The following is a 72,089-nucleotide window of genomic DNA, read 5'->3' as shown; positions in this document are numbered from 1 at the left end:
TTTTTAAACATAATTAAAATGAATTGCAAATGAATTATCTATCACATGCATGGAATCACTTAAAAGAAGTATCGGAGTGTAGTTGGATGTGGTCTGGCTCTCGTACTGGCATTAGGTATTGGTCTGATGATTTGTTTGCAGAATAAGATGAAAATTCAGATGTGTTTGTTGAAGACTCAGATGAGGATTCGGACGACGAGGACGCCGATCAAGAGTTCCGTATTTTTTTAATAATGGTTTATCATTTTTATTATGTAATTTTTAATTATGTTTTCTAAGTTTTATTATGAAATCTTAATTTTTAAATAATGAGATATTTTTATTTTAATTAATTTTTGAGTTTATTAATATATTTTTTTAATTTAATTTATTTTTGAATTATAAACTATAAAAATAAATTATTTTTATTCTTAAAATAATAAAAGATAGTGAAATGTGATTATTTCCTGGGTTTTGACAAGTGAAATATGAATATAAGAAAAAGTGAGTAGGGGGGGAGTAATGGGGTGTGAATAGACTCTCCAACTTTACATAATAGTTAATATTAATTAATTTCAAATATAGTAGCATTATTTGTGCAATTTGCCATAAAAATGTTAGATTTATTTTATTTTTTTTCAAACAAGAAAATCTTCCCTCTCCCCCTTCTCCATAGGCGATACCTGAAACTTCTGAAGAAGCTTCACGCACCAGGTCCTTGTCTCGTCTCCTCACAATTGATATCTGCGGTTTAAAATTTTATCCACTGTGTAATTGATTCTACCTGACTTGTTGAAATTCCTGAATCTTCTGACGTGATTGAAGGGTTTAGGGTTTTTTCATAACTTAATTTGTTTCTTCTTTCAGCTACTCTCGTTATAATTGACAACTGTTAGACAATAGATCAGATCGTTATTCCTTGGCAAAATGGCGACTGAATCATCGGAGGGAGAAGAAGAAACGAAACTCACGGGAGGGAATCCGCAACTGGTGGTAGATGGCGACCTCCGTGAGATGGCAAAGATGGCTGCTTGGAGCGTAAGCTCTTGTAAACCCGGCAATGGTGTCTCTTCTCTTCGAGACGACAATTACGAAACCTATTGGCAGTATGTTAATTTCTCCATTTCGTTTCCCCAATTTTCTTTTACTTTTTCATGTGTGTGGTTTTCCATTTGACAAATCCTTGATTAATTCTGGATTCAGATCAGATGGCGCACAACCACATCTCGTTAACATTCAGTTCCAAAAGAAAGTTAAACTTCAAGTAAAGTACAATCTTGCTTTCTCCTTATACTACTCTAGAAATCCGACTTATTAAAAAAACGGGAAATGCATCTTCTTGTTTTGTTTCTGTAATCACTAAATCACATCTTGCATTTGAAATCTATAATGGGGTTTTGTTGCTTATTCAGTTAGTGGCGCTTTATGTTGATTTCAATCTCGATGAGAGTTATACACCTAGTAAGATCTCAATTCGTGCTGGAGATGGTTTCCATAACTTAAAGGTGCTCTTCTCAAATTTCTGATCTTTGGCTTTTATTTTCTACTCTTTTAATCATTAGCAACTGGAGTACAAAAAAAATAGTATGAATTGATTATAACCTTGATTGAAAATTTGAAGTTGATCATGTTCTTCCTTGTAGGAGATAAAAACAGTAGAACTTGTGAAACCAACTGGTTGGGTACACATATCTTTATCTGGAAATGATCCTCGGTAGGCAATACAATAGTTTTAATATTTGAATTTATATAATTAAAGTCTTAAAAAATCATCTGCATTTTTTTTCTATAGTATTTTGATTTTCTTATGACAGGGAAGCTTTTGTAAATACCTTCATGTTGCAAATTGGTATACTGTCGAATCATCTTAACGGGAGGGATACACACGTCCGCCAGATAAAAGTTTACGGACCGCGACCGTACGTGACAGTCTTTTTAGATAAAGTTCCAATCATCTGATATCATATAAGATGACTGGAGCATCTATGATTGGAGCACTGGTATCATATATGCTCCAGTCATAGATGACTCGAGCATCTATGACCGTACGTATCATTTATGCTCTAGTCATAGATGCTCATGCTCCGGTCATCTATGTGACAGATGACCGGAGCATTTAAGGAGTCATCTGATATTCAGATGTTCTTGAGTAGAGCATTTGAGATATCGGATGACGAGAGCATCATTTACGGATGAAATTCTAATTCAAGAATTTTGTTGTGTGGTGTGTTGCAGGAATCCTATTCCACATCAACCATTTCAGTTTACTTCAAGTGAATTCATTACTTACTCAACTGTGAGATGAAGAAAATTTAAAAGGCTTGTTGGATTGTGATGGTTTACATGTTAGTTAACTTAGCTGTACCATTTTAAATTTATGGTTAAAGGTTGCTCAATATGGTTTTTTTATTTTTGGAAAAGAATGGTGTTTAATGTGTGATTGATAACATTGGCCATATGCACTGTTTCTTTTTTTGTCCAAAATGGGTCATTTCTTCCCCAATGAAATGTTTATTTATTTATTTATTTATTTATTTATTTATGTAAGAATGGTGGTTTACTTGCATGAGAATTTACATCAGCACTACGTCATAAAAAATACGTAGTTTCATAAGAAAAAGATAGTTCATAAGTAAGTTCTTTCTTTCAATAGACTTCTCATGTCAACATTTTTTTTTTTGATAACATTGAACAAAAAAAAAAAAGTACAAAATTTAACGTTGAACAAAAAAAATACAAAATTTCACAACAATGAAATAAATTGAAAGGTGAGTTGGCTACACCTTTTTTGAAAGAGAGATTTAAGGTATTTAGATTTAGCAAATACGAAACTTGGTTACTATTTGTCTAATCAACTATTTTTTTTTAAATGGTAAATTACACAGATGGTCCCTTTGCTTTAGGGTAATCTGTGTATTTGGTTTCCTGCACACAACGGTGGATGATATTTAGAGAAGCACCGCCAGCAGATCTTCAACACCGTTGGGGATGGTCAACATTGGGTATCAAAACATGAAAACATGACATCCATATCTAGTGTCGAGGCTGAGTATCGGGGTGTGGCTAATACTATTTTAGAAAGTTGTTGGAATCAGAATCTTCTTTTTAAACTTCATTATTCATCTCATCAGACTATCTTTGTTTATTGTGATAATCTGAGTGTTGTCTACATGGTACACAATCTGGTTCAACATCAACAGATGAAACAGATCAAGATTGATCTTCACTTTTTGAGAGACAAAGTTGTTAGCGGTCATGTTCGTGTTGTTCATGTGCCGTCATCGTCTCAATATGCCAACATTTCGGGTCCAATTTGAACGTTATGGAATCTCCACTCACTACAGGAGGCTATTAGCATGGCATTATTATTATTCATTGTAAATCTTAGTTTTTATATTTCTTAGCTCAGTTGTATTGGTCTTTGTCTATGTACTTTTGTATATATACCTACTCTTTAATGAGAGATCAGATATGTGGAAATCATACCAATTGCAGTATTTATGCACTTTTTTTAGTTGTTTTTTTTAATAATATTGGCCTTTATATGTGAATATAAAATAAGAATATACTTGTTAATTACATGAATATGTTGAACTAATTTTTTTAAGAAAAATGAGTGACAAGAAATCATTCTTAATACATCAATCTTCACATATGATTAAAGGTTATTATCGTAAAGCATGAAAGAGAAGTAACATATGCTATTAAAAAACATAGTATTACATGAAATATTGACATGTAAATATAATTCTTTGAACTATTTTGAAAATATATAGGTATAATTGGTTATTAAAATGTGTTTTTTTGTTATATATATATATATATATATATATATATATATATATATATATATATATATATATATATATATATATATATATATATATATATATATATATATATATATATATATATATATATATATATATATATATCATTTGAATATAATTTCTTCCACTTATTGAAAGTATTTGAGTATGGTTGATAATAATTTTTCTTTATTATATCCATATATAAATACAAATTTTTGTATTGTTTTGAAAGTACCCATGTATATGCAAGCATATACATTGCATGATTCAGGTGTTTCGATCATTTTTTTTCAGATGTTAATATATATGTATTCTAATATGAAAAGAAAACACATTCACATAACCAAACCTTGTTAGTTTTAAATGGACTTTATTAATTGTGATTGAACCTTGTCCTTTGTGGATAAAAAACAATAGACCCCAAACACCATTAGGATGGCGTAGGGAGGAGGTAGAAGTCGACAATCAAGTATCCGTGGAAGGAAGAGTGATTATGCCACTTAGATGACCTCTTTCATGTGCATAAATTAGGGGTGAGCGCGGTGCGGTTCGGTGCGGTTATTAGCTAAAACCTCACCACTAACCGCAAATGCGGTTAATCCATTTTGAAAACCGCATAGTGCGGTTATTTTTGCGGTGCGGTTAGGCGGTTATTTTTGCGGTGCGGTTTTGTTTTTTCTGTGTTGTGGTTATTAACCGCATGGATTTGGCGCGGTTATTTTGTGCGGTTTTTAACCACAATTTAGAGCTCAAACGGTTTTAAAAGTTCAAACATATTACTTGTAATAATAAAAAAACCATAAAGTATAAAACAATTAACTTAAATTACAAACAACTAATATCTTAAAAACGTCAAATCAATAGTAATTTAAAAAAAATATCTTAAAATTGTCGAATTTCACCATTTTTCAAAGTTAAACATAACAAAACACCAATACTTTGGTCTTCTAGTATTTTATCCATCTTTCATCCATGAAACTTATGTTATTTTTAGTATTTAATATATTAATAAATAATTAAAAAAATTGTATATAACATATGCGGTGCGGTGCGGTTTTTTTGCGGTTTTTGAAAACTAATAACCGCACCGCACCGCAAATTTGCGGTTTTTGAAAAACAGAAAACCTCATCATCGGTTTTAATTGCGGTTGCGGTTTATCGGTTGCGGTTTATGCGGTTTTTGCGGTTAAATTTAATTGCGGTGCGGTTTTTGCTCACCCCTAGCATAAATGAACACTTGTAGAAGGGGAAAATAAAAGAAAAGTAAGTTGTAGGATGTCCTCCACATCAAAACTATAAGGATGTCCTCTCTTCCTTTTACCCTCAATAATAATTGACTCCATTCTCTAACTTTCGCTGATGGTAGCCTCATTATGACACGTCCCTACCATCTTAAACGTCCTTCCTTTAATTTTTCAATGAACTCTGACACTCCTAATGAGTTTCTTATTGTTGCGTTTGGCATTCCATCCAACAAAGTTTTACCACAAGTCTACCTCATTTTAGATACATCCATCTTTATGTCATGGTTGTTCTTGGACAATCAACATTTAGATCTATACACCATAGCAGCCCTAGTAAGTACTTTGTAAAGTTTTCTGTTCAGACTCAAAGATACTTATGAGGTTTCCCTCTACACCCTGCCAACCAAAGTTTATACGATGTGATATGTCTTCCTCAACACCCCTTCCTTTATCGATCATAGACCTTAAATATATGAAGCTCTCCTTTAGAGAAAGAGGTACATCCCCTACACTTAGGTCTGCTCCTTTATTTATGTCCCTATTAAAATTACACAAAAGATACCATGTTTTAACAATGTTGAATTGTAGCCCTTCCTCCTCTAATGTTGCCCTCCATATAATTCTAAGAGATAAAAGACATAAAGATTTTCAGTTTATTAAACACCATTCACTCTCTAATTTTTCAATGGTTTGAACTATATTATGCTACAAAATATAATATTAATTATCCATTTAGAAAAGATTTAGTTACTCCTATTTTTGATAAAAAAAAAGTATAAATATTATGTTTTTAATCAATAAATTATTTCTGATTATCCACAAAAGGAAGTTATTATTGATCATGGTTTCATAACAACTCCTCTTTCAAAGGTTTCAAATCAATGAACAACTTATAAAGGTCTTCAAAATATTATTTACCAAAACAATTATTTAATGAGGTTTTAAGAGCAATTGGAGAAGACGTTGTTAGAATTGAAGAAAAAATTTCGAAAGAAAAATCTATACAAAATTGTTTAACAATTATATAATTATAAACAACAAAAATCAACAAAACACTTAAATATATGTAATCATAATTGTTCAAAAGAAATAAGAAACACGAATAAAATAAACAAAGCAAGCTCCAATAACTATTCAAATATTTGTTTTTTCTCTCATCAAATCAAAGGGATTTTAATATACAAAGTAAAGATCTTATAGATGAATTATAAAAAAGACTTTTCAAACTAAGTATTAAAAATATCAATATTCTTCAACATACATCAATTGATGAATCTAAAGAAATAAATAGTGATATTGATATTAATACTCTTGTTCAACAATTTATAGATAAAAAAGAACAAAATATTAATCAACTTAATAATAAGTTATCAAATTAAGATAAAATTAGCCAATTTAAAGGAAATCCTAAACCAGCAATTAGAAACTATTTGTGGAGACCATCTCTTCCTAATGTTCAAACTGAAGAAAGAGTATTTCACTACGATCGATAAGTTTATGATGGTACTTCTGTTTATGAATGAAATATTGTTGGATACCCTAAACATAAAATAATGAATATTATTCAAAAAATGACTATGGAAGCTAATACTTACAAGTCAATGGGTAATACTCAACCTCAAATTGTTAATATTATATTATCTGGTTTTACTAACACTCTTAAGGGATGATGGGATTTTTATATTACACCAGATGAAATTAATACTATTTTAACGGCTATAAAATTATAATAAAACAAGACAATAGTCAATAGTTGAAAACATTACAAGAATATATGGTAAATACTCTTACTTTTTCTATCATCAAAACTTTTATTGGAGATCCCATTATATTTCAAGAAAAAAAACTTCTGAAATACTTATAACTTTAGATGGTATAGAGATATTTATCTAGTTAAAGCTTTTTCAAGACCTAACTGCAAAGAAGTTTATTGAAAAAAATATTTCATTGCAGGTTTATGATGAGAATATTATTGTTAGATCAATAGATTTAAAACATGTAGAGAAATCAAACACCAAGAATGAATATCAAAGTTTTGCTGAATGATTAAAAGCACTACCTTAGAAGAGCTCGATTAAGAACTGCTATTGTAAAGGCAGAGTAGGGTTACAAGACCATTAACTAAACACGGTGCATGCATGGACTATTTATACTCTAACCCTAGCACATTAATATCGGGTGGACAAGCCCAACCGTTACAAAAGATTAAATAAAACAATACAATAATTATTAACACAATACAAAATAATCCCAACAATCTCCCCCTTTGTGTCAATAAGGAAAACAAATTCTTCATTGTTGTTGTCGCTTTTGCACTTTGAACAGCTTTGGCATTATTCCCAGCATGGACTTGTGAACCAGGACATACCAATTGATCATGTACGAATAACACTTCTTGTCCGCAACATTGTTCTCTTTATTCTAACTTATGAAATCCATGATGTATTCAGGATAGGAGGAGGAGTACAGATGTTTGTCTGGCGAGTAGAAGCAGGCTCTGTGAAAGTTCGTATCTGGTTTCTCTCTTATCTGAAATGCAACACTCCAATTCTTGTTTCGTATCCTTCCCAATTTCATCGTATCAAGATCCTTCGGAGGCTCTTTGGGGAGAATAGTGAGTTTCTTGTGCAAAACAGTAGCAATCTCCACATCCATCTTCGCAATCTCTTAGATGTAGCAGACCAACATTCGTTTTAGATGTCCAATAATAGGCTCGAACTTCTGTGGATCCTTCATCAATAGAAGTAACAAAGAAATCCAATCAAATGGGTTGAGGCAGGGCAAATCTGCGAGAGTAAATTCTTCATTTGAACTCACAACCTCATGAGCAACCTTGAAACGAGCATTGATGAAGCTCTCAGTTTCAATTGGTCCATGCACCTTAACAGCTGTGATCTTCTTTGAGCTCCACGTTTCGTATTGTGGCCTCATGTGCTTCAAATAAAACGAACAGAGCGCTTGATCAGTACTTTTGTCAGCCGGAGAAGCATTCACAATCAAGTCAAAACTGCAAAAGAGAAAACCCCTTCGGATTAATAGGCAAATCGAGCTATAAATTCGAAGAATTCTCCAAGTCAAAAGATCCAACATGCTTTAGCCAGTAAACGTTCGGATTTTCAACGACTTCTTTCAGAATTCGCTCAAGTGTCCACAGAGGAAATATAGTTTTATGAGCTGTCAATGTTCCCTCTCCTTCATGAGCAAACCTTGTTTTCTCTCAGCTTCTATGACTATACGATGATTTTCATCGATTTCAGCTTCACAAACCTTCCTTCGCAATTTTTCGTTTTCATCAGGTTCTTCCTCTTCATTGTCATCGATAATTTTCTCTTTGCCTCTCAAACTTGAAGCTATATTAACCTTCGATTCGTTTATTTTAGGCTTTTGTTCTTGATGATCATCACCACCATCAGCTGATTTCTCGACTTCGTCAGTTGTCACTTTCTTTGCCTCTTTCGTTGCTTCTCCCCCTTGTTTTAGAATGGAAGATTCCGAAACACCTTGGATTTTATCTAACATGGAGAATATAGGCTGTAATTTTTCTGCAAGATGTTGACAAACTAAGAAGGTTAGAAGTGGGTTGCGAGTTTCAATCAAATTGTGCAACTCAACATTCGCATCAGCAACACAGCTGCAAATGACGGCATTCTCTGACTTGAGATCAACAATCTGGTTGTTGGCATTTGTTAACTTCACTGAAAGAAACTTCACACGCTCAGATTTCACAGCTAGATTATCCATGATCTTGTTTCCATGAGCCTAATCAACCTGAAGTTTGTCGATTTTTGAAGAGATGGAAGTGTAAAACTCTGCATTATCTGATTGTATGGATGTGCGAACCTTCTCAAGAGCAAATTTTTCAGTGTGAAGAGACGTTCCAAGATTGGAAATCACCTAAATTCGCTTTCACAGTGTTTGAAAAGGATGTCTGGAAAGTACCCATAAAGGCTTGAGCATCAGAAATTAGTTTTGCGACTTTTTTGGTCGTATCCTTGCAAGTCTGTGCAGAATCAACAATTGCTTTGTTGGTGAGAGCAAGTTTGGAAGCATGCTCCTTTGTAAGCGTTTCCATAAAGGCTTTGACAAAGGCCTGGGAGTATTTATCGCTTGACGAGGCTTTGGAGGACTCAATTAAGGAATCCAGCTTGGAGTTCAGTTCCTTGAACTGCTTTGCAGTCATGGAGCATCATCTTCATCACTCTGCGGTTGGATGTTGAAAGGACTAAAATAAAAATTCTCAAATGCATCTCGTTCATCACCAAATACGATGTCTGGCTTATCTTGATGCGGCAGTGAGATGGGAGTGGACTCTGTGCCAACAGAAATACCAGAAGCCCTTACCCCTGTATCAGATACGTTGGTAGTGATTGGTGTCGAACTTGTGGTTATCGTCTGGAATTGGACCTGGGCGCGAGAGTACCATGCACCAAGGTCCTAGTGTGAGACTGCGAGGGATATCAGTTTTGTTATCTTTAACGTATTCCCAATGCGAGACTGGGTCTGGCACTACGCCAGGCAGCGACCATTAACTAGGTCATCCTAAAGATAGAAATTTTGTTATCTTTAACGTATTCCTAGAGGGATATGTTAACAATACCCTTTAACAGTGAATACCCAGATGGTTTGTAAATGGGTATAAATTCAAGGGTTTAGTACCAAAGTGTTTACTAGAACAAGTTGCTAAGGGATTTCTCAAATTCAAAGAATTGTTATTCAACAGATTCTCCTTCTAAATCAATTATAAAATAAAGTGTTTCAAGGCGCTCAATACCCATTTGATGATCCATATAAAGATAATACATTATAATTCTATTTTGGTATATACCTTGAATGTAATGTATTTCTTTTCAAATGTTTCTCAAAACTATATTTTTTTTTTTAAAAGAGTGGAGTGAGCAAATATTGGGTGAATAAATGTTGTGTTGTTACGTGTAATAAAAAATTAATCAAAATAGTTTATCATGTTTGTTCTCTTATGATAATTATTAATCACAAGAATTCAAGAGCTTTATCAAAAGACGTCATCATTACTATTGATCACAAGAATTCAAATAACTTTGTCAGAAGTAATCATCAAGTTTGTTTGTCATTCAACAGAACTCCAAAATGATTAAAGGTATTCTGAGATGCACATTTTCAAATATGCTTTGTCGGCAATTATTCCAACAATTGATATAATATCCGGTGATATCTTTCAGTGGCCAATATCAAGATCAATTAAAGATTGAAGTTTTCTCTAAATAGAAAAGAAGAATTCAATTGTTACGAATTTGAAATTTTTTATTATCCCAAATGTTTAGTTTGTGCCTAAAAAACCTTTTAGTGTTTCTCTATCCACTATTTGTTGTTCAAAATCTTTTAATTTTCTTTTCTTTCTCCAAATGTTTGTACAAATTGTCCATCAAGTTTAATTCAAGAATGTACTATTTACTATTATTTCAAATATTATTTAATTCTTTTATCATTATGTTTTAATGTTTTATTTTTCTCTCATTTTATTATCAATATTTGTTTTATTTTTTTGTCCTTTGATTATTAACTAGGTATTAGATCCGTATAATACACAAGTTGATTTAAAAAAAGATTAAACATTAAAATATTTTTTAATGTACAACTTTAAAATAACAAAGACATAAACTTATTTATTGCAATTTAATATCATATATATAATATTTAATACTTTACATATATAATTATATGATTTTAATTTTAAAAATTGAAACAAACCAAAAATTGATAAGTGAATAATATTTATTTCAAAAATACTATAAAATGATACGTACCAAAACTCATAAGAGATTGATATATAGCAAAAAAAAATAAAAAAAAATTCATTGATTAAGGAGGATATTTATTATTCTTTATAAATATCTTTATTATCAATATATTGTTTAGAAAAAATGGTACGAAGCCAAGAAAGATTGTATGTGATAATGTGATTATCGCATATACATATACATATAGTTGAGAGATGGATCACATAATACCAAAATACACCTAGATTTTGAACCCTAGAACTCCATTATAAAATTCCAACCCAATAACATGAACTCCAATAACGAGGAACCATTTGAAAGAGTAGTACTAGATTTTTCAACAATAAGATACACACTTACGGGTGAAATATATGAACACAGTAATCAGTACAAAAAGAATAGAGTTTCATTGCAAGTTATGATGATATATAATCTTTCATGGGACATAGATAGAAGAAAGAGTGGTTAGTTTTATTTTATTTTTTCCATTCGAAAATTAGGAACATGAATGATTAATGGGAAATGGTCATGTCATTCTACTAAGAGTGATAAGATTGTAAGCCATGTTGTGAAGGATGATCAGAGCCTTTTGAAACAACAACGGGAGGTTCAACTTGCATCTTTAGGCAATTGAACTCGAGAGCTAAAATTGGTTTAGAAAACATTACTGATATACTCACGTCTCTTTTTTCTAAGGATTCCTTCATCTCCCCATCCAACAACCCTAAAACTCTTGCTGGTGATGTTGGTTTCAACCTGCCCACATCAATTGTATTAAAACACTTTGAAAAATAGGTTGAGAATTCAAGAATTTAAAATATGTTAATAATTGGAGAATGAATATTGCCCATCCATTTTAAAATACTATTTTTATCGTTTTTATTTTCGTCGACCGTCAAATTTTATGATTTTTTATTCTCCAAAAATTGATATTCATATTGACATAATGTAATGTTTTTAGAGTAAATTACTGAAATCGTCCTATGGTTTGGTTAAAACTGTACGTTGGGTCCCAAACTCTTTGTTGCACTCGGATCGTCCCTGTAGTTTGATTTTGTTGCGTTATTCGTCCCTATGATTTGATAAAAATTGCACGTTTAGTCCTTAACTTTATTTATGTAAGGGACGGGAAATGCAACAAAATCAAACCATAAGGATTATCCGAATGCAAAAAAAGGGTTAGAGACTAAACGTGTAATTTTTATCAAACTAGGGACGATTTTAGTAATTCACTCATGTTTTTATACACTATACACATTTTAAAAATTAAAAATTAAAAATTATATCAGCTTTCGTCATGTGTATCAATCAAATGTAAATAAAAATTTTACTCACATATGATACAAACTAGTGCATCCCAATTTGATTATAACTCATTTGTTATACACATACTAACAACAAAATATTAATCACATGTGAATATACATATAATTTATTTACATGTTAATAAAGAATGAGTTTTAATAAATCGTATACACGGTTGGCCTTTGAATAATACGTATGACGAAAATTGATTAAAAAAATTGTATTTATATACTAAAAAAACTATATATATATATATATATATATATATATATATATATATATATATATATATATATATATATATATATATATATATATATATATATATATATATATATATATATATATATAAAATGATGAATGAAAAGAAACCTGCACTCAATCTCACAGTAGTACTTGAGAAGCTCGGGTTTATGTTCTGTATGGCCACTGCAATTTCATATCAACATACTTTTATTAATTTATCACTGATAGATCTTTAATTTAACAATTTAAAATCAAATAAAACAACAAGTTTAATTTACCTAAAGCTTGGAAGCGAAATCTTAATTGTGGGTCCCATTCCCATCCACTTGAAGGGATTCGTCTTCAGAACTGCAATGCATGCTATTAATTTACTTGCACCCAAAAAAAAAAAAAAAAAAAAAAAAAAAAAAAAAAAACATGTTAAAGAAAGATGATATCAACCCACAAACCAGGAGAAGTAAGTCCAATATCAAAGAGGCGAGTTGTCACAGGACAATTGATTTCAACTACTTGTATATCCTTGTTACTTTCATTACCAAGATCAACATGGCTACTACTCATCAAACCATTGCTTCTCCTCTTTGATCTACTCGACATGGCCTTTATACTCTGCTTAATCGAGAACCGAGTAAATTACTAAAATTGTCCCTATAGTTTTGTCAAAATTTCACGTTTAGTCTCTAACTTTTTCTTTGCACTTGGACCGTCCCTATGGTTTAATTTCGTTGTGTTTTTCGTCCCTATGGTTTGGTCAAAATTGCACGTTTGGTCCTTAATTTTATGTATGTAAGGGACGAAAAACGCAACAAAATCAAACCATAGGGACGATCCGAGTGCAAAAGAAAAGTTAGAGACCAAACGTGAAATTTTGACTAAACCATAGAGACGATTTTAGTAATTTCACACACAAGTACCATAATGTTTTGGTTTTAATGTGATAAACTAAAAATATGTAATGAAGTGATAGCTTAAGATATAAAAACAATTAACTATTATTCATCTTTGAGCCTACCTTTGAAAACGTGGCAACTTGACTTGGAAGCCCGAATTCCTGAAAAGGATCATCAAGAATAAGGATGGAACATTGGAACACCAAGTTCGTATAGATAACAAGAGTGAAGACAAAATTCTTTATTTATTTCTCTCTTTACAACAAGAGTGAAGACAAAAGGATTCCAATCCAATGGAATTAGAAATTTGGAACTCTCACATTAGGCATATATACTTTAATGAATATGACGACCCCCTTTTCCGAAATATACCACCCCATAAGATTCTTTTCAGCATTTATTAAAGTTTTGAAAACAAGAATGCAAAACATATAACCAAAATAACTCTTTGATTAATTGGAAAATCACTCAAAACCAATGATTTTACGATTTGTTCTCATAATCATAAACTCGATTATGGACACGTATATATATATATCCTAACATACCAACTTGTATTAGACTAGGAAACTTATGACCAACTTCCCATAAACTAATCTTTCTATAAATTAGATTGCTTCGACCCCAAAACTTAGGATTCCAACACTTATTTCCACCAAATTTGGAATATGCTACAGAGAAATACGCAACTTGCTTCATATTCAAAGTAAGAGATACTATATATAAACCTAAACACTTAGTATAAAAATGATATTCTTTTATTTTACAATTGGATCCATGTCACCAATACTGAAATCTGGACCCTACCTTTCTGCCATGCCTACATGCCTCATCACTGTTGACATAAACCCTTGATGCCCATCTTTAAGCAAAAATGTTATAAAGACAAGTTAATTAGTCACACATGGAAACAAAATAACTCAAGAAATCTTAATTAAAGATAGGCAAATGATCAACTCTTTATACCTATATATATATATTACTTCTAGGAAAAAAAACATATAGTTCTTGGAATCCCATTATCTTTTTAATTAGGAAAGCTATGTCTAAAGAATGAAATTAACATTATAATATGCTACGATTAGATAAAAGCATAAGCCAATAACTTACGCATGAGATATTGGTGGGTTCCAGACAATTCCTGAGATCACAACAAGCTGAATAAAACGTTGTCAATGTAAAACAATGGACTCGAATAAAACAATGTAGTTGTCTAATTATATATGCATCAACCACTTGGGGTGTGAATTGATATAGTTTATAGAAGAAAAAGAACCTCATCGAAGCTTCCAACTGGGCTCTCATTGTAGTTTGCAAGAAAGAAACCTCCTAGAGTGTATCTTTAGGCATAATGAACATAAAATTATCATATGCATCGATCGATCAATTATTTTTAATGTAAAATGTGACATGAAAATCCAACTATTCATTCATGAAAATGTGGAAATACCCAAAAGCTTCAACTAATTTGAACTCTTTAGGTATGACAGCCTTTGCAATTTCTGCTTTCACTAGATGAAACTGGTACAAGGCACTGTGAAGGGAGTAATAAGTAAATATAGTTCGTCTTTTTAAATGTTAAAAAAAAAAAAAAAAAAAAAAAAAAAAAAAAAAAAAAAAAAAACTTTAATTAAAAGAGAAATTGATCATATATAGTAGGATATATATATATCACTTGCCTTCCTTTAAAAATCCAAGGAGGTTTACCATATCCTGAAGAAGATTTGGTTTCCTTAACCTCCATACCTATCAGGGATTTTTCCAACAATGGTGATTACTTAATAATGATTGCAAGAGTAGTTAAAGAGTTTGTAATTCCTTATTTTGTTGATTGATGTGGATTTTAATATATATACTAGTTGTGACATGTATTATATAGGTTTATTTAAAAAAAATAAACAAACATGAAGAACTAACAATTTAGAAAATTTAAATTTATAAGAAACAAAAAGTAAAATAATAATTAGTAAAATTGAAATGATTATTTATCTTTTAAATTTAAACTAATAATTTAAATAAATTAACAACTAAAATAATTAGATTCAATTTAGAAATTTAAAAACTATAAGGAAAGTTGTATTATTGAATTGGATATGTTAGTACATTTATTACATTTAAGTAGTATATGAAATTTTATAAAATGAAAAAAAAAAAAAAAAAAAAAAAAAAAAAAAAAAAAAAAACCCTACAAAATGACACATGGATATAATTTAATTTAAATTGACAACAAAATGACATGTGATATAATGCAGAAGAGAATGAGAAATGGCAAAAATATTTTTATTTATTAGGAGGATTTATAAATTTATAATTCCATATATATTTTTGTTAAAGCACTACATGTTTAAGATCGACATTGGGCATAATAATTGTAAAAGTTAGAAATCGTACAGTGAAAAATATGGGCTTAATTAAGTTAGTGAAAAATATGGTCTTTTTTTTTTTTTTTTTTTGGTCTAACATTAGAGTTTTTTGAAATAGATAATTGGGTTTTTTCGAAATAAAAAAATTGCCACTTACCGTAAACCTACTAATAAACCTGAATGAGAAAAATAGAAAAATATGAGGTTTTTGAATTTTTAAAAAAATGTTTATATTTAAACAAAAAAAAAATCATAAATTTAAAGCTTTTCTATAAAATTAACATTTTTATATATAAAGTAGTTTAAAATTTGAAAATTCATAAATTAGTTCGAAAACCCACATTTTCTAACTTTATTGTGATTTTGGCTTACTGTGAAAAATAGTGGTTATTTTGTGATATTCGTTGATTAGGCGTTTTTATGAATAACCTAGAAATTAAAGTTAGTAATTATAAATTAAGTGAAACTCAAATCAAATTGTTCTCTAATATTCATTAATCTAATGACAATTGCCAAACCTTATTTAACACAAAATGATTTTTTTTTTCTAATACCATTTTAAATAAAGTAAACAAACTAACCGGCCCACTTCATGCAAATATATTGATCCAATACAATTTTCACCATGCCTTTTTTCTTACATTTATACAATAAGTAGAAAAAAAATGTTCCAATAGGATAATGAAATATATATATATATATATATATATATATATATATATATATATATATATATATATATATATATATATATATATATATATATATATATATATATATATATATACTTCTCATTTTCAATAAATCTATTTCAGTCTATAATGCCATTTATTATAAGTAAAGCCCATTATGTTAGGGTCATTTTTTGTCTTCTTTAAGTTTATTTGGTTTTACACGATAGGAAGGTTTTTCCTTTTTAACATTAGATATAATAAAATACTAATATTATATTCAATATAATATACTTAACACTATTTTTATTATAATAAAAGAATAATTTTAATCTTCTTTTGACATGTGTCGTCATATTAGGCTTCCTAATTAATACACATTTTATTCTTTTTTTTATCACGTGTCACCCTATTAAACCTCTTAATTAATGCATGTATCAACCTATTAATTTTCTATTTCAAATTTTAAAATTTTTCACTTTAATTACAATAAATTAATAATAATGCAATAAAAACTAATACAAATTATAAGGTGATATAATTTTACATATTTATTTAAATTAACGATTATAATTAATTAATAATTTTGTATTCTAAACATTAAAGTTTAATTAATTTTATAGCTGTGTTTTCACGGGTTATAAACTAGTTTATATAATATAAAATGCTAATATAGTTATAAAGGAGATCACTTGATTTAACTTTTTAGTTAACTTAAATATCATAAATTATAACTTAACCTATGAGTGGAAAAATAAAAGGAGATGACTTACAAGTTACAAGATAACGAGCGATACGATTGGTGACCGGCGACGCCAAATGCGAAGCCGCAGAGCCCACAGATGACGGAATCCGCCGGCGAAAAGCTGGAGGAGTTGATTCCGGTGAGGCGGAGAGAAGTTGAGAGGCGGTGGGTTTTTTTCTGTTCTTATTTCTTTTCGTTTTTATTATTATTTTTCTTTTTGTTGTCTTGAAGTTATATGGATAGTGAAAGCTAAAAGTTGTGGTAGCTGTTGAACGTTGGGATCATCAAACCCCACCATATCCGATCTCCTTACCTTATCCATCTTTCCCAATCATATTTACTACTAAATAAATTAATAATATTTACCTTTTCTCTATCATATTTGTTTAAAGCCTGGTTTTTTGTTACGTAATTAAGATGATGACCAAAAGATGCATTATCCTCCTCCGACTCTTTGCAGGTTGAAGCCATGGAAGTGCAAAATGGAGATGAAAACTGAAAAAGAACTTGAGTTCATACTTTGTTGAGATCTTACTTCTGACATAATTTGAGAAGTTCTTTTGATTATCTTCTTGAATCCTCGGATATATAGAAGCAAGTTCCTGTTTATATGGTAGTTATTTGTCTACAGTTTTTGAGTTTTCATTATTCTTGTTATCGATGATATAGTCTCTATACAAGTATAGTATTATTTATACTTTCAAACTTGTTCATTATATCACTGAAATTTGCTTTTTATTTGGATTATATTGGTATACTTGATTAGACTTTTGAAATACAATGATCAATGATGCTATAAGAAAGAAAGAAATAAAAATAAGTTGCTATATCTTGCATTTTAATCGTTAAAATTAGACAAGATTTTTGTTTTTCGGGAGAAAGAGAACAATCTATTTCCTCATTCTCATAAAACTTGTAACAATGTGTATCCTGTGATTCCTCATGAAAACTGCAATTAGCCTACTTTTGACAAAATTTGGTGTTCAAATTACCTATTTCTCAATTGTCATAATATTGGTATCACTGATTTTGGTCTAACAAGATCCTCATAATTTTTTGAATGTTACACATCATTTTAGTTTCACTATTCTTGTTACTGATGTCCCTTTGTTTATCAACAAATTTTGAAGCTTTAGTTACCAATTTAACGATTATAATAAGGGATAGATGAATATTTATTCAACAAAATTTTATATATTTTTTTTCCAAATGATGCAACAAAGTGGTGTTTTATACCAAATATGCAACAAAGATTTATTATAGGAACAAAAGATGCAATATTTTATATTTTTTAACCGGTTAGAAGAAGGGAGCATAATGTGCGTAAGTAGCATAAATCGGTAAAAAGTGACGACATTGTTGTAAAATTGGTAAAAGCTAAAAAAATTGGCATAAATTGGTAAAAAAAAATATTTTTAAGAATTTAACTGATGCCATGTAGGAGTGGGCATCTGGACAGAACTGAACCGAACCTATTCGAAAAAGAAATTGGTTTGGGAGAAATCAATGGACCATCGACTGTGCCGGTTTTCCTATTGGAATCATACAACATGTAATGTGTATGGTACAAGTCGATGAAGCAGTTGCTATGCAATAGTTTATATGAGTTATTTGAGTTGCTTGAACATTTACAAGTTTATATGAGTTATTTGAGTTGATGTCTTAAATGTTTTTAACAATTTAAAATAAATACATAATTTACTAATTTACTTAAAATGATGTCTCTAACATTAAGAGGATGGTATTTAAGAAAATGTCCTAATTTTTTTTTTTTTTTTTGAACAACAACTTTATATAAAAAACAACACTACCAAGAAGCTAGCGAAAAAGAAAACAATTACATCAAAGTATGGAAAATAGGGTTTTGAAGTCATAAATTCCAATCATGAAAATGTTATAATTATGTATATAAAAAAAGCTTACAAAAGTAATTATTATAAAAGTAATATTTCAAACCATGTCAACAACAAATACATTATATTTTTAAAAGGATACTTTTTATCTTTGATCTCAAGGGACTGTAACTTAATGAATGTGTAACCAAAAAGGTGAAATGATAGTATAAAATTAAGTACAAACAGGAAAATACATGTTGGAAAAAAATATCATTTCAATTCGTTTGAAATGATAGTATAAAATTAAGTACAAACAGGAAAATAAATGTTGGAAAAAAATATCATTTCAATTCGTTTCAAACGAATGAGTTCTGACATTTTAAAGGTAATTCATCTTATTTTAGTGATAGTCACATACAAAACTATTTTTCAACACAATGAAGAAAAGTTTACATTGAATCTGATTAGTTATTGTGAGATTATCATTTGATCATCTCATGAGATCTCATTTCATAGCCTTTATTTCCTTCAACTAGTTTTTTCCTTTCATTTTCATTCGTGAATTATCTAGCATTATCAGAGCAAATCTTATAACATTACCCAAGTAGCCTTTCCTATTGCATTGCTACTATATGAATAGTTTATAATGTTCGTCATCATCATGTTATTTGACTATGTTGACCACAATCCTTGTTCATGGCGAATCTGTAACATACCAAAAATCACGATAAAATTTTCCATTTTTCATTCCAAATTTAATCATTCTTTTCATAAACCAAGTCGCAAACATAAGTGTCAAATACAAATACCTCAAAAATCAGAGTATCCAAAATAGGCAAAAATAAAAAATTGCAGAGGATGTGTACGATCAAGTCTTCGTCTTTCCCTGATCATCTGAAGTTCTGATATCAAAATCCACAACTTTAGGCCCAAGCTTAGTGAGTTTCCCAAAATACCCAACACATCATAAGTACAACTACAATGCATACATATCTACTTTGTTGGCCATAACCTAAACCCAACCATTCGGGTTTATTGACATATAGTCTCAACCCAACCATCTGGGTTTGTTGACATAGAGTCTTAACCTAACCATACGGGTTTGTTAGTCCACCGCACGAAGCAGTACCTCAACCCAACCATACGGGTTTGTTGGCTTCTCGCTTCAACCAACCATCCAAATATGTCGACATATGCAAATAACAATTAACCATATAACGATCCTACATCAAATACATAACATAAACAATGGGTTGGCTTTGGTGTCTTCAACACATAGGCATAGTGAGAAAACTCACCTCAAAACCAAGATGATAGCTGAAAGAATGCAACTTTGAGTATCAACTCTACAAGTCGCCTATATAGCAAAAGAAGGACCAATGATTAATCCACAACTCAACAACTACCCAAAACATCCTAGATGACCTAAAGTCAAACTTGGTCAAGGTTAACGGTCAACGACCAAAAGTCAACCTCCAGTTGGTCGCCATGTCGTGGTCATCCTTGGTAGCGTTGTGGCCGCTAAGCGACAAGACAGACGAGCCTTCACCCAGTCGCCACGACATTGCAATGTAAGGCCACGTCATGGGAACTGGGCTCCAAACAACTTAATGGGTTAAGCTGTTTTCTTTGCTTGTAAGGGCTCCAAAGCTCAGATCTGGTCCATTATAGGGTCTAAGTGGATAAAGTTTCCTACTTTATCACTTTACACTCTCCAAAAGATAGAGATCTTACTCCTAGATCCAAAAAGGGCAAAACACAACTTGACTTAGTTCGATAAGCACTTAATAATGAAGACCACTAGCCCAACACTCCCAGAAAGGTTTCTAGCATCATAAATAACAAAAAAAAAATCCATGCTTTTGTGACATGCATGTCTTGAACTCTTATTAGGTCAAAATGAGGGTTTATGGCTAAAAATACATGCATGACACCAAAACGCATTTCTAATCCAGATCCAAAGAACCAAACACTCCAAATAGCTTGGAGATTCATAAAGTTGAAACCTTTATGAGATCTCACGACCCCAACCAACAAGAACATGAAATCTAAGGACCAAAACTCAAAATCTAGCAACATATCGTGATAAAAATCGAGTCTTGAACACTTACGAAGGTCTAGAAGAGTGCTATAACAAAGGATGGTGACTTGCTTATTGAATCTTAGCTCATTTCTTATTCTTTCTTTCTTCAATAGCTTCAAGGAACACCAAAAAGGGCTTAAAAAGGAGGAGGGAGATTAAGGTTTCTCATGTCTTAAGGAGGTTGATGGAGGCTGAGGGTAAGCAAACCCTAGTCTCCTCATTCCTTTAAAGAGGGAGCAAAACCCGGAAAAATAGGGTTTGCCATTTGTCAGTTGCCATGCCATGGCCATATACTACCACGTCGTGGCTGCTTAAATGAACACACGATCTTATATTGATTTTCCACGTTGTGGTGCCTCCATCACGCCGTGGAAAACCTTAAAATGCCAAAAATTGAAACTATGAAGTACCTCAGGATCTGTGTGTTACAATTCTACCCCACTTAAATCAGACTTCATCCTCGAAGTCCATCACCGTAAATAAATCTGGGTAATGCTCTCTCATCTTGTCCTCTAGCTCCCATTTCTACTCAGAACCCTTTCGGTGCTACCACTGCACCTTCACCAGGTTCACCACTTTGTTGCACAGAGTCTTCTTCTTTCTGTCGATAACCATAATTGGTATCTCCATATAGTTTAGGTGCTCATCAACCTAAATATCATCCAAAGGAATCATTGTAGAATCATCGGTCAAACACTTCCATAACTATAAGACATGGAAAGTGTTGTGGGTTTGACTGAGCTCCTCAGGAAAATCTAGTCGATATGCGACCTTACCCACCCAGGCGATAATCATGAAGGGGTTGATAAACCGGGAGCCTAGCTTGGACCGCTTTTGAAACTGGATGACACCCTTCCAAGGTGACACCTTCAAAAGCACCAAATCCCCCACCTGGAACTCGAGGTCTGATCATCACCGATCAGCATAACTCTTCTACCGGCTCTGGGTTATCTGCAATCTTTGCCTGATCTGTTGGATAAGCTATGTAGTCTGAAGAACTAACTCGGTCCTTCCTATAACTCTGTGGCCGACCTCTGCCTAGCAAACTGGTGTGCGACACATCCTTCCATGGAGAATCTCAAAAGGCGGTGCACATATACTAGAATAGTAGTTGTTGTTGTAGGAAAACTCAACTTGGGGAATGTAGGAATCCCAACTCCCACCAAAATCAATAACACATGCCCTCAGCATATCCTCGAGTGTCTGAATGGTTTGTTCGTGTTGTCCCTTAGTCTGAGGGTGATAAGCGCTGCTAAAATGCAATCTCACGCCCAACTCCTCATAAAACTTCTGCCAAAACCGAGAATCAATCCACACATGATGATTAGATATAATGGAAACTGGCACCCCGTGGCGAGCAATGATCTCGCGCACATACACATCAGCCAATTTCTCGGCTGAAGAACTCTCTCGAATACCTAGAAAGGGGACACTCGTGGTCAGAGGATCCATAATGACCCATATCGCATAAAATCCTTTATCCATCTTGGGTAACTTGGTGATAAAACCCATGGTGATATGCTCTTATTTCCACATGGGAACCTCCAAAGGTTGTAACTTGTCGTACGGTCTCTGGTGTTTGACTTTAACCATCTGACAGGTCAAGCACATCTCCACATACCAGGCTATCTCCCTCTTCATCCATGGCCACCAGTAGCTAATTCTCAAATCCTGATACATTTTTGTGGCTTTGGGGTGTATCGAAAATCTGGACTTATGTGCCACCTCTATCACGGTCTGCCCGACCCCACCAAAATCTGGAACCCAAACCCGACCACACTGGTCAATAATCCATGGCTATTGGGGCCAAACCTACTGATTTGACCTCTAATTATCTCCTTTTTCCAGTGCTCACTCTTGAATCCCTTGGCCTAAGCCTCTTTGATCAACTCCAAAAAGCGATGAATCGATATAAATCCTCATACATAAACCCCCAGTAGAAGTACTAGCTATCTTGCGGCTCATAGCATCGACGACCACATTCGATTTCCCGAGATGATAAAGGATCGCAATGTCATAATCCTTGACGACATCAAGCCATCAACATTGTCTCATATTCAGATTCGGCTGATTCATGAGATACCTCGGAATCTTGAGATCCATGTAGATAGTACATCAGACCCCATATATATAATGTAGCTAAATCTTGAGGGAAAACATTGTTGCCCTCAACTCTAGATCATGCATCGAAAACCGAACCTCATATGGCTTCAACTGCCTGGATGCATAAGCGATGACTTTACCCCTCTACATGAGAACCTCCTGTTGGGTTTTGTGTACTATAACACTCCTATGGTGCACATACATCCTTAATATCTTTGGATCTAAGTTTTCTCTAGTAATACATGTAATAAAATTTCCAAAGCATGAAGCCTACAACTAGCATACATTTTTGGCATATAACTCATAAAATCAAGTGAGAAGAATACCTCTTTATTGTAGATTTTATTTTTGGCCTTTCAAGAGCTTATCACCTCAAGTGTGATGCCTCAAATGGTTCACAAACACCATGAAAAAGGAGAATTTAAGAGAGGGGCTAGACACACTCAAATCGGTTATGATTCTCTTAGAATGCATAGGTCAACCGATTTTGGCTAAGGGGTAACATGTATATTGTAGGATTCCAATTGTCATGGGTAAACCCTAATCCATACACTTATGTTATGATCCATATCTCATGTGGGCTAACTCTTCATGGATACTTGCATAAACTTATCCCATCATGGATCAATAGCCCAAACAATATATATATCGTTGATTCACATAATCAATCCCCGTTACTTTAATTAGTCTCTTTTGATCACTAAATTAATTCCAAATTAATTCTTGATCAATGCTAATTAAATTTTATAATGTAGCACCTGGTTCCTGGTACGTGAGTTTTGCCTTAAGTATTTGTGTTTTGGCCGTGGACTCGGCGAGTTGGAGGCCCGACTCGCCGAGTAGAGACGAGACTCTGGGGCGCGAATTAGATGGTGACTCGACGAGTCCATATTAGAGACTCGGCGAGTCTGCTCTGTTTGATGAAACCCTAATTTCCAAGGGTTTGCACCCTATTTAAACATCCATTTCCGCCCCAACTCCGCCCCATTCACCCCCAGAACCTCTCCATACGTCCTAGCTCTTGTTCTTGTGTGTTTGAGGCATCTTGAGGTGTATTCTTGAAGATTTTGTGAAGGAAGTGGAGTAGATCAAGAGGAAGGGAAGGAAGCCAAGCATCTTAGTGTCCTCTCAGTGATTTCCTTGAGGTAAAACTCGTTTTCCCCCTGTCTATATGCTTATAACTCCATTAAAATCTTCCTTGAGCCCTTCCCCAAGCTTGTATGTGCATCATATTTCGTAATAAGTTGATTGGCCTCTAGATCCAGACTTGGTTGAGCTCCAGGAGCTCAGATCTACTACCTTTATGGACCCATATTGCATGAAGACATTAGATCTACTCTTTTGGTGCATTTTGAACCCTAAAACCCTCATGGAGGAATATCTACATGTAAAGTTGGAAACTTTACGTGTTATTCATGCTCTAGGAACCCAGATCTATGAATGGAATGGACTAGATTCGAGCAAAATTGCGTATATGGCTCTTGCATGGAGCAAACCCGGCGAGTCGCTCATCGGACTCGGCGAGTCTAGTCGCGAGTCTCCGAGATTGTCCCCTTTCTGCTGTGACGAGTTGCGTAGTGAGTCCAGGGTGGAATCGGTGAGTTGGAAGCCAAAACTCACCCGTAATGGAACTCGACGAGTCGATGCCCAGACTCGGGGAGTTCAAGGCAATCTCCTTAGATCAAGATTAGACTCGGCGAGTTGTTCATACAACTCGGCGAGTCACAGTATAACTTGTTCATCGGATGAAGATGAACTCGGCGAGTTGTTCATACAACTCGGCGAGTAGGATGAAGGACTTGAACATCAGTTTGGAAGGAGAACTCGTCGAGTCGACGCCTAACTCGACGAGTAGAAACAGAATTCAGGTCAGTCGTTTGGACTGGACTCGGCGAGTTGGCGAGCCAACTCGGCGAGTCGGGTCAACTGGAAGTTGACTCTGACTTTGACTTAGGGCATGAGCAGGGGTAAAATGGTCATTTTACCCAAAGGTCAGTTAGCAATTTTTGACTAAGTGTTTGGTGGGAATTACAGCCGGAGGATTTCCGGAGCAGCAGCAGCAGTCAGACTATTCCTCGAAGATCAGCAGCTACTCCGAGGTGAGTTACCTTTCAGTAGCAGTGGATCTAAGGCCACAATGTCGGCCCACCAGTAGGAGTTGTATGTTATATGATTGTCTTTGTGATATCATCTAGGTTTGCTACTACCGATATGTTATATGTTGGCATGATATGTTGTACGTGATAGTAGTAAAGTTCGGTTGTTAGAACCGAAGGGTAGTCAGGCACCCCAGATACGTCTGATATTATGTTTGTGTTATGATATATGTGATGGTAGTAGTAGGGGTGAAATAGTCCCCGAGGTTCGGTTGTTAGGACCGAAGGGTAGTCAGCACCCCAGAATAGCTCGACATGGGTAGGTTAGCACCCCAGAATGGCTTGACACGGGTAGGAAGACACCCCAGAATGGCCGCACGGGTAGTCAACACCCCAGAACAGCCGTACCGGGTAGTCAGGCACCCCAGAATAGCCTGGCAATATGTATGTTATGTATTGTATGTTATGTGGTATGATGGGGGAACTCACTAAGCTTTGTGCTTACAGTTTACAATTTTGGTTTCATGTGCCTCTTCATCGAAAAGGAAAGAGCTGGCACGGTAGCGGCACATCATGCACACACACTGGTTTCCGTATCTGTTAGACTCCTCTGGGATTTATACTCTGATGTTTCGATTGGTTGTATGACTTGACTTATGAACATGGTTTATGTTGTGATGTAGTTTGATCAAACAATGTTTTTATTTATTAACGTTTTCTAAAGTAATGTTTTAAAAACGAAATTTTTGGACGTGAAAATTGGGTCGTTACATATAATTTCTCAACTAATATATTATTCTTATAATCTATTAGTAAATCATAAATAGCCTCTTTCTCAAATATCCATCCTGTCAGATTGTTCTGGTGAAGGTAACCCAAATGGACCATGCTACTCTTGGGTCAAGTACATACCAATTATAGTTATGAGCTTAGATAGCTAATCCAACAATCTCCCACTTGGATAAGTCTAATAACTATTATTGTAAGTACGACTCCAAAATCTCAACTAGCAATCGTAGCTCTCAAAATCCATTGTCGAGCTCTGACCTAGTCAAATGACACGTCCATTAGATAAGGGATCATATATTCATCCATTCTAGACATCGTATGAACTGGGACATAGATTATAATCATTCTATCTGTTCATGTGTTGTTTCCTGATTTTCGATTTATGACGAGCGACTAATTGAACAGATCAAATCAGCCCAGGCTTGGCCAAGCGCTTAGGGTTGTCATCACTAAATCATTGAGGGGCCCACAGATATCACTTTTATCCCACATTGGGTAAAAGGAACGGATAAACTTCGACTCAAATTCTTTCTTGTACTTACTCATCAAATCATACACAACAATGCGTTTTATAACACCAAGTTACCGGTGCATTTACGCATCATCAATGTGCAACCGATTTGTAAGCTACAACTCACACATCTCTGTTTTAAGAATATAAGATATTATCGTCTCACAATCACTCGTGATAAAATCCATGAAGTGATTCAGGTGAGCGTGGTTCGAATCTTATTCCAGAAGTACTCACGAACACTGCAGCAAACTTGTGCTATGTCTAAACGCCTTTAGACAATCTACAGACCCATTCATGACAGTTTAGCTCCAATACTTACTTCCAAAGTATGATCGACTGTGGATAGTTTGAATAACCTAGTTATTTTGGAAGTCAAAACATGCAAAGTGAAACACAATTGAACAGATCAAATCAGCCCAGGCTTGGCCAAGCGCTTAGGGTTGTCATCACTAAATCATCGAGGGGCCCACAGATATCACTTTTATCCCACATTGGGTAAAAGGAATGGATAAACTTCGACTCAAATGCTTTCTTGTACTTACTCATCAAATCATACACAACAATGCGTTTTATAACACCAAGTTACCGGTGCATTTACGCATCATCAATGTGTAACCGATTTGTAAGCTACAACTCACACATCTTTGTTTTAAGAATATAAGATATTATCGTCTCACAATCACTCGTGATAAAATCCATGAAGTGATTCAGGTGAGCGTGGTTCGAATCTTATTCCAGAAGTACTCACGAACACTGCAGCAAACTTGTGCTATGTCTAAACGCCTTTAGGCAATCTACAGACCCATTCATGACAGTCTAGCTCCAATACTTACTTCCAAAGTATGATTGACTGTGGATAGTTTGAATAACCTAGTTATTTTGGAAGTCAAAACATGCAAAGTGAAACACAAGAATAATCGAATCAAATATGGTCTCAAAACTTTTGAATATAAATAAAACGCCTTTTATTTAGTCACCATATTGATTACACATTATTCATTGTAGAATGTTTCAATTTATCAACTAAATACTTGAATTAAAACAATAGTTATCCCATGCTCCAAGCATGCACACTATGTCTATCTATGGTCTTTACTTTGTGAAATAGATCAATTGTAAACATTTCCAATGACACTCATTTCACAATTCCAAATCCTTATCATAAGTGTAAGAATACCAAGTCCTTGCCACTTACTGTAATCTGTTAGATTCTAAGCTTATATGCAGTGATCCTTTTGTAATGACTATGCACACAAGTCATAGTGACTTTGCCAATTACAGAACTTTCCATTGGAGATTGTTACAAGACAATTCCATAGATACAAAGTCTCATATTCAAAGTGCATTCCTTCCAACTCCCATTATGGAAATTTTTCCATAATTTCCATATGACTATCAATTATTAATAGAATCCTATCTATTCAGAATTATATCAATATGGTACATACATTAATATACTTCCAACTGTCCTTAAGCAACCAATCCTTAGCGAACCTCAGATCGTCCTTGATAAAATTCGACCGACCCAAAATGGAGAGGGAAGATAGGTTCGGTTTTTCAAGGATGGCCGAAAACATTGAGCCTGTTGACGTTTTCGATTAGCTCGAGTTTTTGGGCTAGGTTCGGGCCCAAATAAGGTTTCGGCCCAATGGTGGGTCCAAAAGAAATGGATTTGGCCCAAAGAGATTAAGTGGAAAGGTTTTTCAGCCCAATAGGGCCCATTAGGAGGTCTTGGCCCAATAAAAGCTCCAATAGCAAATTGCAGCCCAATATGGTCTAAGAAAGGTGTTCACGGCCCAATAAGGGTCCTATGGCCCAAAACAGTTTTGAATAAATATTTTCGGCCCAACTATGGCTCAAATATGGGTTCTCGACCCATATAGAGGTCAACTAGGGCTTTTGGCCCAAGAAAGGGCCCGATAAGAAAGTCTTGGTCCATTAAGAGGTTTGGACCAAGAAGACTTGGGTTAAGGCCGAAAGTTGGATGGACTTAGCTTATTACGTTAGGTTTTGGACTTACACGAGGAGGTTTCGACTCGAATCAAGACTTTTAGATGAATCAACTTAGATAACATTGAAATTAATTTATACTACACGTAGTGTCACTTAGTTACACAAAAGAACTATTTGCACATGGATAGAAATTTCTAGCCCTAAAATGCTAGTTGTGACATAGGATGTTATAAGCCATGTAGTGAGCACGAAATAGATCACCCCATGGCTGATAATTGTGGGCAGTAACATCGAGAATCACATGGACATAGGTTTTGATATTCATTATTCCATATGATTTGTTGGTGTTGGGATTGGATGTCTCGCCTTTCATTGTGATCGGGAAGGAAAAGAGGGAGATTAGTAAGTAGAAGAGAAACTGGGAAGAAGAAAAAGATCGACAGTGGAAGGAGTCAATGGGTGGGATCGGCCGTTTAGGGTTAATGGCTCAGATACCATGCTATGCTAAGTATTTTACCATGATTTATCTCTCATTAAACATCCGTATAAATACAAAGAGCACAAATGCCAAATGGGCAATACACAAAAGGCTACACACAATGGGCTAATCTAAAAACATATAAATATACATAATAATCCATATCTGCTAAAACTAATCATAAGCTTACATAAGAAAGGAATCATATATGCACCATCATTAAACTAGATTTAATATGTTCTTATGCATGTTTTGGGATACACGGTTTCCAAAAAATTTAGGTTTTAATGAGACATTTTGGTGTCTACAAGCTTCGGGAGTGTAAACACATTGATCTAATACAATTATTAGAAACATTAACATCTATTTATGTGAAGCATTACTTAATACATGACCTTTGAGTTGACTTAATAACCATGTTCATTTTAAATTGATTGTTCTCCCTCTTTTATATACATTTCTCCTATCTGTTAGACCATCATTGTCTCTCTCTTTCGCCTCTCTCTCTCTCTCTCTCTCTCTCTCTCTCCCTCCGGCTATTATTTCCCTTTTTTAGCATGTCAAATACCACAAGCAACAACAAAAACTACAAACACGAGGTGGATTTGTTTTCAAAAGCTTATAATAAGACACTAATACGGTGTTTTTTTAGATGCTCGTCTAAGCTCTTATGTAGTCTGTATGTGAGCAAACGTTTTGGCTCACCGACTTTTTGGTATTCAAAGACCGCAAACGTCAAAACGTCTGTGCACCGCATGGACCAAACACTTATAGCCTCTTCTATCCTTTGAAGATGCAAAAACACTCTTAACCCTGAAAAAGAGCCCTTCTTTAGTTTTTATCATCCATGTGTCACCTTCATCCTTCTGTTCTTTGCATTTAATGGTCGCCTTTCATCCTTCTCCTTTGCTCCCGTTCTACAAACCCGTCAGACAACCTGGCACACCAGACGAGTTGGATGCTGCTTCATATTTGTTAATTCATTTATGGTTTACACGAATTCAGGTAGATAAAGCAGCTATAAAAGTTATGCTTGTCAATCGAGTAGGTGATTTTGGATTAGCTCCTGGGATTTCGGGTTGTTTTACTCTCTTTCAAACAGTAGACTTTTCCACCATTACCAGACTTGCGTAGGAAAGAAAACAAAGTAAGTCCTCTCCTTAGCACTTAGGCTAGCTCGAGGGGAACTGCTGTCAAAGAATCCATGTTGGGAATAATCTCTTTCCGCTTGAATGTTCTCGCTTCCCTTTCCTTAACCTGACATTAAAAGGCTCGTCACTTAGACTCTTCATCTTAGCTTGTAGCTGTTCGATTGTCCTCTGATTCTGCTTGGATAATGTTCGTCGTTGTCATTTGTTTCTTCCCGGTGTCGTTGCTACCTCGTCGGAGTATCTCTGAACCGGCACCGCTGCTACCTCATCGGACCACCTCAAAATCGGTGCCATTTCTTGGCCGACGCATCAACTGATCTCCTCAAAACAGTTCCTTTTCAGTTTCCATAATCTACTAAAATTCAAGGGCTAGGGTTGAAATCTGGAATTATTTATGAAAATATTGATGAATAAAGTTTTTCCTACTGAAATTTGAAATTTTTGATGAAATTGTTGATAGAAATCACGTTTTTACTTGCTGAAAAATATGAAATCAAATTATTAGTTGTTGAATCATTAAAATTAGTATTTGTGTTTGTGCTCAATTTCGTTTGGTTTTACAGTCACTATATGATGTATGGATTCAAAAGGTGGTGTTTAATGTTTAATGTTTTATGCTTATGTTAAATTATCCTTATAAAAATCAGGTGATGTTTAATGTTTGATTCATTAATTTATTTTGACAGCCATAAAGTGTCGTAACCAAATGTTTTTTTACTAAAATTTGTGTTTGTGATCCTTTTAAAATGACACAGTGGTTTAAGTATGATATGTAGTGGAAGGGACAAGATTGAAACCTAGAGCTGTAAATAAACTGAACATTCAGCGAACTGTTTGTGACTCGTTCGGCACGAAATTCGTTTATGTCCGTTTATTTAATAAATGAACGAACATGAACACAAAGTCTCGTTCATTTAGTCAAACGTACAAATATGAATAATGGTCTCGTTCGTTCGATTATATTTGTGAACGCTCGTTTATGTTGTTCGTTTATATAAGTTCCTTTTATGTTCATATATGCTTAGTTGTGTTTGGTTACATTACAATATTATATGTTCAATTATGTTCATATAGGTTCAATTATGTTTGTTTAGCATTGTTTATTTATGTTCGTTTGTTTATGAACGTTTAGCATGTCCAGGAACATAAACGAACGAACATTAACAATGTAATTTGTTAAATGAACAAACATGAACGAGAAAACTCGCTCGTTTATCCATTCGTATTCGTTTATTTGTTCGACTAACTTAAACGAACGAATATGAACAATCTCTCATTCGTGTTCGTTTGGTTCGTTTACATCCATATTAAAAGCCCTGACTAGGTTCTATCTTTTCTATTCTCATGTCTTCAAATATTAATTTGAAAATTGATATAAGTCAATCTTTTTAAAATGTGATTTATACCTTTGCAGTTTAAACAAGCTCAAGAAACTTGATTTACATGGACTTGTGGTTATTGAATTAAATTTCAGTGTTAGTAAAACTAAAACTATTGAAAAAGTCTATTTAAATTATAAAAAAAAAATCACTTTTTTAAAACTTCGGTTTTTTATATAGTTTGTAGGCTTTAAAAATAATCTTTTTCTTGCATACTACAAAAGTTTACTCTTCTTCAACAGATTTGGTGCGTAGACTATAAATATTTTATCTCTTTAAAAACAAACAGCACCAAAAGTTCGACAATACGTTTGATAATGGATAAAAGAACTTTGTTTGAATCTAGCCAATATGAAAAAAGAGAAACTTGAGGCAATGAAGAATGAAACTCCTAATGAGGTGGCAATCACATTCTACTCTCAACAAAACCACATTGGATTCAGATTCAAACAAAGTTCTACTCTCAGGAGCTTTGGTGCTTTTTGTTTGTGAAGAGGTAAAACATTTGTAGTCTAGCCAATAGAAAAAAGGAGAAAAACTTGAGGCAATAAAGAATGAAACTCCTAGTGAGGTCAAATGTTTGGCAATCACATTCTATTATGAACAAAACCAAAACAACACTGATAATATTCTTATCGAGTCTCTATAAGAAGTTTTGAAATGCTTTAAGAGAATAAAAATCTTGAGTCTTTTATTTCTTTTTATAAAGTAGTCCAATGTTTTAGGTTGTGTTTGGCGCGTCACAGCCGATTCATAAGCTAACTTATTTTTCAAGTTTTTTTAAGGTGTTATATTTGGCAAGACAAAAGTAGCTTATAAAATAAGCTTATAAGACCATCCGTTATACTCTCCACGACAACGGTCGTGGAGAGCTTCCAGATCAGCCAACGGAGCAACCATGAACCACCCCACTACAACCGGAGTACACTCTACTAAGAACGAAGAGAAAGAAGGAAGAGGGAAACGGAAGAAGGTTGAGATAGAAGAAATCAATCAAGAAACCCTGATTGGGTTTTGCATCTTGTCCTCGGCACCACAATTCATCATGAAAACGATGAACCACAACCGGCCGAGATGGTGTGCACGACCGTTGTCTGTGGCCAAATAGACCACGATCGGGTTCGTGGTGTGTATACCGAACGGTCTAAGCCAATTTTTTTTTAAAAAAAAAATACTTAGACTAACTTTTTAGAAACTTTTTAAATTTTTTCCAAATATACATCTTAATTAATTATAGAAACACATTCCTTTAAATGTTCTTTTATGTCTTTTGATATGTTTCAACCAGTTTTTCGACTATCAGATATATTTTTATTTAATTGCTAGTTTTTCAGCTATTATATCAAACATAACCTTAATATGTATGTAAGGTTTTTGTTTGAATATAACCAAAGAAAATAAGTTTGTTTATATATTGTTTGTGACTTATTTTGAAGATAAATACTTTCAAGCCCATGGTCATAGGGTCTATCCCCTTGTGAAACCGTACAACATCAAAAGTACGCTCACTATACCGACTTTATTCAACAAAAGGTTATATTGAACAAACCCGTCTATAAAACACAACATCATCTAAAGACAAGACGACGAGACAGCTTTTGAAACACAAAATGTAAGCCAATCCTTTGTATCAAGATGTTCTCCTTATCATATGTACCACTTAATAAATGTATGCTAATTTTTTTTGGCTTTCTCTGCTTCAAGCTTCCTCAATGTGGATGAACTTAGCTTTTCTCCACTTGATTCTTCAGATACCAGATTCACCACTTCCACCTTGCACAAAACAATACACATAACTGTCAACTGTCTACCAGGTTTTTTTTTTTTTTTTTTAAGTACAATTTGAAGAATAAGTACCTTTAGTTGTGAAAGGCCTCTCTCAGCTCTCTTTTTGTTGACTGACAATCCACCAGGTAATGTCTCCTTACTGTCAAACAAATGACAGGACTATTAGGGTTATTTTCGATGATAAAGATGAGGAGGGCATTTACGTCTTTTCAGAGCGAGTCACTCTCTGGCAAACAAAAAATTGAAAATTTTGTTGAATTGACATTTGGGTCCGAGTCTCGGTCTAATGTATGTCAAACACAGTACAACTTGTCCTGTTTTGTTGGTTGAGGAACAAACCTGACAACAATCGCCTCCAGATTCTTTTCAACAATGGAAGGACCGTAAGGATCGGTAATAGGTTCCACTTGTACCGCCAGCTCAGGCTTCACAGACTGAAAAAAAAAAAAAAAAATTGAAATTAGCAGAGAATCTTTAACAAAATTTTAATATACAAAAATAGAGATGACAAGACATGACATGATAGAATAGTTTTGTACTGTGTTTGGCATTTATTGGACTGGAACTCAACGGGACAAAAACTGTAACTTAGTGTTCCATCCAAAAAGGTGGAACAAAGTAGGAGAAGGATTTACTCTCGAGTCTCAACCTCTTGTTTGTACAAAAGACGTAAATGCCCTTCTCTGATTTATAAAAGAAAATAGCCTTAGATAGCTTGTCTAATCTAAATAAAAGATTTGGTTACCTTAATGTAATCTTCCACAGTTTTCATTCTCTCTTCAATAGGCATGATGAGCTCCAAAAACTATAAAAGTTGATACATCAAGATCATTCCAAAATTGTGATTTTATTTATTTGGGATTAAATAATTAGTTATGGAAAAATAAAAACTAATAGATTAAATAATTAATTATGGAAAAATAAAAACTAATTATCTGATTATTAAAACCTTAATCAACATAAACTAGCAAACCTAAATTGGGAACAATAATTGAGATGATCAACACCTTCTCCATCTAATCATTATTCACATCCTCATTTACTCCCCAGATAAATCAAATTTAATAGAAAATATAACCAAATGATAAATGATAAATCTTTTTTGTAGACTTACAGGTGAAAAATAAGAGACCCAACCATCCCCACATGGCTACATGTATATTGTTTTCTTATGAATCAAAATCACATTAATTCAAATTTTCTCAATTATTGGTTTCTGCAACAGGGGACATGCAGTGACACAGGTAACAATGGGCCAAATTTAGAAAAGTGTGAAAATAATGGGCTGAAAGTAGTATTTCACAATCATTTAATTGGGAGTAAATGTGAGGTAGTTGAAGGTGTATAGGCTTGTTTCAATTCAAAATGTGAATCTACCTACACTGTCCTTATCAATTTTGTGTGAATGAACTAAGCTAGGTTTGTAGAATCCCAATGTCAATTTTGACTTTTCAACCAGGTATATTTATTATGTTGCTATGAAACTATTGGTATACAATGGTTTCAACAAATTTCAGAGTAAGAAAGATGAAAGGAGAAAGGTGTAAACCTGTTTCTTGGATAGCATAGGTCCATCACAAACACCAACTATGATTCGATCTCTAGCTAACTCTGCAGCTGCCTGTAATCAACATTCAAAGCCTCTTCAATCCTTATCTCAAAGATATAAAGTTGTTAACTCAAGGTCATATGAGATAGGTGGAAGAAGAAGAAGAAGAACCTTAAGGAAAAGCCGATGACCATCATGTAAGCGGTCAAAGGTGCCACCTAGAACCACCGATCCATAGGAATTTGGTGGAGAAATGGTTGGAGAAGTAGGTGGAAGCTTTGGATTTGGGTTCTCCACAATTGTCATTTTATCCTTGATATCTGATTTGTACTCTTGCGCCTGTCATCAAAGAAACGGAAAAAATCAGAATTTATGAACACAAACCACAAAAAAAAAAAACCCTAAATACAAAAGCCCTCGGAACAATTAACCTGAGAAAAAACTAAAACATCGACTTTCTACAGTTTCAAAATCGGAGTTATAGAGGAAATCGAACGGATTTGTAACTGTAAATGCTCATAAATAGACAAAGTTAATGGAGGCTGATACGGCTTAATAGACATAATAAATGAAGCAGTTCTTCTTTTACAATATGTACGCAATTTGAGAACAATGTGTATAGCTAGTATGCCTCATCGCAACATTAAGCATAAATGATAAATCCATCTCAATTAAGTACAAAAAAAAAAAAAAAAAAAAAGCAGGACCAGTCTAAGAGACAAATCAACACTAGCTAGAAGAAGCTCCAAAAAAGTTCATAAAATATGTCGCTAATTCCACCAACATTTCACCGGAACAATTTTCTCCAAAAAAAAAAATCATCAAACTCGTTACAGAGAGAAACGAACCTGAAACTCCTAGTGGTTAGATGAGGAAACAAACTGTCTGTAAACTCAATTACCTTGACGAATCGATAGATTCGATGCTGCAACCTTCAAAGCGATTCAAAAACCAGATTGAAATGAATTCTTAGTAGAGAAAAGGGAAAGAATCAACTCGACGGAAGTTCTCGAGAAGCTTTCGGCATAATCACGCGATCACGATGGAAAGTAGGGTTTGGAAGGATCGAAAAACAGGGTAAGTTGTGAGTCACGCCCACCACCTAGAAAGACAAAATAATACTATTACTATATTTCAATATAAAACAGTGATCCAAATATGACCAGCACTCAGATTTCAGAATTTTTTTGGTTATTAGAAATAGAAATTCTGGTGGGGCTACTGCTAGTATTTATATTTTTTGTCATATATATTGTTGTGTTGATACAAAAACCATATTTGTTATGATTGATGGATATTATAGGTATTACTAAAATATATGTTTTATATAGCTATTATATAGTCGTACAATACAACAATTTAAAGAATGAAGAAGGATTTCATGTATTTGCCACTGTTACAACCTGATTGCAAAAATATCCAATCCAAAGAATGAAAATCATGGTCATTGAATATTTTTTATAATTTCATGACCAGCCTTATGTGGTTCTTAGACAATAATTCACACTTCAACGACATGCATATTTATATTTGTTACCTTCTTGTGCAATATCAAGAATTAATAACGAGTTATTTACTAAAACGACTACAAAATGTCCACTTTAAAGATATTTTTGAGTTGTTTGTTTGTATCGTCTACAACTAAATTAAAAAATATACAAAATTAACTATCTTAGTACTAAATTAGTAAACATTCAGAGGGGATGCAAAAGATGTAATAAAAATGGTTTAACAATTTACTTGGATATATTCCACAATATACATTGAATTATTGTTTTTCTCTACATCATTGATTTCTTACAGAAATCGTTCAAGAATTTATTTGGATTCACTCTATATTATTAAAAAAACATATGTATTATATTATATAAGTTTCCTTATCCTTGTTTTCATAATTGATTGTCGGTCACGAGTCATTAACAAGAGCATCCACGAGCTAACTTATGATACAAATTGGACATAAATGAACATCATGCATAATAAATACAACTTGCGAGACCATGACCATATCAAAAATGCCAAATCCGGAACTTGGATATTCATGGAGGATTTTAACATCATTAGGTGCCCGGAAGAGAGATTTAATTCTCAATTTTGTGCCCAATCAACTTTTGCTTTTAATCGACTTATTCATGAAGCACGACTCGTTGATCTTAGGATGGGGAACACAAATTTAATTACTTTTTCACTAAAGAGCTTAAATTGAGCTGAAACTGAGTAAACTTGATCGAATTCTTGTATGTTCAAATTTCCTTAATGTCTTTCCTTCCTCGGTGGTTACAGCCCTTCCAAGAGAGTTATTGGATCACTGTCCCATTCGACTCGTCTCTGAATCGGTGGATTTTGGACCATCTTCGGTCAAGCTCTTTAACTCGTGGTTAAATTGAGATGGATTTAAGGATATATGTAATGTTTGGTTCCTGGTATATATCTAATTTATAATTATTCACCTTTATATAGAAACTCAACGGGTTGGAGGCCCCAAACTCGTCGAGTAGAGATGAATTGGACTGTGGATTTGAAAACCTACTCGACGAGTTGGGAGGTCTCAACTCGACGAGTAGGCTGGTAGAAATGAAACCCTTATTCTCGGGTTTTGCACCTTATTTAAACACCTTAACCCCAAGGTGTTGGCCTCATCTCCAACCTTCACTGTCCAAAATCCTAATCTTGAAACCTTAGGCCATTTTTGGTGATTGTGAGCTAATCTTGTGCTTTCTTGGTGAGTTTGAAGAAGGAGAAGCTTGAAGGAGGAGCAAGAATGTAACAACGTGAATTTTCAAAACAATTTTTCATTTTTCAAACAACATAAACCATCATTCAAAATTCTCAAATCTCATGTTTAGCAAATGTCATCATAATAAAAATACATCCCAAGATCATAAAATAAATCTTCCGACAGTGTGTATAGATCATGCCGGCGCCTTCCCACGGTCCTCGCTAGTACCTGAAACACATAACACAACAACTGTAAGCATAAATGCTTAGTGAGTTCCCCAATATACCACTTACACACATACGCCCTTCCAGGCCATGACCTTCCGGTCCATATGTCTCAGGGGACTTTCGTCCTAACCCGGTAAACCTTCCGGTCCTACCCGTGTCGATCTTCCGGTCCATGACTCCCTGACCTTCCGGTCCACATCATAATGCCTTCCGGCCCATAACGTAATGTCTTCCGGCCCATATCAAACATAGCATACGTAGCACATACAAAACAGGTAACTAATCACATACAATGCATATATCATATAGCATAGCAGACCTTCCGGTCACACATAGGTACCCTTTCAGGTACAGTATAGTGAGAAGACTCACCTCGTAGGATGTCTAGAATCTCACGTGCTCGATATCTCTGAATCTCGAAACGACGACCCAACCCCGCCTATTCAGAACGAATAATCATTCTAATTAATATAGGCTTCCAAGACTAAGCTACACCCTTTTTCACTATCCCAAAGAGGGTAAAAGACCATTTCACCCCTCATTGACTCAAAAGTCCACATGTTGACCAAAACCCTAAAAGTCAACAGCAAGCGGTACGCGGGGCGTACCAGCTCTTGTACGCGGGGTGTACTCTTGCATTCCAGAAACGGGGAACGCATCCCACTACGTGGCGCGTACTGGGATTACGCCCAGCATACATCCCAGTTTCTCACTTCTTTCTTCTAATGTCTTAAACGATTAAGACATAACCCCATATCCCAGATATGGCCAAAATAACACCTCTTAGTCCATAAAGTCAAAACCTTTAAGCCTTGGCATGGCTAAAAGGTTCCCCACACCTTCTAACACCTTTCTTTTCCCCTACAAGAGTCTAGATCTCATGCATGGCTCAACATCCACGTCCAAGATTGCATTTTTATGAACATACAACTCATATAGTCCTGGAATATGATAGATCTAGGCTAGTGGAGACTACTTGCTCATAAAGTCTCCATCTTGGGACCAAAAACCCTAGAAATTGGTCCAAGAAGCACACCATATAAACTACAAGGCAAGATATGAACTTTTTACCTTAGGAAGAAGCTCCAAGCTTTGTAGTCCTCAGATCTACACTTGTCCACCAACTTCTAGCCTCCACAATGGACTCCTCTTCTCTTTTACTACCTTGAAATGACACTTTGAAACTTAGAACACTCACACCCAAGCTAAAAACGAAGGAAAGGCTCTCTTAGGGTTTCTTTCTGAAAGATGGTGGCTGAGGGACAAGGCCATCTCATTCCTTTTATAGCCCTCAAGTCATATTAGGGTTTTGAGTCTGGGCCGGTTACGCCCCGACGTAACCTTAGGTACACCCAGCGTACCCGGATGGCAACGCGTACAAAATAATCGCGCGAGTACGTGCAGCGTACTCTTTGTACGCCCAACGTACTCACTCAACATAAAGGACCAAAAATGACATCATGGAAAAGATGAAGGGTTAAATGGTTGTACCTGAATTTCGGGCTGTTACAAAGAACGTGTGTGAGGAGAGTAGATCCGGAAATTGAGCTTCATGTCTGGTTCATCTGAGGTATAAAGCTTTAAACATGTGTATACATGCTTAGATCAAGTTTTAGGATGTTTTGCTTCATGGTTTGGTCCAAGAGATTGATGGTTGGGATTTGGACATCCCACTCAGGCTAACTGTAACGTCCGGTTCCTGGTATATATTTAATTCTCAATTTATTCATTTTTGTATAGAAACTCAACGAGTTGGAGGCCCCAAACTCATCGAGTAGAGATGGATTTGGACGCGGGTTCAGAAGCCTACTTGACGAGTCGAAAAGCCTCAACTCGACGAGTAAGACTGGCAGAATGAAACCCTAATTTTCAGGGTTTTGCATCCTATTTAAACACCTTAACCCCCATATGTTGGCCACATTTATAGCCTCCATTGTCCCAAACCCTAATTCACTTTTCAGAGTTTTGAGACATTTTTGTAGATTCTTTGTGATTTTGAATAAGATGATACTTGAAGAAGGAGCAAGGACGTGTGAGAGAAGAGTAGATCCAGAAGTTGAACTTCATTTCTAGTTCATCTGAGGTATAAAGCTCCTACCTTGCCTTTAGTATTCTTAGATCTAGTTTTAGGATGTTCTCTCCATATTTTGGTCCAAGAATGTTGGTCTTTGGGACGTTGACGTCCCATATGGGCAAACCATTCAGATCTAGGGTCTTTAGGGGACTTCATGGCATAAAGGTGCCAACTTTATGGCCATGAAAGTCCCATGCAACTTGTGGACCATCTTTTCGGCCTTTTGAGCCAAGTAGTCATGCAAGTAAAGATAGGAACTTTACATGACTAAACTGTCCCTAGAGTCCATATCTATGATCCTATGGCTTATCTTGAAGTTTTGATGGGTTTTGAAGTTGGAACGAAGCCATTTTAAGCTAGGTTTAGGGCTCATTTCTTCTAGGATGGGTCTTAATGGGTAAAGTCGGAAACTTTACCCTCCTAGATGTGTTTTCAACTCAAATCTGGAATATGGGACTTAGAATCGAAGAATAATAGCTTAACACATTAAGAAAGATTAATAGACTAAAGAACTCGACGAGTTCAAGGACGGACTCGACGAGTTGAGTGGGAAAGTCCCAATTCTGTTGATACGAGGAACTCGATGAGTTGGATCGCAATTTCAGGGTTTTATGATTTATGGGACTCGACGAGTTGAGTCAACTCAGAATGTTGACTTTGACCAGAATGTTGACTTTGATTTTAACTTTGACCAAAGTTGACCCTTAAGGGGTTATAAGTATGAAAGGGGTAATTAAAGGAAATCTTTTATGTGTAGGAGTTTGAGTGGGGTGATTTCAGAGCCGGGGATAGTCCAACTACTTTACAACATTTGAGGTGAGTTACCTTCCAGTAGAAGTGGGTCGAAGGCATCAATGCCCGCCCAATAGTAGTTGATTATAGTTAAGATGATTGTCTTTGTGATAATTGTATGGTATGCCACTATCTGTTATGCTTATTGTGCTAGTATGCTATGATATTATGTGATAGTGGTAGGAGGGGTAAGATAGACCCCGTTACCGGTCGAAAGGACCGAAGGAGTAGGCCATCACCTAGATATGCTATGCAGTATGTGACTTATGTGTTTATGTACTAGGATGATTCATGGTAGTAGTAGGGGTGAAATAGTCCCTGTTACCGGTTGAAATAGACCGAAGGGGTAGGCCAACACCTAGATATGCTAGGCAATTACCGGTTGAAAGAGACCGAAGGGGTAGGCCAACACCTTGATATGCTAGGCAGTTACCAGTTGAAAGAGACTGAAGGGGTAGGCCAGGACCCAGATATGCTAGGCAGTATGTTATTATATGGTATGTGGTATGATGGGGGAACTCACTAAACTCTGTGCTTACAGTTTTCAATTTTGGTTTCAGGTACTTCCTCTTTGAAGGGAAATGAGCCAGCATGATCGTAACACATCACACTACATTTTCCACATAGGAGATCTTTGGGATTTATACTTTGATGTTGTTTTATCATGACATTTTATTACTATTGATACATGAGTTTTGATATGAGTTGATACTCTGAATGTTTTCAGACAAATGGTTTTATAATTATTTAATTTAAAATGAAATTTTTGGTCTTAAATTTTAAGATGTTACAAGTTGGTATTAGAGCCTTGGTTTGAGGGATTCAGACACACCTTCGGGGGTGTTTGGACTCAAATCGAGGGTTTGAGAAATTTTTACAATGAAAACAAATTTCTAAAAAATTAAAATTAAGGGTTTTGAGAAAGAACAAGGAGTGTGATGTGTGCAATCGGCTGAGCTCAAGTAAGTTTTCCCCGAGATACCCATACATGTTTGCTATGATATATAATATGATTATCAGAACTGCATGCTAGATTCTAGGAAGATGTCTTATGTGCCTGATGTATATGTTTATTGAACTGCATGATAGTACTGACTAATCAGTAATATGATAGCCTGATTAGGATATGCTTGGTTTTGGTTACTCAATGCCCGAATGTTACTTGCTTTGTGCTTTTAGGAGTCCTAGTTATCTTTAATTAACTAGTAAACGAATACGTTAAGTTACATATTATGAGGACTAAATAATTTCAGAAGGTTAGGTCTAACCCTATTTCGCAGCTCTTGTTTGAGTCCAACCGTTGTATGGTAGGACCTCTCATTCGAAGAATTATCGGGTCTTAGTAATATGTAATGGTATTCGCGAGCTATTTAGGGAGAGATAACAAGGACTTCTTATGCAGCTAATGGCAGAGAATGGGTCGGAGATTACCTTAGGGCAAGCCTAGGATGAGATTAGCGCTGAGAGCAGTAGTAGTGAAAGGGACTTGGTGGAGTCATGGCAATTCTTAAGGAAAGTACGGATAGATGTAGAGGGTAGTATGGGCCCGTACTACTGAAAGTAGAGGATCCGTACTAGAATCAAGGAGAACTGAGATTAAACCAGGGAACTTGTAGTGAGTGTGAAGTCTCTCGATATTATGCATGACTCTGATGATTGTGTGGTTTGTTTTAGAATGGTGATGACACATCACAAAGTAGGAGGTCTAGGGTCTAGTTCAGGTTCGAGTACAGGTTCCAGGCCAGTTGATGACGGATTGCGCGAGTTCATTGCATCCGAGATTACGAGAGGCATCCTTGAGGCGACCCCAACCCCAGTGATTTTCGGGTTGATCAAGGAGGGTATCATCGAGCTGATGGAGAATCGCCTTAGGGAATTCAGGAGTGACATGGCACTTAACCAGTCAGGGACTAGCACGCTCTCCTTCATGGATTTCAGGGGATGCGGGGCGCCAGACTTTAGTACCTTCATGCGCCTGATGAATCAGGTTCTTAAACCTTTTTTGGGAAAGTTCATTGTTGTTTATTTCAATGATATCCTCATATATAGTCAAACACCAAGTGATCATCAAGCACAACTGCAATAATTATTTGGTGTGTTAGACCGGGATAAATTGCACGGGAATTTAGAGAAGTGTGAATTTTTTGCTAATCAAGTCACTTCTCTTGGTTATTTAATATCTGCCCAAGGAATACAGGTTGATGAACGGAAGGTACAAGCGATTCGAGACTGGCCAATACCACAGTCCATTCAACAAGTGCGCAGTTTCCACGGCCTTGCATCTTTTTATCGGCGTTTTGTTAAGAATTTCAGTACTATTACGACTCTCATGACTGAAATTACCAAGCAAAAAAAATTGCATGGAACTCCCCGGCATAGTTTGCTTTTGATGAGCTCAAGAGATTATTATCATCAACCCCAATATTAGCCCTTCCTTGTTTTGATGAAGTGTTTGAGGTCGAATGTGATGCATCGGAAGTGGGAATCGGGGCTGTTCTGTCACAGCTTGGACGCCCGGTTGCATATTTCAGCAAAAAGTTAAATGATGCAAAGAAATGGTATTCAACTTACGATAAAGAGTTTTATGCAATTATTAGAGCTTTGGAACATTGGCAACATTATTTGATTTCGAATGAATTTATTCTACACTCGGATCACGAGGAACTTAAGTATATTCAAGGCCAACACAGACTTCAACCTCGACACGCCAAATGGGTTGAATTTATGCAAGTTTTTAACTTTGTTATCAAACATAAATCTGGTAAACTCAACAAAGGAGTTGATGCTTTGTAGCGAAAGTCCTCGTTGTTGAATTCCTTACAACCTAAGATTATTGGTTTTGAGTTTTTAAAGAGTGAATATTCCGTTGATCCAGACTTTAGGAGTGTGTTTTTAAACTGCCAAAAACATGTTGTTGGGAATTATCATATGTATCAGGGATTTCTTTTCAAGAGACAACAATTTTGTATTCCCCGACATAGTATTCGTGTGTCTTTAATTAAAGAAGTTCATGAAGGTGGCTTAGCAGGTCATCATGGAATAGATAAGACCACATTACTGTTACATGCCAATTTCTTTTGGCCAAAACTTATGCGAGAAGTAACACACTACATTCTTCGTTGTCTACCTTGTCACCAAGCCAATAGTCATTCTTTTCCTCATGGTTTATACATGCCATTACCGGTACCCGTGGCTCCTTGGGAAGATGTCAGCATCAATTTTATCACCGGCTTGCCCCGTACACAACGACAAAAAGATTCTATCATGGTCGTCGTGGACCGTTTTTTCCAAAATGGATCATTTTTTGGCTTGTCATACTACTTATGATGTAGTTCAGGTTGCTTCTCTTTATTTCAGGGAGATTGTGCGACTTCATGGAGTACCAAAGACTATGATTAGTGATCGAGACGTCAAGTTCCTTATCCATTTCTGGATGGCATTGTGGCGTAAGTTGGGCACTACTCTTAAGTTTCGCACTACATGTCACCCCCAAATTGACGGTCAAACCGAGATCTGGGTTCTCTACTCCGAGCTCTTATAACCTGCAAGCTGAAACAATGGGAAAAGCTGCTTCTGCAGGCTGAGTTTGCTTACAACCGTGCTCCAAGTAAAACTACTGGTTTAAGCCCTTTCACGGTGGTGTATGGTATGAACCCTCACACCCCATTGGATCTTGCTATTATTGATACCACCACCAAATTTAGCAAAGAATCTAGTAAGTTAGTTGTTGATATCAAGCGCTTATATCAACAAGTCCATGCCAAAATTATCAAGAAAAATGAGTTGCTCAACCTAGTGATATTGTTTGGGTTCATCTTTGTAAAGAACGTTTTCCCTCCAAACGTCGTTCCAAACTGAGCCCACGATGGGATGGTCCTTTTCGTATTCTTGCCAAGGTTAATGACAACGCCTACAAGATTGACCTACCGGGTGAATATGGTGTAGCTACGACTTTTAATGTTGCTGACCTGCAACCCTATTTTGACCCTGAAGAACCCATTCCAAGTTTGAGGACAAACTTTTCTGATGAAGAGGGGGATGTTAGCCACACACTCGAGAAACCAACTGAGGCGACGGAGCATTCCGACCCGCCCATGTTGGGCTGAATTGGGTTAGTTTAGCCCAGGCAAATTCCAGCACCTAAAGTCTTGTCTTTTTCTTAAACCCACATTTACATAGTCTGTGTTTGTGTTTTGTTTTTCCAGCTAATTTTATTCGATTTTATTTTCGTTTATTTGACTTTGTCGATAGTAGTTATCTTATTTCCCTAAATGTAAGTTACGTGGGTAGTTTTTGTTTTAGATGGGTATCCTATCTTTTGTACAGAGATGGATGAACGGAATAGACAGACTTGGATTTTCTTAACTCTTTTAGTTCTCTGATTTTGTTTCTAGAGAATTTGTCCATTGCTATCCAAATCCCTGGCAGGTTTAGGAGGTGATCTTTGGAGGCTAATTTGGATTTGCGTGGTGTATCTGTATCGGGAATTCAAGTTCGAGTTTTGCCCAACGAAACTCTCGAGTGGTGAAACTGTATCTCGAAGGGTACGTTGCATCGATTGGAATACTAAATATCAGGTTTTACAGTCCATCTAATAATTGTTGTCTATCACAAAGCTTTTCAAATTTATGAACCACTGAGCACAACAAATTCCTTATAAAAACCATTTTTTGGTATTTTAGTAAACTATGGAGAACATTAATATATTATTGTAATTTGTCCATTTTATTTGCTATAGTCGGTGGTAAGGTTTCGTGGCAAAGCAAAATTGCTATACATGAGTTCGATGTGGATGTTTTAATACACTATTACTAAAGTAACACGTACCCTTTTTCTGCTGATTTCAACTCCATGGAATAAAATAAAATCTTACAATGCTATTTTTTCTCAAAAAAAATAAAAGCTAAACTTTAAATTTCATCATAATTCTATTCAAGATTTTCTCAATCTTTAATTTATTTGTTTAATCTTTAATTAGTGTTAGTTCTTTATATTCTTTTGTAAAATTATGCACCAACTAAAACTTAAGTTATTTTAGTTGCATTGATATGAGTCTCAATCTCAATACAAATCCAATTCACACGAAACACAGTACAAGACAGTCTGTTTTGTGGGACCCATCCGCTTATATTCCATGGTTAGTTGTATTCTGTTACACTATAAGAGAACAACGTATAAATACATCTCAAGTAAAAGTAAGAAACCAAGAAACCACTACCTTTCAATCTCACTTCACTACATTACACAATTGCTTACCTTCAAGGGCAAAACAGTCTTTTAAGAAAATTTGAACCAAAGACCGATACGTATCCGTGAAAGTTCTATAATGATCCACATGTGGGGTCGATTTGAAGTTAAAAGTCGTGACCTTTTTTCCTAATTTCTTTTGGTGTTCAACAAATGATTCTATTTTATGAAATGGAATCACCTTATCAGCTGTGCTGTATAGATACAGCTGTGGATGAGAAGGCTGGTTTTCTGATAGAGTTGATGTTACTTCTGTCAATCTCCTGTTACATACAGAAATAAAAAGGCAGAAAATAGCAACCTACTTTAGTCTTTAAAAAAAAAAAGAAAAAAAAAAAGAAAAAGAAAAGGTAACACTTACTTCTTTATATCTGGTAATTGAAGGAGATAAGCAAAGAACTTCTCAAATAATGTCAGAAGGAAGACCTCAATGAATTCAAGTTCTTTATCATCTGAATTGACATTTTTTGTTTCCATTGATTCAGAGGAAGAATTAACTGCAGAGCTTTGTTTTTTAAGCAAAGCTGTAGTGAATCCAGCTGCCCATACCTTAGGATCAAGCTCTGGGTCTCCTCCAGAATCAACGACACACCCTTTGATCTTCTCCAGTAGCTCTTGTCTACCTTGCAATTTGTTCAGAATAGAACCATAGCTGTAAAGAATTGATTATATAATCATGTCAAGCTTGATCATAGTGATTCGCTGATGCCCGTTTAATGGAAATGGAAGAAATTTGTATCAGAATCGAATGAATTAAATTAACCTACGCAAGCCAACCAGTGTTACTGAAGGTATGAAAGATCAAGAACCGGTCCTTTCCATCGTTCTCCTTCTCCTCCAACCATGACACAAGCTCGTCAGTCAATACTGCAACTCTTGACTCCAATTTCCTCCCCCAATGAAAACCAAGCACATCGTTAACTGGAGCAGGAAGCGTAACAGCATCAATACCAAACAGGTTATACATCTCAGCGTATCTCCTCAAGTGCTTCTGCTTCGATCCTAGCCAGCCTAACACGACCACCGTCACAGCCGCCTGCTTATCCTCGGGAAGAAACCCTAATTCTCCGCCATTTTCCCGATCGGCGAACTTCCATTCAAAAGACTTGTCGTTGTGGCCCGATAAAATGCGAGCAAAACGATCGGCGGAGATTGGAGGATTGACATTTGATTGGAACGAAGATGGGGTGAAATGAGAGGGTTTCCAATTGGGGAAATGATTGCGAGCGTGAGAATTAGGGTTTGAGAGTGAGAGAGTAGCGAGTGTGGTGAAGGGTGAGAAGACGGGTGGTGACGGGTGCGGGGAGAGTTTGAATGGATGGCGGTTAGAATGAAGGATTGTATTTATGGAGTTTCGATTGGTGAATTTTATCAATGATCTGCTGATTGAAGCTTCCATGGTGGACGCTGTGGGGTTGAGAGCAATGATGATATGGGATTGAAGATGATTGAGGAACAGATGAACAGCTGATGAAGAAAGAAACGAGTATTTGAGGAATCAAGAACCGAAGATTAAGAAATTGGTTGTACTCATCACGATTTTTGAAGGATTCAACGGGAAGTTCTCCGATGAGCTCACTCCTTGATTGCCTTACAGAATCTTGATGAAGACCCCAAGTACGTTTCTCTAGTTTTTGTCACTGTTTGCCGCAATTAGAAGGAAAATAATGTAATTGTTAGAATCAAGGATTCCGTCAGGACCGAGGTAAGAGTTCATTTCATACGATAAAACAATTTTATGATTTAATTTGTACAATAAATTAATTATTTTACTTGTGAAAAAAATTAATTAATCAAAATTAATTAAATTTTAATCAAAATTAATTATTTGTACAAAATTAATTAAATTTTAATAGTAAAAAAACTTAAAATTATTAATCACTTATTTTAAATAAATTATTAATTAAGAGATTTTTTTAGTTATATAAAATTATAATCATTGATTTAAATAAATATATAAAATTATATCACTTCATAATTTATATTATTTTAATTTTAATTTTTATCCTAATGTTCTTAATTTAATGTAATTAGAGTGATAAATTTAAAATTTGAAATTTGAAATTGATAATCAATAGGTTGACAAGTGGTATGCATTAATTAGGAGATATAATAAGGTGCCACATGGCAAAAGGAAATTAAAATATGCATTAATTATAAAGTTTAATACGGTGACACATATTAAAAGGAGAATAAAACTATTCTTTTATTAGAATAGAGATATTTTATATATTGGGATATAACTATTGTAAATTTATAAGCGGTTGTTTTAATTAGATATTTTATCTATAAATATATAATTATTCAAAATTTAGATTATACTATGATATGTTTCGATAAGATCTCTAACTAAAATATGAATTATTATATACTCCTAAGTTTACCGAAGGAGAAATTAAATATTCTTTTATTTTTGTTCTTACAAATCTTCATATCCAATTAAATGATATTGTGTGTCAAATTAGTAGATTAAAATATCATTAAATGAACATTAAATGTTACACATGTCACCATTTAACTGGATCGGAAGATTTTTAGGAACAAAATGTAGGAAGATATTCAATTTTTCTTATCGAATATCAACTTTAAAAAACATTCTCTAACTTTGATCTTGTGTAATTAAAATATTCTGTACTTATAATATTAACCAGATGTTTTTATTAATTTACACAACAAATCAAATATTTTTCATTCAAAATCAGCTAGTGACAACCTATTTAAACCAAAAATTCGCGGGGGAAATAAAGTAACTTGGCCAGGGGTCAGCCACAGCCTCATAGCTTCATTCCCACCACTCAAATCAAACCCTCTGCAACTCCAAATCCCTAAATCAAAAAAAAAGAAATTCTCTTTACCTTAACATCTTTTGTCATTTTGATGAAGTCGCAAAAGGTTTAATCTCTACAACTTAGCCTTTTCCTTTTCCTTCTCGATTTCACCAGATTTAATGTCGTCTTCATGTGCTCCGGTGCCGTATCCAGTAAGAACCGAGTGCCCTACCGCTAACAAATTCAGTTCCATCGTCAAAGTTCATCCTTATAGTGAGTTTTCGATCTAATTTCAACTCATTCTCTACTAGTAATTTACTTTACATTGACGCTAATTGGTATAATTGATCGACTATTCTCTGTTTGTGGTAGGAAATAAATGTGGTTTGAGTAGGAGAGATTTTGCTACCAAAGGAATTGTTGCAGCGGGAGCTTCGGTGATCCCGTCTACTTTGCCATCTCAATCTGCTCAAGGTTGATTTCTTATTTCTCTTGTTTTAGGGTTTTAATTTTATATTCGAATGGCCAATGGAAATCGTTAGATTGAAATTGTTAGGGTTTTAAGTGATTGATGCATGTCTGATCACAAATTTGGCTCCATTATTGTTCTTAGTTTCTTCATTTTGATGTAGCTTCGTATTTACTACAATTTTATTGGGTTTTTTCAATAGGTCTAGAGAGATTACCTTTCAAGAACGATGGATATAACTTTTGGACATGGAGAGGTCACAAAATACATTATGTTGAAGAAGGAGAAGGTTTCCCCATTGTTCTCATCCATGGTTTTGGTGCTTCAGCTTTCCATTGGAGGTCCCTTTCTATCACTCTATTTTTTTACCAACATTTCCTTTTATTATCGTTTGCAACTGTTTCCTTTTCCTCTTTCTCTATGTATTTTGAAGGTCCCTTTCTCTTATACAAGAAAATCCTTGTTCTATAATTTATAAATTTTCATATCTCTATAGGTACAATATACCTGAATTAGCTAAAAAGTACAAAGTGTATGCTGTGGACTTACTTGGCTTTGGGTGGAGTGAAAAAGCACTTGTTGATTATGATGCATTAGTGTGGAGAGATCAAGTTGCTGATTTCTTGAAGGAGATAGTGAAAGAACCAACTATATTGGTTGGAAATAGGTAAATGATCTTGCCATTTTTTTATAGATATGTGATTTGGTTAACACAATTACATGAGTTCTCCTTTTAGTGGTTGTGTATACATATTATTATGAAAATTAAAAGATCATTGATTTATAAATTTGGAAACTTTTATTAGTCTTGGAGGATTTACAGCTTTGGTGGCAGCAGAAGCAATGAAAGAGCAAGTTGTTGGGATTGTGTTACTGAACTCTGCAGGACAATTTGGAAGCCCAAATGATGAAGAAAATGAGGCTCAAGAATCCCCCTTTCAGAAATTTCTCTTAAAGCCATTGAAGGAAATTTTTCAACGTGTGGTTCTTGGATTCTTGTTTTGGCAAGCTAAGCAACCAGCTCGTGTTGAATCTGTCTTGAAAAGTGTAAGTTAAATTTTACTACTTTAATAATTATTTAACTTTATTTTATAATGATTATAGTTAGAACTTAGATGAAAGAAATAGCAATGTGCTTTCATTGAATTCTTTATTATATAGCAATATTTGTACTTTGAAAAAAATGGTGAAAATCTATCGAGTTATAGCAAATACAAAGCAATTTTTAATGAGCTATAATTGGAGAAGTTTTTTAAAGTGTAATGTTCTTATAAGTAGGGACATGTTATAAAATACAATGTCTTTATAAGAAGTTAAGAACAAATTGAATTGCATTGTTGTTATAAAAAGAAATGAAAGTTAGATGCTATAATAAAAACTAAGGTTAGTATTATAAAGTACCCTATTTTTTGGGTTTTTTTTTTCTAAATTAAACCTCAACTTAATTTTTTTTTTTTTTTTTTCTAAAATAGACCTTGAATTTTTCCATTTTTTTTTACCCTTTTAACAGGTTTACAGGTAATCTTCCTTTTAGACACTTTTTTCCAGAAAAACTCTAAAAATTTTTTTTCTGAAAAAACCCTCAGATTTTTTTTTTTTTTTTTTTTTTTTTTTTTTTTTTAACGAAAAAACACTCACATTAGACAATTTTTTTCGGGTTAATCTCAAAAAAGACCTTATATTTTGTGTTTTTTCCGGATTAAACCTAAAAGTTATTTTTTGTTTGAAAAAGACGTTGCATATTTTCATATTTTCCGAAAAAACCCTCAACTTTGTATTTTTTCCGAAAAAACCCCTCAACCTTCTAAATGCTTCCAAATAAACCGTCAACTTTTTTAATTTTTTCTCGAAAAAACCCTCACATTTTACATATTTTTTTGGAAAAAATGGCTAAAAGGGCCAAGATCGTAACAAAATGAAAAAAATACAAGGTCTTTTTCAAGCAAAAAATAAATTTGAGGTTTAATCCTGAAAAAACACAAAATATAAGGTCTTTTTTGAGACTAACCCATTTTTTTTCAGAAAAAAAAGTTGAGGGTTTTTTCTGGAAAAAATTGTCTAAAACCAGAAGATTACGTATAAACCTGCTAAAAGGGCCAAATTGAGATAAATTAAAAAAATGCGTGGTCTTATTTAAGAAAAAAATAAAATAAAGTTGAGGTTTAATCTTGAAAAAACCCAAAATATAGGGTCTTTTACAATATTAACCCTAAAAACTAAATAAAAGTATTTTGCTCCTTGAATCTGTCTCGAAGAGTGTTATTTTAAATTATTCTTTCAATGCTTAATTAACTTCACTTATAATAATTAGTGTTAAATTTAATTAAACAAATAGCAATGCATTTTCTTTCATTTGTTTATTATGCTATAATTAGGAAGATTTTTCAAAGTAGAATGTTGTATTAAAAGAAATGAAAACGGGATGCTATTATAAACAAATAAATGAAAGTACTTTCATTTTCTTGCATTTAATCCTAGTAATAATTAATTATTTTATGGAAAGGAAATATTTCGATTTTCATGAACAAATGAAAATTGGTAAAAAGAAAAGATAAATTTATTTATAGAACAGACAAAATAGATAAAAAAAAAAGCATGTCTGTATTGAATATAAGAATATTCCCCTTCCTTTTTTTTTTTTTTATAAAAATTGGATATAATAGTCATCTTATTTATTTATTTCTATAGTAATTCATTATTCAAGAATCATGATAGAGACATCTTTAATGAAAACATTAAATTCAAATTTTCAGGTATATAAAAATACTTCAAATGTTGATGATTATCTAATCCAATCAATCACTAGACCAGCAGATGATCCAAATGCTGGAGAAGTCTATTACAGGTTTTTTTTCTTTTTCTTTTTTCTAAAAAGAATTGATAAAAAAAAATTAAAATAGTTTAGTAACTAAATCCATAAAATGGTGAAAAATGAAAATACATACCAAGAACTATATATTTTTAAATAATTAAAAAGTTATAAAACCAACTAAATTGATAAAGTAGTGAAAGTACAACTGCTTTTCAAAGGTTTAGGTTTTTATGGAAAACAAAAAACCCTAAAAAAAACCTTAAAAATGCATAAAAAAATTCTTAGAGATCACAAAACTTTTTTTTTTTTTTTTTTTTTTGAAAAAATCGCACCTTTTAACACAAAATCGCTGAATTTTTTTTTTAATAAAAAAAAACTGATTTTTTATTTTTTTTTTCAGCGAAATTTTATAAAAAGCTGTGATTTTTTGATGTGTAAAGTCAAAAAAGATGTCTAGGTATTTTTTTTAGGGTTTTTTTGTTTTCCATAAATGATGAAAATACATTTTGTTTTTTATATATTAAAAAACCAAAGAACCGAAAAAAATAATATTTTTAAGCAGTCAAAAAAGTAATAATAATTTAATCGGTATCTAAAACAGTTAACCAGCTAAATCGATAAAATAGTGAAAGTACAACTGTTAGTTTTACAGTCCAATCTATCTAATTTACAGATTAATGACACGATTCATGTCAAATCAAAGAAAATACACACTCGACAGTGTGTTGAGCAAACTATCGTGCCCATTATTGTTAGTGTGGGGTGATTTAGATCCGTGGGTGGGGCCCGCAAAGGCTCTACGGATCAAAGAGTTTTACCCGAACACATCTATTGTAAACTTACAAGCCGGACATTGTCCACATGATGAAGTTCCCGAACTTGTCAATAAGGCCTTGGTTGATTGGCTAGCAACTCTACCATCCACATCCACATCCACATCAATCACCCCTCAAATTTTATAAATTTTTTTGTGAAATTTGTAATTATATACAACATGTATGTATAAGTTAATCACATATTTTCATGAAATATTTTATAAAATTTCGATACTTTGATTAGGGTATTTTTAGTTGGATTTATGGGAAGTTGTGGGATTCCAAAACTTGCATTAAGCGTAGACCGTTTGTTATGGATGAAACGTGACTTTTTACTGCGATTGCGACTGCGACTGTAAATGGGCAAAATTTTCAATTTTTTGTCCCGTTCAAAAAAGCTGGACAAAACATAAATGCGCTCGTCCTCATCGTCGAAAATAATCTTAGAGAGTAGTTTTTACAGAGTTTACAGTTAGATTTGTACTGTTTTTGACATGCATTGATTTGTAGTTTTAACAAAAATCTTTTTTATTTTTTTATTTGTATCATACGAAAAAGTGGGACAATCATGCAAAGAAGGTGGGACTAATATTCGTTGTAAATGTCCTTTCGTCAAAAATAGTTTTATGAAGTTTGTTAAGTTCAATCGATTAATATCCTATGTAACAAATATAACGTAAGCATGACATGACTAGTTTACAAGATTTATGCAAAATGTTTCTTGTATATGATGAAATAAGGAAGTATTTTTTAAGATTTATGTAAACGTTTCTAGAAGACTTGGAAACTTTATAGCTTACAAAGGAAGTCTTTAGATCTAGAAGGTTGATGTTGCAATTTGCAATTTGACTTTCTAGAAGCCTTGGAAACTTTATAGCTTAAAAAGTCATAGAGAAAATTTGGAATATTCGCGTTTACCAATTATGTTTGTGGTCCAATACTCCCGTTTGTTTTGTGCTACCGACTGGCGACTACTGCTATTATAAAAATAGTAATAATAAAAATAAAATTAAAAACAATAAATTTATTCTAGATATTTATGGTTAGTTCTCATTTTATATATATATATATATATATATATATATATATATATATATATATATATATATATTAAACTATACAAATGTTAGGAAAAAAATATTTTATATTAAAATAACTAATTCATTGGTATTAACAATTACATAATAATTTCATAACAAATATAAAAAATAATTTTTAATATTATCATTGTATTGAACTATATCATAAGATATAAGATTGGAATTTGAAGTTGTTGTACATATACAAAGTTATATGATTAAAATAGAAAAAAAATTATAAATTTTTAAAAAATAAATAAATCATTATTGTTATCTATTACATAATAATTTCATATTAATTAAAACGTTTATATTAAATATTATCATTATGTAGAACATATGATAATAGAGACATCTTTTTATATATCTTAAATATTATAATTATGTACAACATATGATAATAGAGACATCTTTTTATCTTAAATAGTAAATTAAAAAAAAATTGTATCATAAATATTACTATAATTATGTAGAACATATGATAATAGAAACGTATTTTATAAGGTTAGAACATAAATTTGTATTACATACAGGGTTGTAAAACTTGGCTAACACAACCAAATACTCAACATGTTACTTAAACTTGGCCTCCAATTGAAGCGAGTTTGCCTAACTCAACCAAAATACACTCGGATATTAATCAAATTTGATCAAAATCTAAAAAATCCTATCCGAATTCATTTTCGAAATTCTGAAACTTAATTGGTCACTTGTCAACAAAGACAATCTCACCAAAGAATACTCTCAACGTCCTAATATGGTAGAAGCAAGGAAGATCTCATGGCTTAGTCCATTTAAAATATTTCACAACATTTCCTATTTATAGAGGAGGAAACATTCTATTGTTACTGATCATCGATGTGAGATAGAAACATTTTAATTAAACTCATTTCTTTATTTGCCAATAATTTCATTTTGTTAAATAAAATATTAAATAATAAAAATAAAACGTTATCCCTAAAATTTATTGTTCAATAGTTCAATTTTTCAGTAATCTCGTAAGTTGCTAACCAAAAAAGTAAGTTTTTATTGAATAACTTTTTGTTAAATCCTAAAATCATAAATTTAGTTAGGTACTTAATATAGAAAATTTATCTATATGTATTTTCATGATTCAAAGGGTCATTATAAAATAAATTCATTTATAAAATATAATCGAGTATATATTTCATGCTTTTGAATCAAAGTGATTTTTTAATCAATTATAAATTTATATTTATGTAGATTTTTTTTTATATTTATATAACATTCTGTAACTTATTTATAATATTATTAAAAACAATTTGAATAATAATGGGAGTTTCAAATGTATGTGGTGAAAGAAAAATGTTTCCTTTATCGGTCCAAATTGATCAAACTTGAACCGATTCAACTCAATATACCAAACCACATAATGTTTTTCCTACTGAAACCCGGTTTGTATATAGTTCATTTTTTTGAATCAAATTCATTTTCAGATAATTATAGTTTTATGTTTAGTTAACTTATGTATCATATTATTAGAAACAATTTAAAAAATCATGGGAGTTTCAAATGTATGTGGTGAAAGGAAAATGCTTCATTTATCGGTCCAAACTGATCAAACTCAGACCGATTCAACTTAATATATCCAACTACATAACAAATTTTCAACTGAAACTCGGTTTGAATCTAAAAAAATCTTGTTCAAAACTATTTTTAGAATTCTAAACTTAAGAGGGCAGTTTCCAATAAAGACAATCTTATCAAAGAATACCCTCTACATCCTAAAAAGGTAAGCATAAGGAAGTTCTCATGGTTTGGTCCCTTTGAAACATTTCACAACGTTTCCTATTTATAGAAGAGGAAACGTTCTCTTGTTTACTCTCACCATCGATGTAGGATGAAAACATTATAATAAAACACACTTTCTTGTTTATAAAACATTATTTACTTATTTCATAAAACACCATTTCTTTTGTTTACCCTTTCTTCACTATTCAATAGTTCCATTTTTCTGTAATCTCATAAGTTGCTATCCAAAATTGTTAGTTTTTGTTGAATAACTTTTTGTTAAATTCTAAAATCATAAATTTAGTTAGGTACTTAATATAGAAAGTTTGTTTATATGTATTTTCATGATTCAAAAGTTCATTATAAAATGAATTCATTTATAAAATATAATCGAATATATATTTCGTGCTTTTGTATCAGAGCGATTTTTCAAACAGTTATAATTTCATGTTTAGGTAAATTTTTTATATTTATACAACATTATGTAACTTATTTATAATATCATTAATATACAAAACTACATAACATTTTTTAGTGAAACCCAGTTTGTATATATTTTGTGCTTTTAAATCAAAGTGATATTTCAAACAATTATAATTTTAGGTTTAGGTAGATGTTTTTTTTATATTTATATAACATTATATAACTTATTATAATATAATTAGAAATAATTTGGAAAATCATGAGAGTTTCAAATGTGTAGCACTTGGTTTCCGGTATGTGAATTTTATTTGAGCATTTCCCTATTTTAGCCTTGGACTCGGCGAGTCATAAGGTCCGACTCGCCGAGTAGGGACGAGACTCAGGACACGTTTAAGTTGGCGACTCGGCGAGTCCATATCCCGGACTCGGCGAGTCACCGCTGCTGGATGAAACCCTAAATTTCAAGGGTTTGCACCCTATTTAAACCCTCATTCCGCCCCAACCTCGTCCCCATTCACCCCCAGAACTCCCAACCTCACTTTTCCCTTATTTCCTTGAGAGATTGAAGTGTTTTTGGAGTGTTCTTGAAGATTTTGAGGAGAAAGAAGAGTAGATCAAGAAGAGGAGAAGGAGACCAGGCATCTTTGTGTCATCCCAACGTTTTCCTTGAGGTATAGCTCGTTTCCCCCTGTTTTCAAGCTTGTAATCTCTTTTAGCTTCATAGGAGTCCTTCTTGGGCTCTTCCCCAAGCTTGTTTGTGCTTTGTGGGTTGTAATAAGTTGTTAGCCTTTAGATCTAGGCATTATTTAGTCCCTGGAACTTGGATCTAATGCCTTTATGGGGTCATATTGCATGAAAGCCCTAGATCTACCTCTTTTGGTGCACTTTGAGCCTTAAAATACATATTGGTGAATATCTACACGTAAAGTTGGAAACTTTACGTGTGATTTGTGTCCTAGAAGCCCAGATCTGTGAATGGCATGGACTAGAATTGAGCAAATCGGCGTATTTGTTGGATGCATGGCTGTGACTCGGCGAGTCGTATATGTGACTCGACGAGTCTGGTCGCGAGTCACTGGACTGGTCCCTTCATGATGTGTCGAGTTGAGCCGTGAGTCACAGGGGGTGACTCGGTGAGTTGGGAGCTGAACTCACCCATGTTAGGACTCGGCGAGTCAATGCCCTGACTCGGCGAGTCCAAGGCAATCTTCATAGATCAAGAACAGACTCGGCGAGTTGTTCATACAACTCGGCGAGTCTTAGCATATGTGTTCTTCGGATGAAGATGAACTCGACGAGTTGTTCATACAACTCGGCGAGTAGGATGAAGGAGTTGAATGTCAGTTTAGAAGATGAACTCGTCGAGTCATAGCCCAACTCGACGAGTAGAATCAGGGACCCAGGACAATTGTCTGGATAGGGACTCGGCGAGTGGAGATCCACTCGGCGAGTCGGGTCAACTAAAAGTTGACTTCGAATTGACTTAGGGCTAGACCAGGGGAAAAATGGTCTTTTTACCCAAAGGACAGTTAACAGTCTATGATTAAGTATATTGTGGGAATTACAGCCGGGGAGTTTCCGGAGCAGCAGCAGCAGTAGTAGGTGATCAATTCCCACACAGACCAGCAGCTATTTCGAGGTGAGTTTCCTTCCAGTAGTAACGGGTCTAAGGCACCAAGGCCGGCCCGTATAGACGAGACGTTAGTATTAGAGTGTGGGCTGAGCCCGTATCTCTTAGTTGAGTTGATTATGATATATGTCAGTATGATAGAGTTGTCTATACCTGTTGTCTGTGTGATACTTGTATGATAAGAGTTGGCGGTTGAGTGTGGGCGAGGCCCGTATCTCTCCGAGAATGGAGTGTGGGCTAGGCCCGTATCTCCCAGATAGCGAAGTGTGGGCGGGGCCCGTATCTTCACGAGTGTGGGCGGGGCCCGTATCTCTCAGAAAGTGAGGTGTGGGCGGGGCCCGTATCTTCACGAGTGTGGGCGGGGCCCGTATCTCCTAATTGCATGTTATTTGTTAAATGCTTGTATGGTATGGGGTATTATGGGGGAGCTCACTAAGCTTTGTGCTTACGGTTTCAGTTTTGGTTTCAGGTACCTCCTCAGCTAGGGGAAAGGAGCCGGCGCGGTAGCAGCATGTCACACACACACCCTCTTCGGTTTCCGCATTTACGAGCTTTACTGGGATTGATACTCTGATATTCTGATTAGTTGTATGTTTTGGTTTTCAGACATGGTTCAGTTTATATTATGGATGATCGAATGATGTTTTAATTTTTGATGTGAAAATTGGGTCGTTACAAAATGTATGTAGTAAAAGGAAAATGATTCCTTTATTGGTTCAAATTCATCCAGCTTCGATTCAACTAAATATACCCAATTGGATAACTTTTTTCTACTGAAACACGGTTTGAACCTGAAAAAAACCGGTTCAAAACCATTTTTGAAATTTTAAAACTTAACTGGACACTTGCTAATATAGACAATCTCACAAAATAATACCCTCAAAATCCTAAAAGGATAGGTATAAGAAGTTTACATGGTTTGGGTCCCTTTGAAACATTTCACAACCTTTCCTATTTATAGAAGAGGAAATGTTATCTTGTTTACTCTCACCATCAATGTGGGATGAAGACATTCTGATAAAACACCCTTTCTTGTTTATAAAAAATTATTTAACTTATTTATAATATTATTGTAAAGAAATTGAAAATTCATAGGAGTTTCAAATGAATGTAGTTAAAGGAAAAATGTTTCTTTTATAAGTATATAGTAGGCGAATGCCCGCGCGTTGCGCAGAAACACCTATATAGTTGAAGTTTTTACAAATATATGTTTTTCTTAAATATAATAATAACGTTGTTGTTAAATTTGATATAGTAATTTATATACTAAATTGATATAATATATTGATTATTTTGAATTATATGATAATATATATATTCATAATTTCAATCGTTTGAATGACTTCTACCTGCAAGTTACACAGGTATAAAATTAAATATAATATATGGTTTAATGTTATTTATAGTTGTTGTTATTGTTAATTAATTTTTTAAAATTTATTTGCTTAATGTTTTAATTTCTATCATTATAATTTTTTAAAACATCAAGCATTATTTTTTGATTTTAAATGTAACAATATAATTATTTATATAGAGTTATTTTTAACTATTGTTATTGTAAGTTGTTTTAAACTACTTATTTGGAACTTTTAACGATTATTAAATTATCTTTAGCAAATATTTTAGTTAAATTGATATTACAATTTAGTTTTTGTATTTATCATTACAATTTATCACTTTTAACCATTCACAAAATATGCTTTGGTTTTTTAAGTGGAACTGAAATTTATATTTAAGTTGACATTGTAATGCGCAGAAACACCTATATAGTTGAAGTCTTTACAAATATATGTTTTTTTTTTTTTTTTAAATATAACAATAACTTTGTTGTTAAATTTGATATAATAATTCGTATACTAAATTGGTATAATATATTGATTATTTTGAATTATATGATATATATAAATCTATTATAACTTCATAATCTCAATCGTTTGAATGACTTCTACTCGTGAGTTTCACATGAATAAAATTATTACAATATATGGTTTAATGTTATTTATAGTTGTTGTTATTGTTAACTAATTTTTAATTTTTTTTGCTTAATATTTCAATTTCTATAATTATAAATATTTAAAACATCAAACATTATTTTTTGATTTTAAAGGTACAATATAAATTATTTATTTAGAGTTATTTTTAACTATTGTTATGTAACGTCCCAAATATCACGACTAATTTTTTATTTATTTATTTTTTTAAAACATTACTAAAACCATATTTATAAAAATCATATCATAGGTCATAACATAATTTCATAGCATCAATTCGAAATACAAACTTATTATCAGAGTAAAACATCCCAGACTAGCTGACTATGATGTGTGCACTGCAATCTCTCCGAGCTTCTCTTTTGAAAACTGAGTACCTGAAACCAAAAACTGAAACTGTAAGCACGAAGCTTAGTGAGCTCCCCCAAACTACCACATACCATACAATAACATATAAAGCACATGCTGGATCTTGCCCACTGCATCGGACCGAGGTCCGGACTAACTGGGGCCTTGCCCCCTGCATCGGATTGAAGTCCGGAAACTGACTGGGACCTTGTCCCCTGCATCGGACCGAAGTCCGGACTAACTTGGGCCTTGCCCCCTCCATCGGACCGAAGTCCGGAAACTGACTGGGACCTTGTCCGCTGCATCAGACCGAAGTCCGGACTAACTGGGGCCTTGCCCCCTGCATCGGACCGTAGTCCGGAAACTGACTGAACATAGCATAGAATAACATGTCAACTAGCATGAACACATATACTGCATACTGCATCGGGCCGTAGCCCGGAACACATAACACATAACACATAAATCCTGTTTGAGCCACGAAGGCATCAAACATACTAACTACTGCATCGAACCGAAGTCCGGTTAACTATTGCTAACTGAACGGGTCGGCATTGTGGCCGTAGACCCGTTCCTACTAGAAGGAAACTCACCTGAATTGTTGAATTCTGCTGGTAACCCTCGGACTGCTAACCAACCACCGTCTGAAACGCTGCTCCTCTAACTCTCCGAGCTACCAATAACAAAGCGACGCTTAGCTTGACAGTCCTCTAAAAGTCAACTAACTCAACTCCGATCAAAGTCAAAGTCCTGGCCAAAGTCAACCTTCCATGTTAACCCTACTCACCGAGTCAGCCTACTGACTCGCCGAGTTCACTGATTTCCCAGTTATGTCCTGTCCAACTCACTGAGTCCCCACTCAACTCACTAATCTGAGCCTTGACTCGAAGGGTTTGGGGTTTTGCGACTTGACTCGCCGAGTCCACGAACAGACTCGCCGAGTCCAAGGCAGTCTTCAACAGACTCATCGAGTTGTTCATCCAACTCGTCGAGTTCGCCTCCATCTTCATACTACTCACCGAGTTCACTCAAAGGACTCGCCGAGTCTATTTAGTCCTTAATCCATGCAGTGGCTTTTTGAGCCAAACATGGCTTCCAACTCATAGATCCATACTTCTAAGGCCTATCCCTCACGTAAAGTGGCAAACTTTACGTGTAGATAAAGAGATCTAGGCTTAAAACAATCCAAACTAGGGTTTAAGACAAGGAGGCTTCACTATCAACCCAAGAACATATGCTTTATGACTTTCTAGGCCAAGATACACTCAGATCTGAAGTAGCAACTTCAGATCTGGGCTTCTGACTCGAAATAGTTCTTAAGCATGGCATAAAAGCCCCAAATCTCATAGCCAAGGTTGATCTATTACACAAAAGAGGGAAGGTAACGATTTATTACCTTTAAATGCTCAGAAATGCTCCACCAACTCTGGATCCGAGGCCCCCGTCTTGCTCCACTATGACTATCTTCTCTTTCAAGTTCCAAAAAGCTTCACCAAGGGTAGATCTTGCTCCAAAAGCGATTATGGCGGCTAGGGTTTAGTGTTATGTGTTAGAGAGGCAGTAAAGGAACCCTAGGGGAGAGAATGAGACATTTAAATAGGCTCCAAGTCCCAGATTTAGGGTTTTCCTCGCTCAGACCCAACTCGCCGAGTCCACGAGTCTACTCGCCGAGTTGGTCATTACTCGGTCCTCCGGATCCCGCTCCGACTCGTCGAGTTCCTCCCTGGACTCGACGAGTCCACTCCTTGACTTATGGTTTTTCTTTCCTTTTTCTTGGCCTTTCTGATCTTGGTTGTTACATGTTATTGTAAATTATTTTAAGCTACTTATTTGCAAATTTTTAACGTTTATAAAAATATCTTTAGGAAATATTTTAGTTAAATTGATATTAAAATTTAGTTTTTACATTTATCACTATAATTTATCACTTTTAACTATATACAAAATATTCTTTGGTTTTTTAGCGGAACTAAAATTTATATTTAAGTTGACACTGTAATGTTATATTCAAAGTAACAATTTAAGTATTTTGTCCAAACTGTTGAAAAGTTGTAGCTTTAAACTGATAATGGTTTACATGAAACAACATTTTAAATATAATAAATTAAGTATAATATTTTAAAATTTAAAGACATAACTTTAAAAATAGAAATAAAGATATTTTTTTTTTAAAAATTGAAATTTAGTCTATTTATGATTACACTTTAGGTTTGATATTTATTTAACCTTATTAACCAACTTATAACCATTATTAGAAAGACACTAAAATTTATCTTTTTTCACTATTTATAAAATATTCTTTGGGTTGTTTAACTTAAACTAAAATTTATATTTAAGTTGACCCTGTAATGTTATATTTTAATTAATAATTTAAGTATCTTATACAAATTGTTCCAAAATTATACCTTTAAAATGATAATGGTTTACATCTAACAATATACTAAAACTAATAAATTAATTATAATATGTTAAAAGTTAAAAAACATAATTTTATAAGTGGAAGTAAATATATTATTTTAATATTGAAATTTAGTTTATATATGATTACACTTTAGGTTTTATATTTATTTAACCTATTTTACCAAATTATAATTATTATTATAAAGAAATTGAAAAGTTATGGGAGTTTTAAAATAAATGTGGTGAAAGGAAAAAAGAATGAGAGTTTCAAATGAATGTGGTAAAAGGAAAAATGCTTCATTTATAAGTATATAATGACTAGACGAATGCCCACGCGTTGCGCAGAAACACCTATATAGTTGAAATTATTACAAATATATGCTTTTTTAAATATAAAAATATCGTTGTTGTTAAATTTGATATAATAATTTGTATACTAAATTGATATAATATATTGATTATTTTGAATTATATGATAATATATACATCTATTATAACTACATAATTTCAGCCGTTTGAATAATTTCTACACGCGAGCTTCTCATGAATAAAATTAAATATAATCTATTGTTTAATGTTATATATAGTTGTTGTTATTGTTGATTAACTTTTTAAAATTTATTTTCTTAACATTTTAATTTCTATCATTATAATTATTTAAAACATCAAACATTGTTTTTTGATTTTAAACGTAACAATATAACAATTTATATAAAGTTATTTTTAACTATTATTATTGTAAGTTATTTTAAGCTACTTATTTGAAAATTTTAACGATTATAAAAATATCTTTAGGAAGTATTTTAGTTAAATTGAGATTATAATTTAGTTTTTGCATTTGGCACTACAATTTATCACTTTTAACTATTAATAAAATATTCATTGGGTTTTTAAGTAAAACTGAAAATTATATTTAAGTTGACACTGTAATGTTATATTTAAATTAACAATTTAAGTATTTTGTCCAAACTGTTCAAAAGTTGTAGCTTTAAAGTGATAAAGGTTTACATACAACAACATATTAAATCTAATAAGTTAGGTATAATATGTTAAAAGTTAAAGACATAACTTTATAAATAGAAATAAATATATTATTTTAATATTGAAATTTAGTTTATTTATGATTACACTTTAAGTTTGATATTTATTTAACCTTATTAACCAACTTATAATCATTATTAGAAAGACACTACAATTTATCATTTTTAACTATTTACAAAATATTCTTTGGGTTGTTTAAGTTAAACTAAAATTTATATTTAAGTTGATCTTTTAATGTTATATTTAAATTTATAATTTAAGTATTTTATACAAATTGTTCAAAAATTATAACTTTAAAATGATAATGGTTTACATCCAACAATATATTAAAACTAATAAATTAAGTATAATATCTTAAAAAGTAAAAAAAAAAAAAACATAACTTTATAAGTAGAAGTAAAAATATTTTTTTAATATTGAAATTTAGTTTATATATGATTACAATTTAGGTTTCATATTTATTTAATCTTATTAACCAACTCATAATCATTATTAGAAAGAAATTGAAAAGTCATGAGAGTTTCAAATGAATGTGGTGAAAAGAAAAATGCATGAGAGTTTCAAATGAATGTGGTGGAAGGAAAAATGCTTCCTTTATAAGTATACTAGGCAAATTGCCGTGCGTTGCGCAGAAACATCTATATAGGTGAAATGTTTACAAATATTTGTTTTTTAAATATAACAATAATGTTGTTATTAAATTTGACATAATAATTCGTACACTAAGTTGATATAATATATACATCTATTAAAACTGCATAATCTCAATCTTTTGAATGAACTTTACCCGCGGGTTATTCATGAATGAAATTAAATATAATATATGGTTTAATGTTATTTATAGTTGTTATTGTTAATTTGTTTTTAAAGTTTATCCGCTTAACGTTTTAATTTCTATCATTGTAATTATTTAAAACATCGAACAACTTTTTTTTTTTTTTTTTTTTTTTTAATTTTAAAGCTAACAATATAATCATTTATATATAGTTATTTTAACTATTGTTATTGTAAGGTATTTTAAGCTACTTATTTGAAAACTTTTAATGATTATAAAATATATTTAGGAAATATTTTAGTTAAATTGATATTATAATTTAGTTTTTGCATTTAACACTACAAACTTTCACTTTTAACTATTCACAAAATATTATTTGGGTTTTTTAAGTGTAACTGAAATTTATATTGAAGTTGACCCTGTATTGTTATATTTAAATTAAAAATTTTAGTATTTTGACCAAACTATTCAAAAGTTGTAGCTTTTAATTTGATAATGGTTTACATATAACAATATATTAAATATAATAAATTAAGTATAATATGTTAAAAGTTAAAGACATAACTTTATAAGTAGAAGTAAAAATATTATTTTAATATTGGAGTTTTGTTTATTTATGATTACACTTTAGGTTTTATACTTATTTAACCTTATTAACCAACTTATAATCATTATTAGAAAAACACTAAACTTTATCACTTTTAACTATTTACAAAATATTGTTTAGGTTGTTTAAGTTGAACTAAAATTTATATTTATGTTGATCCTATAAGGTTATGTTTAGGGATGAGCATATGGACCGGGAAACCGGCCGGAACCGGTACCAGAACCGGAACCGGAACCCGATGGAACCGGTTGGGCCGGGATCGGGATGTTATTTTTGTGGATTTTTGAAACCGGGAACCGGTAGAAACCGGAATCGATATAACCGGAACCAGTAGAACCGGTAAAAACCGAAACCGTATGATGCTATTTTTCAAGGATCGGTTCCAACATTTCAAGACACGATAAGAACCGGTAGGAACTGGGAACCGGTAGAACTGCTGGGCCGGTTCGGTGCTTGATTTTGGCCGAAGTCGGTTCCCGGTTTCGGCCGGTTCGGTCCTTTTGCTCATCCCTAGTTATGTTTAAATTAAAAATTAAAGTATTTTATATAAATTGTTCAAAAGTTGTAGCTTTAAAATGATAATAGTTTACATACAACAACATATTAGACCTAATAAATTAAGTATAATATGTTAAAAGTTAAAAACATAACTTTATAAGTAGAAGAAAATATATTATTTTAATATTGAAATTTTGTTTATATATGATTACACTTTAGGTTTTATATTTATTTAACCTTATTAACCAACTTATAATCATTATTAGAATCAAATTGAAAAGTCATGAGAGTTTCAAATGAATGTGGTGAAAGGACAAATGAATGAGAGTTTCAAATGAATGTGTATTGTCCGGTTTTCCGCTAATCAACTTGTTAGTTGAGTTATGTTTTCTTTGCTTCAAGTATAACTTATATATATATATATATATATATATATATATATATATATATATATATATATATATATATAATCGTTACTATGAAATTATAAATATGATTTATCATTAATACTAGTCGTTATACTGATCGATCTATTTACGGAAATGATGATAAGGTAAGATTAGTGAGGCGTATAAAGTGGATTTTCTAAATAGTATATCTTTATACGTCAAACAGATCCTACCTCCGATACGATCTTTTCTGCCTGTTTCTTATAAACTTTAAGTCGGTTTTCCGTTTAGGATTATTATTAAATCTAAGAAACTATAATTATAGACGCAAATAATATAAATGATGAATAAACATAGTAATATTTATATTTAGGTTCTTTTTAAAAGAAAAAGTTGAAGCCCATTTGGAGCACAAACTTAACTAAAAATCATCCACTTTTAACATGTGAGTGTATAGTTTTGTTTTTTTTTTTTTTTTTTTTTTTTTTATTTTTATTTTTTATTAAACATAAATAGGAAGTATTTAACTGCTTAAATGTTATATGTGTTTTATCTATATTTATGATATTTGTCCTAGACGTGATGATACTTGATTTAAATCATATTTTGTTAAAATATTGATGTACTAATTTTATTGTACTTATTTTATATTGGGTAGATAAGGGATGTGAAAGATGCACAATGATGAGAGGCCGTAACTATTATAGTACCTTTGTATTAATGAAAAAGTTATCTTGCAATATATATATAACAACCATAAGCTATTCTAGACATTTTAATGGAACATTGCCAGACTTGCAATCTGTAAACGTTATGAGCTCTATGTTCATTTGATGTACTCTATCCCCCTCATGCTTGTCTTATTTATATGCTAGGTGGATGCCCGCGCTTTGTGCAGAAACACATATATAGTTGAAATCTTTACAAATATATGTTTTCTTTTAATATAACAATAACTTTGTTGTTAAATTTTCTATAATAACTCTTATATAAATTGATATAATATATTGATTATTTTGATTTATATGATAATATATACATCTATTATAACTGCATAATATCAACCGTTTGAATGACTTCTAACGCGAGTTTCTCAAGAATCAAATTAAATATAATATGTGGTTTAATGTTATTTATAGTAGTTGTTATTATTAATTATTTTTTTTAAAATTTATTTACTTACCGTTTTAATTTCTGTCATTATAATTATATAAAACATCAAACATTGTTTTTTTGATTTTAAGGTTAACAATATAATCATTTATATAAAGTTATTTTTAACTATTGTTATTGTAAGTAGTTTTAAGTTACTTGAAAACTTTTGACGATTACAAAAATATCTTTAGGAAATATTTTAGTTAAATTGACATTATAATTTAGTTTTTTGCATTTAGCACTACAATTTATCACTTTTATCTATTCACAAAATATCCGTTGAGTTTTTAAGTGGAACTGAAATTTATATTTAAGTTGACATTGTAATGTTATATTTAAATTAACAATTTACGTATTTTTGTTAAAACTGTTCGTAGCTTTAAACTGATAACGGTTTACATAGAACAACATATTAAATCTAATTAATTAAGTGTAATATGTGAAAAGTTAAAGATATAACTTTATAAGTAAAAGTAAAGATATTATTTTAATATTGAAATTTAGTTTATTTATGAGTATACTTTAGGATTGATATTTATTTAACGTTATTAACCAACTTATAATAATTATTAGAATGACACTACAATTCATTACTTTTAACTATTTACAAAATATTATTTGTGTTGTTTAAGTCAAACTAAAATTTATGTTTAAGTTGATCCTGTAATGTTATATTTATATTTATAATTTAAGTATTTTATACAAATTGTTCAAAAGTTGTAGCTTTGAAATGATAATGGTATACATCCAATAATATTAAAACTAATAAATTAAGTATAATATGTTAACAGTTAAAAAAATAACTTTATAAGTAGAAGTAAAGATATTTTTATAATATTGAAATTTAGTTTATATATGATTACACTTTAGGTTTCATATTTATTTAATATTATTAACCAACTTATAATCATTATCAGAAAGAAATTGAAAAGTAATGAGAGTTTCAAATAAATGTGGTGAAAGGAAAAATGCTTCCTTTATAAGTATACTAGGCGAATGTCCGCGCATTGCGCAAAAACACTTATATAGTTAAAATCTTTACAAATATATGTTTTTTAAATATAACAATAACGTTGTTGTTAAATTTCATATATAATTATTCATATACTAAATTGATATAATATATTGATTATTTTGAATTATATGATAATATATACATCTATTATAACTGTATAATCTAAACAGTTTGAATGACTTCTATTATAACTGTATAATATATGACTTAATGTTATTTATAGTTTTTGTAATTGTTAATTAATTTTTTAAAATTAATTTTTTTAACGTTTTAATTTCTATCATTATAATTATTTAAGATACCAAACATTGTTTTTTGATTTTAAAGGTAACAATATAATTAGTTATATATAATTTTTTTTAAATGTTGTTATTGTAAGTTATTTTAAGCTATTTATTTGAAAACTTTTAACGATTATACAAATATATTTATGAAATATTTTAGTTCAATTGATATTATAATTTAGTTTTTGCATTTAACACTACAATTTATCACTTTTAACTATTTACGAAATATTCATTGAGTTTTTTAAGTGGAACTGAAATTTATATTCAACTTGACACTGTAATGTTATATTTAAATTAACAGTTTAAGTATTTTGTCCAAACTGTTCCAAAGTTGTAACTTTAAATTGATAATAGTTTACATACAACAACTTACTAAATCTAATAAATTAAGTACAATATGTTAAAAGTTAAAGACATAACTTTATAAATAGAAGTAAATATATTATTTTAATATTGAAATTTAGTTTATTTATGATTACACTTTAGGTTTGATATTTATTTAAAATTATTAACCAAATTATAATCATTATTAGAAAGACACTACAGTTTATCACTTTTAGCTATTTACAAAATATTATTTGGGTTGTTCATGTTAAACTAAAATTTATATTTAAGTTGGTCCCGTAATGGTTTATTTAAGTTTAGAATTTAAATATTTTATACAAATTGTTCAAAAGTTGTAGCTTTAAAATGATAATGGTTTACATCCAACAATATATTAAAACTAATAAATTAAGTATAATATGTAAAAAGTTAAAAAAAATAACTTTATAAGGAGAAGTAAATATTTTCTTTTAATGTTGAAATTTAGTTTATATATGATTACACTATAGGTTTGATATTTATTCAATCTTATTAACCAACTTATAAACATTATTAGAAAGAAAATGAAAAGTCATGGGAGTTTCAGATGAATATGGTGAAAGAAAAAATGAATGTGAGTTTCAAATAAATGTGGTGAAAGAAAAAAAATGCTTCATTTCTAATATAGTATGATATGATAGGCGAATGCCCATGCTTTGTGCAGAAACATCTATATAGCTGAAATCTTTAGAAAATTTTCTTGTAAATATAACGATAATGTTGTTGTTAATTTTTATATAATAATTCGTATACTAAGTCGATATAATATATACATCTATTAAACATGCATAATCTCAATTTTTTGAATGAACTTTACCTGCGGGTTACTGATGCATAAAATTAAATATAATATATTGTTTAATATTATTTATAGTTGTTGTTATTGTTAATTCGTTTTTTAAAATTTATTTGCTTAACGTTTTAATTTCTATCATTGTAATTATTTAAAGGGTTAATATTATAAAAGCCCTAAATTTTTAACCCGTAATTGGAAAAAGTCATAATATATATTTTTTTTATTATTGTTATGACCACAATTTTTTCACAAAATTATTACTCTAGCCCACTTAACGAGTTTTATGGTTAACTTGGTTAAATTTTTTGCAAAATTAGTCCTAAAATGTTCAAATTTAGTCACTGAGGTTTTCAAAAATTACACCACATGGCTTTTTAACTTTATTTTTCGTTTTTTGTATACTTTATTTATTTTCGGTTTTTTTTTTATAAATATATATACATTTTTATTTGCTTTTTCTATATACTTTATTTATTTTCATTTTTTAACTTTATTTTTCAACAATTTGAATTTTTTTTACCTTTTATACCTTTTGTTTTCTATTTTATAGTGTATATATAGAGTATATTGGAGTTTTTTTTAGTTTTTTTATATTTCTTTTCGTATTATATTTTAATTTTTTCATCTTTATATTTTTTTCTTATTTCTTTTCCAATTATTTGTTTTTATTTTTTGTATTTCAAAACACAAATATATCATTGCAATGTAGATTCAACAGGCAATGTTAGCTTAGATATCTTGGAAGAAAATAGTTGGAGTCGTGCTTTAACAATTTCAAAGGTGCTACTTGGTTTGAGATCAATCTTCACCGACCCTAACCCTTGTATGTATTTTATTCTTTTTGTTATAGTTTAATCCTTAAATTACGTATTTGAATTGTTATATTATAATCTTTTAGCATCTTTAAAAATCTGAAATTTGGATAAAGTTCATAATTTTGGTTTTCAATTGTTTGGAGATAAACCTCAAGTTCCAGGAATTGCTCATTTGTACTTGGTTGACAGAAGTAAACATGATACATTAGCTGCATAATAGACTCAACGATTTGCAAAGTAAACATTGAGCATTTAGGAAACCAAATAGTCATGTGTGTTTTTAGTTCATATATTATGTAGGAATTATATTATATATTTCATATATAAGTATCGGTTTTTCCTGTATATTACATTGTAAAATGGCTTAGGAAGTGCATGCTTTTTAAATTTGGAAGATTTTCAAAATACTCGGTCCATATAATGTAAAAATACAATAATAATAATAATAATAATAATAATAATAATAATAATAATAATAATAATAATAATAATAATAAAAACAAATAATTTGAAAACAAATAAGAAAAAAATAAAAAGATGAAAAAATTAAAATATAATACGAAAAGAAATATGAAAAAAAAAACCAAAAAAAAAAAACTCTAATATACTCTATATATACACTATAAAATAGAAAACAAAAGGTAAATAAATCAAATTGATGAAAAATAAAGTTAAAAAATGAAAATAAATAAAGTATATACAAAAAAGAAAATAAAAAATGTATATATATTTATAAAAAAAACCGAAAATAGATAAAGTATACAAAAAACGAAAAATGAAGTTAAAAAATCATGTGGTGTAATTTTTACCAAACCTCAGGGACCAAATATGAACTTTTAGGATTGATTTTGCAAAAAAAAATTAACCAAGTTAATCATGAAACTCGTTAAATGGGCTAGAGTGATAATTCTACGAGAAAGTTGTAGCCATAGAAATAATAAAAAAAATATTAGGACTTTTTTCCAATTACAGGTTAAAAATTTAGGGTTTTTATAATATTAACCCTTATTTAAAATATCAAACAATTTTTTTTTTTTTTTTTTTTTTAAATTTTTAAGGTAACTATATAATAATTTATAGAGAGTTATTTTTAACTATTGTTATTGTAACTTATTTTAAGTTACATATCTAGAAACTTTTAATGATTATAAAATATATTTAGGAAATATTTTAGTTAAATTGATATTATAATTTATTTTTTGCATTTAGCATTACAATTTATCACTTTTAACTATTCTCAAAATATTATTTGGATTTCTGAAGTGGAACATAAATTTATATTGAAGTTGACCCTGTATTGTTATATTTGAATTAAAATTTTTAGTATTTTGTCCATATTGTTCAAAAGTTGTAGCTTTAATTTGATAAAGGTTTACATATAACAACATATTTAATATAGTAAATTAAGTACAATATGTTAAAAGTTAAAGACATAACTTTATAAGTAGAAGTAAAAATATTATTTTAATATTAAAATTTAGTTGATTTATGATCACACTTTAGGTTTGATACTCATTTAACCTTATTAACCAACTTATAATCATTATTAGAAAGACACTATAATTTATCAGTTTTAACTATTTAGAAAATATTCTTTAGGTTGTTTAAGTTGAACTAGAATTTATATTTATGTTGATCCTGTAAGGTTATGTTTAAATTAACAATTTAAGTATTTTATACAAATTGTTCAAAAGTTGTAGCTTTTAAATGATAATGGTTTACATACAACAACATATTAGATCTAATAAATTAAGTATAATATGTTAAAAGTTAAAAACATAACTTTATAAGTAGAAGAAAATATATTATTTTAATATTGAAATTTAGTTTATATATGATTACACTTTAGGTTTTATATTTATTTAACCTTATTAACCAACTTATAATTATTATTAGAATGAAATTGAAAAGTGATGGGAGATTCAAACAAATATTGTGAAATGAAAAATGAATGAGAGTTTCAAATGAATGTGGTGAAAGGAAAAATGCTTCTATTATAGTATATAATAAAATGATAATGATATATATATATATATATACACACACACACACACACACATATATATATATATA

The 72,089-nt window shown here is 32.4% G+C and overlaps 5 protein-coding genes and 1 long non-coding RNA gene across 12 annotated transcripts in view; 3 read left to right on the top strand and 3 right to left on the bottom strand.

Annotated features, from left to right (window-relative positions):
- APC10 (anaphase promoting complex 10) overlaps positions 1-2,505 on the top strand; it is a 4,140-nt gene extending 1,635 nt beyond the window's left edge. Inside the window, exons 1-7 of one of the 3 annotated variants that reach the window (XM_078992411.1) lie at positions 446-749; positions 847-1,085; positions 1,183-1,243; positions 1,392-1,484; positions 1,623-1,693; positions 1,794-1,898; positions 2,215-2,505. In XM_078992411.1, the coding sequence (XP_078848537.1) occupies positions 907-1,085; positions 1,183-1,243; positions 1,392-1,484; positions 1,623-1,693; positions 1,794-1,898; positions 2,215-2,284 (579 nt within the window). In that variant the 5' untranslated portion in view covers positions 446-749; positions 847-906 and the 3' untranslated portion in view covers positions 2,285-2,505. Of the gene's footprint in view, positions 1-445; positions 750-846; positions 1,086-1,182; positions 1,244-1,391; positions 1,485-1,622; positions 1,694-1,793; positions 1,899-2,214 lie in introns of those variants that run through there. The other 2 variants (XM_078992412.1, XM_078992413.1) reach the window with 2 other exon arrangements.
- An 8,670-nt stretch (positions 2,506-11,175) lies between these two features.
- On the bottom strand, positions 11,176-17,229 carry LOC145043686 (protein NEOXANTHIN-DEFICIENT 1). 3 transcript variants are annotated; one of them, XM_078992408.1, is made up of 11 exons: positions 17,040-17,229; positions 14,912-14,978; positions 14,683-14,799; positions 14,509-14,572; positions 14,343-14,389; positions 14,040-14,094; positions 13,355-13,393; positions 12,792-12,951; positions 12,621-12,690; positions 12,469-12,525; positions 11,176-11,547 (listed from the first exon to the last, which is right to left on the bottom strand). In XM_078992408.1, the coding sequence occupies exons 2-11, from the start codon at positions 14,974-14,976 to the stop codon at positions 11,331-11,333; spliced, it is 891 nt and encodes a 296-aa protein (XP_078848534.1). In that variant the 5' UTR covers positions 14,977-14,978; positions 17,040-17,229; the 3' UTR covers positions 11,176-11,330. The 3 variants fall into 3 exon arrangements, with proteins under 3 accessions (XP_078848534.1, XP_078848535.1, XP_078848536.1); XM_078992409.1 differs by having other exon boundaries at positions 14,683-14,766; XM_078992410.1 differs by lacking the exons at positions 14,040-14,094; positions 17,040-17,229 and having other exon boundaries at positions 14,343-14,572; positions 14,683-14,766; positions 14,912-14,967.
- A 15,663-nt stretch (positions 17,230-32,892) lies between these two features.
- On the bottom strand, positions 32,893-35,846 carry COAD (4-phosphopantetheine adenylyltransferase). Of its 3 annotated transcripts, none has more exons than XM_078992406.1 (7): positions 35,578-35,846; positions 34,901-35,068; positions 34,730-34,801; positions 33,926-33,985; positions 33,520-33,614; positions 33,250-33,319; positions 32,893-33,165 (listed from the first exon to the last, which is right to left on the bottom strand). In XM_078992406.1, the coding sequence occupies exons 2-7, from the start codon at positions 35,033-35,035 to the stop codon at positions 33,067-33,069; spliced, it is 531 nt and encodes a 176-aa protein (XP_078848532.1). In that variant the 5' UTR covers positions 35,036-35,068; positions 35,578-35,846; the 3' UTR covers positions 32,893-33,066. The 3 variants fall into 3 exon arrangements, with proteins under 3 accessions (XP_078848532.1, XP_078848531.1, XP_078848533.1); XM_078992405.1 differs by having other exon boundaries at positions 35,631-35,846; XM_078992407.1 differs by lacking the exon at positions 35,578-35,846 and adding an exon at positions 35,161-35,295.
- A 9,744-nt stretch (positions 35,847-45,590) lies between these two features.
- Positions 45,591-47,476, bottom strand: LOC145043684 (alpha/beta-Hydrolases superfamily protein). Its single transcript, XM_078992404.1, has 3 exons — positions 46,556-47,476; positions 46,150-46,440; positions 45,591-46,051 (listed from the first exon to the last, which is right to left on the bottom strand). Exons 1-3 carry the CDS (start codon positions 47,185-47,187, stop codon positions 45,769-45,771), a joined length of 1,206 nt encoding a protein of 401 aa, XP_078848530.1. The 5' UTR covers positions 47,188-47,476; the 3' UTR covers positions 45,591-45,768.
- Positions 47,477-48,600: 1,124 nt separating this feature from the next.
- LOC145043683 (alpha/beta-Hydrolases superfamily protein) lies at positions 48,601-52,895 on the top strand. Its single transcript, XM_078992403.1, has 7 exons — positions 48,601-48,829; positions 48,929-49,030; positions 49,228-49,366; positions 49,522-49,692; positions 49,832-50,072; positions 51,779-51,870; positions 52,511-52,895. The coding sequence occupies exons 1-7, from the start codon at positions 48,736-48,738 to the stop codon at positions 52,797-52,799; spliced, it is 1,128 nt and encodes a 375-aa protein (XP_078848529.1). The 5' UTR covers positions 48,601-48,735; the 3' UTR covers positions 52,800-52,895.
- Positions 52,896-57,474: 4,579 nt separating this feature from the next.
- On the top strand, positions 57,475-58,216 carry LOC145039171 (uncharacterized). Its single transcript, XR_013679765.1, has 2 exons — positions 57,475-57,545; positions 58,006-58,216. It is a non-coding gene; the product is annotated as an uncharacterized LOC145039171 (long non-coding RNA).
- The last annotated feature ends 13,873 nt before the right edge of the window (positions 58,217-72,089 follow it).

The sequence above is a fragment of the Lactuca saligna genome, chromosome 4, assembly GCF_052625555.1.
Source record: "Lactuca saligna cultivar CGN05327 chromosome 4, ASM5262555v1, whole genome shotgun sequence".
NCBI classification, from domain to species: domain Eukaryota; kingdom Viridiplantae; phylum Streptophyta; class Magnoliopsida; order Asterales; family Asteraceae; genus Lactuca; species Lactuca saligna.
The sequence above is the reverse complement of the archived record's forward strand: the minus strand, read 5'-3'. Positions and strand labels throughout refer to the sequence as shown.

Bases quoted from the DNA above. Each gene is read 5' to 3' on its own strand.
- LOC145043684 (XM_078992404.1), bottom strand. From the start codon at position 47,187: ATGGAAGCTTCAATCAGCAGATCATTGATAAAATTCACCAATCGAAAC. The intron at 46,441-46,555 runs GTAGGTTAATTT...AATTCTTTACAG, and splicing joins AGTAACACTGGTTGGCTTGC to CTATGGTTCTATTCTGAACA. The intron at 46,052-46,149 runs GTAAGTGTTACC...TGTATGTAACAG, and splicing joins CAATTACCAGATATAAAGAA to GAGATTGACAGAAGTAACAT.
- COAD (XM_078992406.1), bottom strand. From the start codon at position 35,035: ATGACAATTGTGGAGAACCCAAATCCAAAGCTTCCACCTACTTCTCCA. The intron at 33,986-34,729 runs GTTTACACCTTT...CAACTTTTATAG, and splicing joins CTATGCTATCCAAGAAACAG to TTTTTGGAGCTCATCATGCC. The intron at 33,320-33,519 runs GTTTGTTCCTCA...TTTGTTTGACAG, and splicing joins CTGGAGGCGATTGTTGTCAG to TAAGGAGACATTACCTGGTG.
- LOC145043686 (XM_078992408.1), bottom strand. From the start codon at position 14,976: ATGGAGGTTAAGGAAACCAAATCTTCTTCAGGATATGGTAAACCTCCT. The intron at 14,800-14,911 runs GCAAGTGATATA...ACATTTAAAAAG, and splicing joins CCTTGGATTTTTAAAGGAAG to ACGAACTATATTTACTTATT. The intron at 11,548-12,468 runs GTTTCTTTTCAT...TGATGTGGGCAG, and splicing joins TACTGTGAGATTGAGTGCAG to GTTGAAACCAACATCACCAG.
- LOC145043683 (XM_078992403.1), top strand. From the start codon at position 48,736: ATGTCGTCTTCATGTGCTCCGGTGCCGTATCCAGTAAGAACCGAGTGC. The intron at 49,031-49,227 runs GTTGATTTCTTA...TTTTTTCAATAG, and splicing joins GCCATCTCAATCTGCTCAAG to GTCTAGAGAGATTACCTTTC. The intron at 49,367-49,521 runs GTCCCTTTCTAT...ATATCTCTATAG, and splicing joins GCTTCAGCTTTCCATTGGAG to GTACAATATACCTGAATTAG.